We start from the raw sequence: 72,089 nt of genomic DNA, 5'->3' as shown, positions 1-72,089 counted from the left end.
AAAGATAACTTTAATATTTAGAGACTGAATTTATTTTCTTTGAAATGGTATTTTGACCTACTTGAACTCCACTCTGTTCCTAAGATTCAAAATCCAATGTCAGCTTGCAAAATTCAAATTTACTCTTTCAATTTCAGAATAGCAACACACTTGTGGCCCGTTAGGGTGAGTAATCACGTTCTGTTGTACAAGAGTCCTATTCACATCTGCAAAAAGTCCGTCATGATCTGTGGGTACTCTCCTCGGCTGATCCCCTCCCAAATCACTCACGCTTACCCTCCAAGGAACCTTCCCAATGAAGCATAGCCGCAGGGACATATTTTCAGCAGAGGGTGTTCAGAATAAAAAGCGGAGGGTGGGGCGTTGATGACTGTGGATAGCCTATTTGAGTTAAATAAAACGGATAAATCACTAAAACATGAAATGAGTAGCTGCTGAGGAACAATGCACTCTGTGCACATGCAAATGTTAACACACACACACGGGGTGCCAGGCCTACTGTTACGGTACCTGTTAAGGTGCTTTTGCGCTGACCGTGGTGCTGACCATCAACACTTATGTATGCATGATACCATTTACCATTGTACGGTTTTGTAACCAAAATACCCTCGTCATGGGCGCAGCCATTGTAGCAGTTGTTCAGCCAGAGTCTGTGCAGTAGAGACTGAGGGATTCTGGAAGAATCCAATTGGGTTAGGAGCCGGGTGACAAAAATAATAAATATTCCTTTTCTTTCAAGAGTTTAATCACTTTTTGACCCTGCTTCTCGACATATTTTACAACCCCCCCCCCCAAAAAAAATGCACAGGAACGGCAGCTGTCAATCATCTTTTAACATGATGTAAGGCTTCATTTCAACCTCTGATAACTAATGAAAATGAAACTTTCCAGAAAAAAAGAGGACTAGAATATAAGGCAGCAAAATTATATCTTAAAATCACCACAACAATTAGATGTGAGAAACATTTCAACAAGGTGTATCAATGTTTTAAAGTTTGACCACAGCCCATCTGGAATGACTGGAGAGACAGATTTTTTTTTTTACCTATACTGCAGCCAGCCACCAGGGGGAGCAGTTTCTGTGGCAATGTCACTTAGAGCTGAGCAAGATGACGTACATTTTTTTTTTTTTTACAGTCTTTGGTTAGAGCCTGATATGAAACAACCACCAGAAATGTAAAAAATAAATAAATAATAATAATAATTACTAACCCAACTTTGTATCACGATACTGAGCCCAAAAAAAACAAAACACAAAAAAATGCTCAAAATGTAAGAACTTGTTAAATTTAGGTCAGTTTTATTTTTTTATATTTTATTTTTAACTGTTTTGCACTACAGACATATGAGATACACAACATACTCAGCAGTGTCACACAAACTTATAAACCAAAAAAAAAAAAAAAAAAAAAAGGAGGGAGTGACAGGGTGCACGTCCCTAAATGTCCACAGCTGTCAGTCAGCATATATTATGTATATAGTATTTATTAAGCTTTATCTGGCAGTATCAGGAGAGGTTTCCACGCCTTAGCAAAACAAAAAAAAAAACAACAACTCAGATTTCTGTTAAGTGCGACGAATCTGCTCCATCCTAGCAATGTGAAGCATTTCAATGAGCCACCACAATGTGGACATTAGAGCCTTTTGGTGACTGAAAGATGATCTGTGATCTTTCTGTCTTAAATTATGAATGTGACCGATCTCTTACTGTGTTGCCTGCCATAGCGTGGGGGCGTGGCTTAGCCATGGGTCAATTGTGAGTTGAAAGGGCTGACTTTTTTAAGTGTGCTGACCCAAAAACACCTGCTCCCTTAGTAGATAGAGCCAGAAGGCCCAACACTTGAAGACACACCCCTACACAGAGGGTGAGCATTGACCATAGACTGAACTGTAACATGCAGGGAAGAACACTTCAGGCAGCTGAAGCAGGAACGTTAACATGTGTGAACAACACTGGAGTAGACAGCAGACAGATGTTAGTTCCATGTTCCTTCAGTCAGTCATCTCAGTCAGGCTACAACAGACTGTTAAACTTTATTTAAACACTCTCCTCACAGCCTTAGAGCTTAGTTTTGAAACATGAATCACATTTTTAATGGAAGCCACAGATCATCCCGTCTCATCCCCCTCTGTTACTGCTGGTGTCAGAAATGTATAAAACATGTTTGTCTTTGTGTTGAGTGAGTGTCTGTGTGGAATCCTCTGTGTGCTGGAGTTCCTCTTACAGGGACCTTAACGTCAGCCAGTCAATTAAAAGCAGGGTTTACACACTTGTCAGGATGTCGAAGGCTCTGGCAGAAGACAAACAACATGAGTGAAGCCCGAGCCTCAGAGGCCTGCTGCATCGCTATAGCATAAATAAACCCTGACTCTATCTGCGCTCCGTCTCTGTGTGTCATCCCTGACCCTCATTCTGCTTCCATTAAAGCTCCTGGAGGAGTTTCTCCTCTCTGTTTAACTCCGCTCAGCGTCCTCCTTCACCTTTACTCATGGGGAGTATTACTCTCTCATTGTGGCTCCTTTTATTCAATCCCTGCCGTTTCTGTCTGCTCTCAGTTCACAGAGGTAATCACTCAACCTCTGCTCTGACCCCGGCTGTGATTTGCAGCTTCTTATTCCAGATGTAACTCATGGCTGTCCACTTGGCAGACGGCTCTGTCTCCATGCTCTGTCTCTTTCTGTTGAGTGTGTTGGTGCTTCTTTACATCTGTTTGTCTCTGCTGTGTAAATCTCAGCAATATAAACTATTTATAAAGATAAAATGAAGGAAGGCTGCTGTTCAACAAACCATCTACAGCAATAAGACCAATCATGAGTGAGGAGCACAGTGGGTTTAAAATGAGCCTTCATTCTGATGGTACACCCATCTGTTAGCATACACAGTGCATGTGTGTATTTATGTGTGTGTGTGTGCCACCATGTATTAAAATGCCTGCTTCCTCGTAGATCAATACCTATCTGCCACATTTATCCCCTCGTGCAATTACATAAGCCGAGGGGCACAGGAGTTATTCATGCATGCAGACATAAATCTATTGACTCAGGTGTCTTTGTGAATCACATCAATCTTTTTCTGCAACCTGACAGAGAAAAAAAAGAAAAAACAAACACTGAACAATATTTCTAGGCTCCACTGAAGGGAAAAGCTTAGAAAGACATGGTGCAACTCGAAATGACAGATTTAGCCGAATGTGCTATGTCTAACCGTGTCTGAGTAATTGTTTTGACTCTGAATTGTTAAGATGCAGTGGTACACGTGATTAAAGGCGCATGGTGACTGAAGAGAGAAGAATACTTATGTAAAGACTTTTTTTGTAAATTAATCTAACACTGAATACACAACAGGTTGCACAGTTGCTTTACAGTTAGCGCCGCAAGAAGCAAGAAGGTCATCGGTTTGATTCCCAGTTGGCCAGACGGGCCTTTCTGTACGGAGTTTTCTCCGTGTGTGCACTGAAAAAAATGTTTTGTTGAATTTACCCAGTTTTATTAATTTTAGCAGTTGCACGCAATATCTTTATCTAGATCTAGATAATTTATTTAATCCTAATGTACATGTTATATTGAAGTTATTTCTAATTAAAAACGTTTGTTGTTGTAACTCAAATACACATAGTAGATTTTACTCAAATTTTCTAATCATCTAAACCCATGTTCATCGAACTAAATTGTATTGTGTTGCCTTGACTGCAATAAACCTTTTGCAATAAACCGTGAGTGAGGAGGGAGTGCAGTGGATATAAGACCCCGCTGTACACTAAGATGTTAACCTGCCAAGGGCACAGGCTTTCTGTGCTTCACATTGCATGGACTTGCTGTCTGTGCCCTGTGTCATGGACAGTGTACTTTTTAGCATCTTTAATATTTTACATGTTAATAATGAGATGTGATGATGGGCTAAAATTATGATCAGAAATGACAAACTGGGTTTTGTCTTCAGTTATAGTCAAATTACCATTACTGAGAGTATTTTAATTGGAGCCCTCTCTGTCGTGGAGCACAGACGGCCAGGCAGCCAGGACAAGCAGCCTATGCCATGGAGCAGCGCCAAGTAGCCAATGCCATGGGGCACAGCCGAGCAGCCTATGCTGTGTAGCACAGACAACCAGCCAGCCAGCCAGCCAGCACACTGTCCCACAGACAGGCAGCTGGTCCATGCCATGGAGCACAGACACACTGTCCCTGCGTGGTATCTTAATGTGCATCAGAGTCTCATATCCACAGTGTTCCCTCCTCACCCACGGTTTTTCCTTTTAGGTTTTGCAGATTATTGAGTTGAAACAACTTAAAACTTTGAGTTAGATCGATGCAAAATATTAATTTGAGAAGAATTAAAATATTTAATTTATTTGACCTATTAAGTTGGGTTGATAAAACTTGTTAATTTCATTTCAAAGAACTTAATTAATTTAGGTGTGACCAATTGAAGCAATTAATTTAAGTTGGTCCAACTACTTCTTTTTATTAGTTGTATCAACGCAGAATTTCAAATTGATATGATCCACAAAAATACATTGGAAACCTTAACTTAAATATTGAGATGGATTGATTAAAAAAATTACATCACTTCAACTGATTGACAGATTTTTACAGTGCAGGTTATCCTCTGGCTCTGCTCTCTGATGAATAGGGCCTATTGCACATTACTGCCACCTCCTGCTCTGGAGAGGTGTTGCAGATGGGATTCCTACCTAAACCAATTAGGTTGAGTTAACATAAAGTGATCTAGTCGTTTTATCAATTTTGCACATCATGCTGAAACCACATGATTTAATCATGTTTAACCACTAAACATGAAATAATCTAGTAGAGGCTACATGTTTTATTTATGCTGATTGAACAAACACCAAAGTTCCTTTTTTGAGTGTGCGTGGTTTCTCTCCTGGTTCCCCCCACAGTCCACAACATGCTTATCAGGATAAATGATCACTCTTAATAGTCCATAGGTGTGAGTGTGTGCATGAAAGATCCACATATCAGCCCTGTGACTGACAGGTAACCAGTACAAGGTGTACCCTACCTCTCGCCCTAAGCATAGACGGATTATCATGACTTGGGGCACTGGACAAAAACTCACCACAGGCCCCCTGTCCATGCCTACACATGCCAACAGTGCCCGCGCAAAGGCGCTCTTTTCATCACGCACAAAACAGCACCGGGCAACACACAGCCACACAGGCACAAAAAAGACAGCACTGCCACTATCCATGACGCTGTGACACCAAGCCTCTGAATCATCTATACCAGAATTGATGTACATATCATGGCCAAACAACAATGGGACTTCATTTTCATTCTCTATACACATTAATTCACAGCACACACTCACACTTGCATCGCAGCACCCCCGAAATACAAACAGTGATGTTGAGCACGCAGCTGAATTAGAGTGAGATCAGAAAAAGCCACAGCTATAACCACACAAAACTTAACAGTAGTGAGAGTACTCACCTAAAACACAGCCTTTTTTCTTGCCTTCTTTGAGGAGAAGTCCCTGATAATGTCATCAAAATCCAACTCTCGAACCAGTTCAGCTTCTATGGCCAAGAGAAATACACTGTTCAGGCGTTTCTGGGTCATTTTTGTCCGAAGTTCATTTTTTATCCTGGCCATTTGGGAAAACGACCATTCTCCCTCGCAGTTTGTGACAGGAAGCGTCAGGTACAGTCTCACAGCAATGTAAACATTTGAAATGTTGACTGTAATCCACAATCCAGGATTGTTTTAAGACATTTTGATGGAGACATATTCTGTCCATCTGATCTGATAAAAGATCTGAAGTGAATCAGTTTATTTCCAAGATTGCTGTCCAAGTCGGCGGGATAAGCAAATGCAAGTGTGTTGGCTTTGTCAATGAACTCATGGTCAGATGTGTTTTCTGCCATGACAAGAACAACAAACAGATCGCACAGGTGCTTGTATGCATTAATTCTGTGGCTTAGACAGCTGACTAAATTACCCATAGCCATGTTGAATGTTTCTATTTGGAATTTGCTTTTCCCCTCAAACACTGCATCTTTTTCTGCACTCACATGTATGCTTTCTGGTGCGCTGGAGGTCATATTTGTACATCTGGCACACGCCTGACTGCCGCACCAAAGCAGCAACTTTAGCTTCTTTTTCTTTCTCTTGTTTTCGTTCAGCTGCTCCGCTCAGCGCTCGGTTCTTGAAAACTCACTGTAGACCCCGGCTGGCGTAAGTGCATCATTACATCATCGCAAATTATTGGGTAACATATAATTATTCTAATAACTTCTAAAACATTTGAATTATTGGGTTATTATACATTTTCAAAATCATATACATTCAATGTTTTATTATTTGAAAAAAATAAAATAAAATAAAAAAAACACTGAATGCCAAGGGCCCCTATTGGCTTTTGGGCCTTGGGCACACGCCCACTTTGCCCATGCGGTAATCCATCTATGGCCCTAAGAAAGCTGGGATAGGCTCCAGCCACCTGCAACCCTGCACATGGTAAGCAGTATGGAAAATGAATAAATGAATGAATGAATATAAAATGAGCTCTCCAAAAGGCAGCTTTTACTTTAAGCTACACTGGTGTACAAAAAGGGATGCTGACTGAATTAGTGTTAATTACACGGGACTAAATAGGTTTTTACTTTTTTAGACTCTTTTTTGGTCTTTCTGTTCCTTGTAGGGAATTTTGTTTTCCTGTCCATGTTAGGAATGAAAAAATTCAAATCAACTTCAAAGTGATTCCTAAAACCGTTGTTGTGTAAACGGCCTCTAGAGAGAAAGAGACAAGAGGAGGGAGAGAGGAGAGCACAATGGAAGTTGAGAAATCTTTTGAGTAAGTGATTCAGTTTAGTTTGTTCAGTTTATTTGTTTTGAACAAATCATTCACGAACGACAAATCACTACATGCTGTGTAACCAAACAGGAGTAACTTCATGAACAACCCTCTGACGGCCAGATGAGGCAGACCTTTGTGTTTGAGGTCCACACCTGCTAAATACCATGAACCAGTTAGGAGAGCTTGATGTGATGACCTCATCATTACAGCAAGTCTTGTGAAGGTCTTGTGCTAATTGTAGAACATGTTGTTTTGGTCAGGTTACAGACAGACTTAGGGATTTTTAAAACACATTAATATGTAGAGGTTTGAAAATCTGCGCATTAGTCTGAACATCCAGCATTGCTACTTTCAACATGTTAAAAATTAAAGAAAGTAGAATACTTTATGTCACATACAAACTCCAGGGGCAAAAAAGAACCTGGACAGATCTACATTTTGAGGGGTTAGAAGGTTACACAGGAGCTCAGATGTTTGGGGTTGGTGTAAGTAATGGCTCCTTGTAGATCTGATAGAGTGAACTGCTCTGAGTACAGACGCTCATACCTGGGCTGATCATGAGTCTTCAAGAGCAGTTCCTTCTGTGGACCTCTTCTCTATTGGTATGGAGCAGTAATGCACGCAAGCATCTAATGGAGAGAGCCAAAAGCTGGAGCACCCATGCATCTCACATAATTCTGGAGATAATGCTCAAGCCCGTTTTAGAAAGTGTGTGAGACCATAGAGTCGGCTGTCTGCTCGAGTATGCCAGGCTGGGATCAAGATGACATTATGAATCTACGTACCCCTCCATCACAGAGGAAGCTTTGTTAGCAGAGAAGTTCACTCTGGTTCACTCCTCTTTGTGTTTCCTACAGGCTAACTGCTACAGATGTTGACTCTGCAGTTAAATGATTGTTACCAACAAGAGAAGCACTCATCTTCACCAGCAGGACTGAGACCTGGAGGAGCAGATCTGTGCAAGAGGTCTCTGCATCATCTGCTGCCCACTTATCCCGGCCCGGGCAGTGAAAATGTGAACATGAAGAGTAGATGTTAGACATCCAGTGTGTGTTTTTTTAAATCAGATCAAATTCATGCTAATAGCGTCTTCACATACTGTAGATAAGACTGAATGTATGTCTCCTGACTGGAACCACACCGGCTAAAAGCTGTCTGAGTTTTCTGCTGTCTGCTCTCATCTGTGCAGCTCTCCGCCCCTGTGTGAGGGCTGCTGCGATTTGTGTGACACACACACACACACACACACACACACACACACACACACACACACACAAAGTCTGGCATCTTTTTGTGCAGTTACAGTCAGCGTGTTAGCGACTGTGCTTGTTGATTTCACTCTGCATGTTTCTCTATGTGCAGCTCTGTGTGTGTGTGTGTGTGTGTGTGTGTGTGTGTGTGTGTGTGTGTGTGTGTGTGTGTGTGTGTGTGTGTGTAAGTGCTCTGCTCAGTCAACTGTGCTCTCATCATATTACCAGGGGTTGTTGCGGCACAGCAAATAATTCATGGCCCAGCTAACCAAGCCAACAGACAAGCAGGGTTGGCTTGTACAGGAAGCGGGACAGAAAATGATCCCAGGTGTGTGTGTGTGTTTCTGTGTGTTTTTGTGTGTGTGTGTTTATTTATGCCTGTTTGTGCAGTTATATCTGAGATCTTAAGAAATATGTTTGCGGGTGGAAGCAACAGATCCACTGGTGAATATTATGCATGTCCTGATGGATGTTTGTGTGTGTTCGGGTATAGACATGGAAACTAAACATGCACACACACATACGCACACACCAAACTCTGTATTCATGGTGTGATTGAGGTGATCCAACATGCATGATATTAAGGAAGCTTCTAGAGGAAATAAAATCACATTTAGACATTTTTAGAATCTTTATTTTAAGTGGAACTCTTTGGGAACTATCAGAGATCATTCTAAACAAATGCTCCGCTAAAGCGGACTCTCGGCTGAAGAGACTGACATCTCATTTCTGTGTCATGAACAAAAAAAATGTAAATAAATAAACTAAAATAATGTAATCATACTCCTGGTATCCAGTCTTGATATCAGTTTAAATCCAAGCAGTGTTTTTGTTTAATATCCAACAGATATGAGGATCAATTGAGTCAGGCAGTAGGCATTAAATCCACGTCTTATTACAAGATTTTATGAGCAAAAATTTATGACCTGAATTCTTAGTTAACTAAATCTGCCAACCTGGAAAATTGTGTCCCTCTGGTACCCTGCAGCTGTTTCACATGATTAACCTGATTTCCACACTAACAGTAGGGAAAAACTCAGTGCACTTTGATTTCTCAGTTGCCATACTCCATATGGTCAAAAGCTGAGAGTGGACACTTCTCACCCTCAACGGTCGCCATCTGGCTATGTAGATAGAGCGATGGAAATAAGATGCTTTATGTATCTTCTGGGTCAGTTAATGAAGTCTGAACGCCATCTACCTCTCCCTCGAACCCTTACATATATGATCCAATAGTTGACCAAAGACAGGATGAGTCTCTTTGGGTGTCTGCTTTTGGTTGTTGGCATTTCACACGTGTCTCTTCTCTGCCTTCTGGCAGTCTGAGACCTGGGCCCTGTTCTACGAAGCAGGATTACTGCCTAGCGAGGTAGCTTTGAGGATAGGTTCTGGATTCCCTGTTCTACGACACGGATCACTCCTCAGCGAGGCAACATACGCTGAACGGCTAACCTGCTCTGGGGCAGGTTAGGTTCCAGATTGAACTCGCGGACTATAAAAACCCCGCCCACTGACCAATGAGCCCTCACGAAAAAATGGCTTGTCTGTTCTTAGAGGATCCCGTGGGCATCGGAGCTTGCATTGTCCGAGGAGCACTCCGGCACGCGAGAGTTTTCATGGACCGCACCGACCCACTCTCTTTTACGGATGACCACCTTTATGAAAGGAACCAGTTTTCCAGGGAGGGGTTGGTAGTACATGACCCCCCCCCCCCCCCCCCCCCCCCCCCCCCCCCCCCGACATCCGTTGACAGACAGACCTGCAGCACCGGCTGTCGTCGGGCTGAACTGGTCGTTCGGTCTTTCATAGACCCACAGCTAGTTAAGTTAACGGGAGCAGATGGAAGCGGGAGCCAATCAGAAACATAAAATATAACATTTGACATGCATTGCCATTTTTATATTATTTCTAGTAAACCTACACTCTAACACAAGTGAACAGAACTACACTTCCCAGAAGTCAACAGTCATCTAAGAGAACAAGGAGAAAATCTATTGCCTAAAAACTAAAAGCAGGGGAGAAAAATAGGAGTGCTACAGGAGTAAGAGTCATTTTACCAGGAATGGGACGGGACAGGATTTTTCTTCTGTGGGAGTGGAGTGACACAGGAGTGAAAATCCACTCCTGTGCCGCCACTCTCTAGTACCTGTTATCAGTAACCTCAGATCATGACCCAAACACTTGACCTGAACATCAACTGTTGGAGAGTTTCCTGACACTGAGTCAGCTTCTTCTTCCTCTGATGATTGAGCTGCCCACGAATTTTATGATTAAAACGTGGATTTTCAAATTGTGCAAACAGCCTGATTCGAGCCCCTACGTTCAGGATAATTCATCACATCTTACCTGAAAGCATGCTTCCTTCCTCCCTTCCTTCGTTTCTCTCTCTGTTATAACAAAAGCACAGCTGGTGAACAAACACGACATGAAAGCAGCTCACTGCAGACGCCGCCGCCGTCAAATGAGACTCCTCACTGAGACTTAAAATGTTCTTCGCTCTGTTTCAAGACAAAAGGCTGAGAGGAGATTAGAAAAGCTAAGCCTGTAATTCCTTCAGACCGGACATAATTTCAAGAAAACACTCATGAACTAAGAGGGCGTGTACGACTCATTTCAGCAGTTTTGGTGACCAGAGAACAGAGCTAATCCTGGAGCGGCTCAGCCTGCAGGAGGAATACGTTATCAGGAGAAAGAAGGAGGATCCACATGTGCAAATCAGTGTCTGTGATCTGTTAAACACAGCAGACAGTCCACACTAGCTCCTCTACTCCATCCAGAGACAACCAGTGATGTCCTCAGAGCACGCTGGCCCTCACTGTGAGCTGGATTCCTGCTGTACCATGAGTCCTCCCTGACTATTTATGGCCTACAGCATCAAATGAGTAAGATGAAGCATTTTAACAATGGTTTGAGAACTGAGTGATTTTTTGGAACATACTTTCTGAGAAATTGGCACTTAGTGATCCCATCAGAGCATGTGAGCAGAGTGGGGAGTGGAGTGGCCAGATTTTGAAAAGAAAAGTGCAAAGAGTTTTTTTTATTATCATTTTATTATAAAGGGGAGGCAGAGTGGGGCTCCATCCTGCTCAATTTTTGCTTGTTTCTACTCACAACAAGGGTTTGATGCATGCCCAAATCTGGACCAAAATCTATTTAAAGGGGCTGTGAGGAGCTTCTGAGTGATCTTGAAAAAGTTTCTCTTCTAGATATGTGTCTGTTCCACACTTTTAAATAAGATTATTAGCACCAATATAGGTTATTCCTAAACGCTTTGTGGCCTCCTGATTAGGTTGCACAGGACCAGATTGATTTACGTCCAGGTCTCTATGACAACTTGATGCCAGCGGACGAATTTTAGAATTGAAAAGAGAGACTTATGTTTTTTCTCGGCTATAAATGATTTCTGTGATTGATTTTGTAGTGATGGTGAACACTGGAGCCTAACTGTCAGACAGAGAAAGGACAGAAGAGCAGAAGAAAGATAAACAGGGAAGTGATAGACCATGAGCTAAAGGCTAACACAGGCTAAGGGTGTGGTCTGTTCAAACTTGAGAGTCTATCAATAAAATGAAGAGTGAGGTTACGTTAGCTCTGATTGGTTGATGACTGGCAGGACAGAACCAGGATTTACTGCAAGTGCTCAAGCTAGGACCAGTGTTCATGTGTCACAGCATTGGACAGTTGGATGGCCAGTTACTTAACAACTGTACAAACTAACAGTTAGCTTGTTGACACGTTAGCTTGCAGATATGTAGAAGCCCTGGGCGGCCACTAGCGCTACGTGTAGCTGGCTACCGACGTATGGTAACTCACTGTTAACGTAACACTTACATTTGCTCGAGTCACGTTTCAAACAACAGCGCAACGTAACTGTACTGACAAATATCTTACCTCGTCACATTGTATTCGGTTAAAATGTGTCTTGAACAAAGACAATTTCTCTCCAAATAAACACATGCCTGGAAAAAAGCCACAAATTTACAGTGTGTGTGAGATTCTGGGCCAGAAGGTGGCAAGGCAGTCTAATTAAAACAAATCCTTCTTGAAGCATCTTTAAGTACAGTATCCGAGAACAAATATTTTATTCCCTCCCACCCATGTGGGGTCTAAGGTTTCAATAAAAGCTGAAGTTCTCGCTTCTCTGCTCCACTCACATGCTCTGGATCTCATGTTATATCCAGCTGTTAGGGTGGTGTTTTCAATTTAAAGCTTGTTTCAGAGTGAACTGTCATAGTCAGCTAAAGTTAGAACCATGCACCATGTCTCCACGCCAACTCTTCTTTTAGAGAGCCATACTAAAGTGCTTCCTCTATCCTGCTGCTGTCATGTCGCCTCAATGAACTTTATTTAGAAATGTCCTATAATTCACCGATCACTGAGAGACTTTGATGTAAATTTACAGCAGAACTCCAACTGTAGTTTATTGTATTTTGGAATACCATAACAATGTTTTGACACTGTTACAGTGGGGCACAGAGGGGGAGGAGCGTTGCCTTCTTCGTGAGCACAAATGAGATGCAGCAGAAAACGACTGAGGAGGCATTTTCTTCTTCTCTTGTCATACGTCCTGCCTCCAGCAAATGCCTCCTCCATCATTTTCTGCTCCATTTCACCTGCATTCATGGAAGATGACGGCCAAGAATCAGACAACCATGACTCCAAACACTCTGCATATTTTACATTAACTGTTCTTTGATCTGTGCTGAATGTTATCAAACCAAAAAGTTTCCAAACAGAAGACGCCGCTCCTCTCCTGGGTACACGCTCTTCTCATGCATCGCTGATCATTCTTTTCCTTATCCTCCATCACTTTGTTTTTCTCATTTCAGTGTGAAGCTGTTTTCAGATCTCTCCAGAGGTGTTTGATTGGATTAAAGTCTAAGGTCTGGCTGAGCTGCTGGAGGACATCCACAGAGCCACTTCTTTGATACCTTGGCTGTGGTCTTAGGGTCTTTGTCCTGCTGAAAGATGAACCGTGGCCCCAGTCTGAGGACTAAAGTTCTCTGGAGCAGGTCACCATTTAGGATATCTCTGTGCACTGCTGTATTCATCTTTCCCTCAATCCTGACTGGTCTCCCAGTTCCTGCTGCTGAAAAACATCCCCCTAGCATGATGCTGACACCACCATGCTTCACTGTAGGGATGGTATGGTTTACTCCAAACATGACACCTGGCATTCACGCCAAGGAGTTCAATCTTTATCACATTAGAGCTGAGGTTTTTTTTTTCTTGTCTTAGGGGCCACCAACATGACAATGGTTTAAGGGTGAAATGCAAAAGTTTCGTTGTGTTTCAGCCTCGGGATAACACAGAAACATCCTTTTGTCTTTCAACAAAATGTGCATCTGTTGCTCCACTTTTGCACTTAGTATTCCCCAATACACCATATAATCGGCTCAACTCTACTTCAGTGGAGCTCTACCAAAAGCTGCTTCTAGACAAGACAGTTATAGCACCACCTGCAGGCCTGGCATGCTTACGACAGTGTTATCAGTCCCTCAGGGTTTCTGTGTACACACAGATTTTTTTTCACTGCGTTTTTACTGTGTTTCAGCGTTTTCAGATGAAACGTTGTCGAGTAAACATTGCCTGCCAGTCCTTCAGGGGCCTTTAGGTAGACTCCAGGTGGGCTGCCATGAGCCCTTTTCTAAGAAGTGGCTTCTTTCCGGACACTTCCGGACTATATAGGTCTGATTGGTGGATTGCTGATTGATGGTTGTCCTTCTGAAAAGTTGTCTTCTCTCCACAGAGGACCATGGAGCTCTGACAGGGAAAACATCAGGTTCTTGGTCACTTCTGGGACAACTGGGCATGTGACTGCAGGAGCTGGAATCAAACCCCTGATATTCCACTTGAAAGGTGACGTCTCTACCACTGAGCCACAGCCTCCTGCTTGTTATTGTGTTGCCTTCCTTCTAATTGATGGAGCTAAAACAGCCCTGACCTGATGAGACCTGGACTCCTCTAGACCTCTAACATTGTACTCAAAATCCTGTCCTTCTGTTGCTCTGTGGTCCAGGTCTGGTGCTGATGATAAATCTAAGAACCTACAGTTTTTGGACAGGTATCTTCTATTGCAGTGATTCCCAACCTGTGGGCCGTGGCCCCCTGGTGGGCCGCGAAGGTACTGCAAGTGGGCCGCCAAAGCTTTTCCAAAATAGTTTGATTTTTTGTGGGGGTGGGGATGAAATCATATAACAATAAAAACGGTTCAACATGTTATAGATGCTGTGTTAGTGACTGTGGAGCCTCCAACATGTTTCTCTTGTATTCAGTTCAACCCTTCATGTTCAATCTTTATTTAAAAAAAGTGCTCTCAGAACGCATCGTATGGCTGGGTTTCAGCTACATGTATAGGATCGTGGCACACCGCCACGACAAAGTAAAAACCACCATGACTTCTGAATTATGATCTTTTCTTTTTCCGATGTTTCAGACGTAAATTACATTGCACATAGCTCTTATATGCAACTAAAATTTTCAGAATGCCACAAACATTTTTTTGACGCTGCCCAGAACCAAACACTTATCTTCCAGAAGCGAATCATCTCTCTGTGTTCTCATGTGAACAACTCACACTCATAGTTGAAATCATGTCACGGTCTAAAATAATAAAAGACAGAGCTCTGGTGGGTATTTGTCGTTCACAGCTCTCAGCTCTAAGCATCGCGCACAGTGGAGTTCCTCTCCGATGCGCACAAAGACGCACAGTTACTGGAGAAAAAGACAATTCCCAGCCTGATCATTCATCAGTGTTTACAGATGCACGTTTTCTGTGTATAAGGTCAGCGCAAGCAGAAGTGCCCCTGTCACTCTGTGGTTTATATTTGCTTTAAACTTCATCCTGATCAGCTTGTGGAGTCTGTGATGATGATCAGTGCAGTGCTTACGCTGAGTTCACTCGCACACACAGCAGCTGATCGCTATTCCTTCTCCCGCTCGTCCAGGAGTCACTTTCTGCTCTCTTTGGGACAGAAGTTATAGTTTTGTTGTTTTCTTCTCATTCTTTAAAAATCAGCAGAGGACTTTTCCTCCAGCTTTCAGAGATCAAACCTGAAAGCCTTCATGCCACACTGTACCTCTGTGACAGCAGGGGTGTGTCCAGACTTTCCACTGTTCTATTGGATTGGATCACACAGGGAGGCCTTTGCTAAAATAAAGAGCCTGCTTTTTTTTTTTTTTTTTTTTTTTTAAGCGAAAGGGCAGGAAATGACAGACGTTTGTGCTAAATGTTGGGGAGAAAATGAAAAGTAAATTCCTGAATTTGATTGAAGACGTCTGAAAGCGGCGATGAGACTCAGCAAACAGGTTGTTTCTATTTGTCATCTGTTGATGAAGCTTAAAAGAAAAGGCAATCCAGCAAAATTTACAGCTCAAGTGATCTTTCTTTTTCTTTCTTTCATTTTTTTGGTCCAAATAGTGTATTTACATAGAGTTTGAAAAATAAATCCCTTACTGGGCCATTATTCTTTAGAAAATCGGATATTTCACACTTTCACGCTCCTTCTATCCACCTCATAAAGACCCATCTCAGAGCACAGACAGGGTGCTAATGTCCTCTTCATTGGTATTATGTTGAGGTGAGCATGTATCTTTAATTCCCAATTACAGTATTTCTGACAGCGAGTGAAAGCAACACCTAATCAGGCTTTACAGACTACAGCAGGGATTTCCATTTGCCTGATAGGATATATGTTACAATACAGTACGCTTAAATCCTCCAGATTCTTCACACAGATTATTGGGCTTATGGGGGATCATGCCTGGGCTTGGATCTCAGCGTGCCTCAGGCAATTATGAAGGAGGCTGGGAAGATGAGTGCTAGTGATACCACAGACAGGGATCCTACTGGGATGCTTGTCAGGAAGAAATCTGCAGGGCCGTGCATTCTGGGAGGTCCCAGTTCAGAAACAGATCTGATCTTACTCAGAGGTGATAATGTGTGGAATGGATATCCTGTTTGTGCTGTAAAACACTGATACCTCCACCCCCTACAGCCAAGAAGGGGTTTGAGGCTGAATCTCATCATAAGGATTCAATGCTAGATTAAATGAGTCAGGTTGTTGTCCACCTTCCAAAGAAGTACAGGAATTACATCCTGCACACGATTAAGTTCGCTTATCGCTTGAGTCTGAGGGCTGACAGTGACCGGTAGCTTGTCAATTGCCAAAAGTGCTGCCTGTGTCTTCTGAATTTTGTGATAAATCAGGAAACCACCAGCTCCAAACAGCAGAAAGCCTGTTATCATAAATCCAAATATGTATACATCTACAATATCCTCAACGGAAAGGATCGACAGGCAGACGGTCCTCCAAGTATCCCAGGAGTCAATCGTATACTTGGCTAAAAGCTTTTTGCCGGGGTAGGCGGGCTCCCCTTTGATCAGTTTCCTCGTTAAGAAAATTTGATCAATTGCATTGAGGGACCAGCCGATAAAATCCATGGGTTTAGGTTTTGGATAGGATACAAAGAGAGGCTTTTGCCGCGTTTCCACCAAGCAGTCCAGTTCAGTTCAGTACGGTTTGGTACAGTTAAACCTGATCCCTTTTGTGTTTCCACAACAAACTGTGCCCTCTCGTGGTAGGCGGCGTGTAAGCTGGATGCAGAAAGCTGCAGCTATTAAATAATAGCCTGACACAGTTTACCCCGCCAATAAATCCAACAAAGAAAAAAAACGCGACACAGTAAACAAAGAGCATAGATGGAAGACATGCAGCATTTCACCCTCTCTGTGATTGGCATGTAGCTCTTTGATACAAAGAACGATCAAGCTTTGTTTCAGAGAAGTCTGTGTGCCACCAGGAGAAATGAAGCCGCTGTCACACAGTAAGTGGTCGATTCTACCGACCAATCCAATGGTGTGCAGTGTTGTTGCTCCACCTTCTGAGAGCGGATCGATTCAGTCTGGCACCCATATGAAAGGGTCTCAAAAAGTGGGACAGCTCGTCTCAGTTATTTTGGGATCTGTCCCAGGATAAGTCAGTGGAAACGCTGTAAAATGCAGGAAGTACCAAGATGAACAGAACCGGTCTGCTTGGTGGAAACGCGGCTTTTGAGAATTTGGATTAGAGAGTGACACGGGAGTGGATTTTCACTCCTGTCCCATTCCACCCCCGCAGTAAAATCCTGTTTCTTCCATTGACTGTATAAAACAAGTACAAAGCGTCTGCGGCGTCACCCGACTGTTCCTGAAACTGTGAAATGAAGCCAGTCTGGGGACGCAGCCACATTAGCTGGCTGAGTTTTTTTTTTTTTTTTTTGAGCAGCCACAGGGTGCCCGGTGGTCACATGACCTGAGCTGTGCCTCTGATTGGAAAATCAGACAATCCTAACAACTTCTAAACCAAAGAGATAGAAAAAAAATGTACTCACCGTACAGCGTGTGCAGATAGTGAAATCAGCACTTGAGACCCAAGCTGTTTTTGGAACCAGGCTGTAAATGTGTTTTTTAATGCTGTAAAAGTCTGTTTTTATGGCTGGGTGTGTACATGACTTCTAGCCTTTCTGCAGCCAGCCTCGAGAGGATTCTCAATGAACAGCAACTTTTAGCACTTCCACGAAGGCTTCATTTTTACTATCTGAATGTTGCCCCTTGGTTCCATCCCAATCCCAGGGCCACAGCAAACATTTTGTCCCATCCCTATGAAGTAGTGAGAGTGCCAAATTACAAGAATAAATCTATAAAAGAATAAATAAATAGATAAATGAATGAATAAATTATATAAGAATCTATAAAATAATAAATGAATAAAAGAATTAATAAATACATTGTATAAGAATCTATGAAATAATAACTATATATATATATATATATATATATATATATATATATATATATATATATATATATATATATAAAGAATCTATGAAAGAATAACTAAAAAATGAATTAATAAATAAATAAATTATATAAAAATCCACAAAAGAAAAGGCTAACATAAAACAGAAATATAAAGAAAAATAATAAAAAAAATAGAAAAGTGCTTAATAAACAAATAAATAAGTAAATGAATTAAGAAAGAAAGAAAGAAAAGAAGGAAGAAAGAAAGTAGCTGTATGAAGTGATATTAATCAAAGAATAAAGCCTTAAAATAAAAGGCTAATAAAAGTATAAATATAAAGACAAATAAATAAAAGTATTTAAATCCCATTATAATGTCACTTTAAAAGCAAAGGAAATATGTGCAGTAGGAATGTGGTTGTATTCATGTGCAGAAGGAAACCTATCGAGGAAGGATGGCGGCTGAAAACTTTACAGGACAACTTTTAAGTTTGGCTGAAATTACAGAATGCAATGATTACGACAGAGAGTATGTATTGGGAATGGTAGAGGACATAATGGAAAGTGTTGGTGTTATGTGTGCACTGACCAACACGGACATCAACAAGCTTGTGTGGACAAATCTTGAGAATGTAACTAAAACATGACTTATGTAGCTTCGATTCTTCCACCCAGCTAGATCAGGCCTTGTGTTAAAATGTTGTCATATGTTATGTCTGGGGTATCGAGGAAGAAGGACAAACATGTTGGGATATGCTTTGTTTACATTTTTAAGATTTCGCCACAAGAGCTCATCGAAGTCTGTGTGGGTCAAAGCACACATACCAGCACTTCCCTAATGTCCTCCTCGTCCCAAAAACATATTCTCCATCATAATTATGTGAGTCTCTAACTTCGAGTGTTCTTCTGTCAAGTTTTCTGCCGCCATGTTTCTTCTCCATTGAGATTCCTCCCGTGCTTGTGACACAGCCACATTCCTACTGCTCATATTTTTCTGCGCATATTTCCTTCGCTTTTAAAGTGACATTATAATGTGATTTAAATACTTTATTTATTCGTATTTATATTTACACTTTAATTATCCTTTTCTTTTAAGGGTTTATTTGTTTAATTAAGATCACTTTATATAGCTAATTTATTTCCTTCTTTCTTTCTTTCTTGCTTTCTTTCTTTCTTCCTTTTTTTATTAAGCACTTTGCTATTTATTTTTTGATTTGTCTTTATATTGATACTTTTATTAGCCTTTTCTTTTATGGATTCTTCCATAATTTATTTATAAATTATTTTTAAAATTATTTTATAGATTATTATACTATTTATTTATTGATTTTTTTTTTTTAATTATTCTTTCATAGATTATTAAATACTTTATTGATTCATTTTTTATTCTTTTATAGATTCTTGTATAATTTATTTATTAATTCATTTTTGCTTCATTTTTTAATTAATTTAAAAATTCTTATATATTTATTTTATTAATTTATTTATTCTTTTATATATTCTTATATAATTTATTAATTAATTAATTAATTAATTTTTTTCTTTTATAGATTTATTTTTGTAATTTGGCACTCTCACTACTCTATACATCCCACTCCTGGTAGAATGACTCCCACTCCTGTACTGCTCCCACTTTTCCCCCTTCTTTTGGTTTTCAGGCAATACATTCAGTTTGATTTTTTCCCATTCTTTTTTAGATCACTTCGCAACAGGTAGAGTTCATCTGTGGTAAAATAAGGAGCCATTTATTGCTCAATCCAAACAAAACTGCCTACCTTTGTGTAATGAACCCCAAAATATTAAGTTTTATTTACTCAGAAAATTGTATTGACAATACTTTTATGTTTTATTTGTTAAAAATTTGCAACAAGCAAGAGAGCTGTCCATTTCTGTAAGGTTAATCGCTCGGTCCTTACTTCTTTTTATCCTGTACTGTCCCAATCATCGACAGTAAAGTTGACTCCCATCCCGCGGGAATCCCATGGAAATCCATGTGCTGAGGTATCCAGCATTAAACAGCATTGTATACGACATGTCACACACGCCAACTATAAAAACTACAACTCTAATGCTCAGTCATTGCATCCAGTGTTGCCAACTTAGTGACTTAACTTTGTCGCTGTTTTTAGCGACTTTCTGCCCACCCCTCAGGGAGAAAATTAGAGAAAAGCAACTAGCGACAAATCTAGCGACTTTTTTGGTGGTCGGAGGCTCCAAGATCACAGGAGAAAAATAAAAATAAAAGCGCTGTTTTCTCTCTTTCTCCGTTCATGTATGGCCAGCTGTACACTACGGGCACTAGGACAGCTCAGTTGACAGGTAGGCAGCCCATAGAGGCAGTCACCCCACTTTGTATTTTAACAACCATATGTGTTTATTACATCATCACTACCAGTCAGTCTGGGCCGTTTGCTCAGCAGAGCTGAAATATGAAGGAAGACGACTCCAGCTGCAACTCTAGCGGAGCAGATAAGTGCTACAATCTTGCATTTTATGATAAAAGCGTGAAAATTGGCATGAACACTCTTCATGGCTCACTTGACAAGAAAATCCACAGAGCCAATTGAAATTTAAAGATGGCGGCCATTTTTCAAGATGTCCGACACCTTAGTGCAGCAGTTTAGTAAAATAATGGTTTATTTGGTCATATAAGCATAAGAATTGGCATGAGCAGTCTCAGCGGGTCACTTGACAATAAGCCACCTACAGTTATTGGAAATTTCAAGATGGCAGCCATTTTTCAAGATGGCCGACACTTTCGTGGAGCAGTAAAGGTCCATTTTCTCATAGAAATGTAATGAAATTTCCAGTAACTGTAGGTGGCTCATCGTCAAGTGACCACTGAGACTGCTCATGCCAATTCTTATGCTTATATGACCAAATAAACCATTATTTTACTAAACTGCTGCACTAAGGTGTCGGACATCTTGAAAAATGGCCGCCATCTTTAAATTTCAATTGGCTCTGTGGATTTTCTTGTCAAGTGAGCCATGAAGAGTGTTCATGCCAATTTTCACACTTTTATCATAAAATGCAAGATTCTGGCTGAAAAAAGCAGTTAGCTGCTCCACAATTAGGCCTTACAGCCTCAAGCGGATCCTGGATGAACAGCAACTTTTAGCACTTTGCATAGGCTTCATTTATCTGAACCGGATTGGCTGTTCCTCAAACAGAAGACTGGGGGAAGGGGAAAATTGATCAGTTAAAACAAGGGAAGAATTGGGATTGTCTCTGAATGTTTGCTCTGAGGCAGCCTCTTTGTTTACATTCAGATATCAGAGTGACTGTGATGTCACACAGTGACTGTGATGTCACAGAGACACTGGGGAAGGGATGTTCCAGAACTCTGACCTCATGATAAGCATCAGACCTGAGTGATAAGCCACAGACACTCATATATCATTAATCACCTTCAGAGAGACACATTGAGATTCAGAAAAGCTCAAACACAAAGAAGAGATGGCAAACACTGGAGACCAGCAGCCGGCTCTGAGCCCCAAACACGAGGTCGAGGAGCTCAGAAAGGAGAAGGAGCAGCTTCTGCTGAGAGCAGAGAGCCTCCAGAGAGAGCTGGAGGAGCTTCGACAGAAACATTCAGAGGAATCTGAGAAAAACCAGACTCTGAATGTTGAGAATAAGAACCTGCTGTCAGAGCTGGGGGTCCTGAGGAAAGAGGTCCTGAGAAAAGACCCCAGACACAGAGGGAAGCTGAGGAGAATGAAGCTCCAAGCTGAGGAAAAAAACAAGAACTGTCTCAGCATGGAAGCTCAACTGAAGACCAAGAAGGAGGACGTCCTCCTGCTGTGGCAGAAGATACAGGAGGTCCACTGTGCCAGGCAGCAGCACAAGCTGAGGGCCGACCACTTTCAGGCAGGCCTGCAGAAGGTGATGAAAGAGAAAGAGCAGAAGGTGCTGTGGGCCGAGCACCTCCAGAAAGAGCTGCAGAAAATGCTCAAAGAGAAGGAGCAGCAAAGGCTGAGCTCCGTCCACTTCCAGCAAGAGCTGCAGAAGCTGAAAGAGGAGAAAAACCAGCACAAGCTGAAGGCAGAGAGCCTCCAGGAGGAGCTGGATGACCTGAAGGAGGAGGAAGAGCAGCACAGGCTGAAGGCAGAGAGCCTGCAGGGAGAGCTGGAGGAGCTCAGGAAGGTCAAAAAAGTAGAGTCAGAGCTGGAACAGACTCTGAAGGCTGAGAACGGGAATCTGCAGAAGCAGGTGGTGTTCCTGACTGCCGAGTACAAAGTACGAGGGAAAAAGCTGAGGAGAATGGAGCGCGAGGCCGAGGAGAACAATAAGTTTGTTCTCAAGCTGGAGGAAAAAATCAACGGTCTGAAGAGAGACACCCTCTGGCTGGAGCACCAGAAGGAGAAGCAAAGGGTCAGGGGGAACTACTTTGAGCTGGAGGTGAAGGATCTGAAAGAGGAGCATCAACAGGAGAGGCTGAAGGCCGAGCAGCTCCAGAAAAAGCTCAGGGAGGAGAAAGACCAGCTCAGGCTGAGGGCAGACAACCTCCAGGAACAGCTAGAGCAGCTCACAAAGCAGAAAGACCAGCCTAGCTCAAAGGGAGACCACCTCCAAGAAGAGCCTGGGGAACTCAAAGAGCAGGGGCACCAGCCCCCCCTTAAGGCAGACCACCTCCAAGAGGAGCCGGAGGAGCTCAGCCAACAGAAAGACCTGCAAAGGTTGAAGGCAGAACTCCACCAGGAATTGCTGGAGAAGTTCAGACAAAAACTAAGAGACCCAACTTCCAGTGAAAACCTGCTGGAGACTCCCACAGTCCAAGAGGAGTCCCAGCAGGAGGAAGAGCAGGTCATAACAGTAGAGGAGGTCCTGCATGAGGAAGAGGAGGTCCTGCAGGAGGAAGAGGCCTTGCAGGAGAAAGAGGAGGAGCCCCCTCTTTCAGCTGAAGAGGTCGATGGCTCAGACCCAGTCCCTGAAAGGCCAGTTAGGCGGACTCTGTGGAAGAGGTTCAAGACGTTCATGACTCCCCGATGCTGCCGCCCGATGGAGCAGGACACAGAGACCTCCTGAAGCCTGAATCCAACACACACACACACAAAGATGTGTGTGAAGCCCGGACAGACACAGTCCAGCTGGTTTCTTTCTGTCAGGAATTTCTCGGTGGGTTTTCTCCCACGAAAAAAAAAAAAAAAAAAAAAAAAAAAATATATATATATATATATATATATATATATATATATATATATATATATATATATATATATATATATATATATATATAAATAAATAAATAAATAAATAAATAAATAAATAAATAGCATCATCAATGTGAGGTCTTGGTGAAATATTAATGCAACAAATATGAGAAGTGACCTTTTCTTTTTTTTGGTAGCGACTTCTGTTTTTTGGCCAGTGTATAAGGTAGTAAAGTATGAAAAAAGGAAAGAAAGAAACAAACTTTGAAAGAAAAAAGAGAAAAGAGTAAGTGAGTTGGTAAGGAAGGAGGAAAGGAAAGAAGGAAACAAAGATTGGATCAGAGATGAAGAATAGGTGCAAGTGGATTTTGTACACAGGGGAGAGCAAAGCATCATGGGAAATATGATCTGATTCTCTTTTTCCTCACAGCACAGTGTCTGTAGCTGACACCTGCTACCTGCTCATTATGCTGAAAAACAACATTATGAAATAAAAAGGCTATTGTGGAAAGAGACATTATGAAAAAAAGAATTGAGTTTGCAAAAAATGTTTTTGTTTTTTTTTCTAATAAAAGCTTGAAAAATTGTTTTTTTTTTAAGTATTAAATTGTTTTAATAATTATTATGGAATATTAAATATAATATTTTAATATCAAAGAAAAAAACAAATTCCCTAATGTTTTATTAATTAATTTATTTAATAATGAATCTTTTGGGGCTCCATGGTTTTTATGGCTGGCTGTATATGTGACTTTATAGCGGAGCAGATAAGTGCTACAATCTTGCATTTTATGATAAAAGCGTGAAAATTGGCATGAACACTCTTCATGGCTCACTTGACAAGAAAATCCACAGAGCCGATTGAAATTTAAAGATGGCAGCCATTTTTCAAGATGTCCGACACCTTAGTGCAGCAGTTTAGTAAAATAATGGCTTATTTGGTGATATAAGCATAAGAATTGGCATGAGCAGTCTCAGTGGGTCACTTGACAATAAGCCACCTACAGTTACTGGAAGTTTCAAGATGGCAGCCATTTTTCAAGATAGCCTACACCTTTTTTATGCCATCACCTTCATCTAGACAGGTTGGACTAAGTAAGACAGATAGAGCATTGATCTCATGAAATAATGGAACATTTCTTGCAAAGGTATCATAACTAGTAAGATTTGCTCTCTGCCTGGCTGAATTAGTTTTTCCTTGGTGACCTGCTGACAAATGAAACATCTGTTCCAGTTTGTTTTGTCAACTGTTTTGATGGCATCTGCCATGTCTTAGGCCAAGGGATAATCCTTTTACCACCTATTTTATCAAGCACTTTGATGTATGGGATACAACCAAGTTCATGCCTTAACCCTACACTTAGTCCGGTCATTCATCAAATGCCATTTAAATCCTGTCCGATCTGTACACCATCCGGTTAACTAAAACCCCATTAACCTTGGCTCAGCTCTCCTGCGCTGGCACAACCTGTCTACTCAGGTGCGGCTATCTAACTGTTTTGGGGTAAATTAGACAGCATTTGGGATACTAACTTCCAGTTAGCTGACATTGAACCCCATTCTGAGTTTAACAGCAGTGATGTATCACCAGTGTGCCCTGGTAGTGCAGATATACACTCTTTTCTAATCTCTGATCAACACAATTGTATTTTGACAAACAGAAGGGTATCAACGGAACAGTGCAGGTCAGTAATTTGGGGATCCGCCCTAGTTTTTGTCAAAGGAAACACCACAAAATGTGTGTTTGACTGTCTGGTGCCAGGCATGTTGATCTGACCCCAGAAGGTGGAGCTAGAAACAACAGTAAAATAAGAACACCCTACCCTGCACTCTGTAACAAAAAGCCACATGCCAATCTCAAAGTCCAATTGCTGGATGTCTTTCATTGTTACTCTTTGTTCACTCTGTTGGGTTTTTCTTCTTTGTTGGATTTATTAGCAGGGTACACTGTGCGGCCCACCTATGGACAAGTGCACAACTAGCTGTGGAAACACAAACAGGATCAGGCTTTACTGATCCAACCAAACTGTGCTGGTCCACCTGTGTTTTCTGGAATAACTCACTTTTCCATGAAGAAGGGGATCATGAGTTGACACATTCACCACCAAACATACAAGCAAATATGAACCACAGCAAAAACAAACAAAACCACAACCTCATAATTACTTTGAGATCTGAGATCACTAAAATCAGTGACGGGCCTCCTTTTTCTTTCTAAAATCTGAGTGAACTATGACTCTGAGAAATTATGAAGATAAACAGATACTTCAGAATCAGAAACTATAACAACTATGGTCACACATAGAGGAAGAAGTGAGAAGGAGAAATGATCACTGCTGGTGTGAATATGCACATAAAGGCCTGATTTATGTGCATATTTTCCCACTCTGCAAGTGACCTGCGTCTGGCCAACGACCTGAACGAGTTCTACTGTCTATGTGAAAGACAATGGGACAGCCCAGAAACCAACAACTCCTCCTCCCCCACTACAGCAAGGATTCAGGACCATCAACGACCGTCCACCCCAACAACCCTTTCTCCCCACACCTCAGCAACACCTCTTTCAGTCACTGACAGAGATGTAAATAAGATCTTATTTACATTTTGCTTGTAATGCTCCTAGACACATCGATGCAGGGGCAGCTTGTAATGGGTGATGATGGTAATAGGTGTTTCAATACAGGGATATCCATCATCTGCCAACAGGCACAACCCAGAGGGTGGATACAGCCCTTGGCTGTTGACAGGACTGTTTCTAAGCACTCGGGCATCATGGACAGAGCCTGGATAGCCCACAAAAATGTGCAAAAACCTGCCTGTGGCATCACAGATTGCTTACATCTGAATTGAATAAAAGAATTTATAGTTTAACTAGTCTGACTGGTGGACATTCCCTTGTGGTTTAATACGGATGTGGCATCCGTCAAGTGCACCAGCTACACTGCCAAATGCCGGAGTTTGTCCTAGCAGGCAGGAACAACCAGGGGTGTTTGCCAGTTCATCTGGAGAGGGCAGGGAGATCATGGCACCCAGCTTTGCCTTAATCTCACCTGCAACTCTGTGGATGACCCGGTGCACAGTGGATTTTGGCATTCCAAATGCACGGGCCACCACAGAGAGGGAGGGGCCATGAGCAAGGCTGTATAGGAAAGCCAGGACCTCCAGCTCCTGACCCCATTCATGGTCCCTTGGATTATTCAACAGCCTCATCAACAGTGCCACAGACTGCTGGGTGAGATGAAAATACCCCTTTAGGCAGGCCTCTGGATTACTGTACACCTGCAGAAGAGGTATGGCTGGATTCAGCTGCATGTACAGTACTGTGTGTTCCTGGGAGAGACAATGCATATTGTTGTTTTATGTCAATATATATATATATATATATATATATATATATATATATATATATATATATATATATATATATATATATACATATATATATATATATATATATATATATATATATATATATATATATATATATATATATATATATGTATATTAGTTTCATCAAAAACTCTATCTTCTCACATTTTTGTCTGTCATCACTAAATAAAGTCAATTTAATTTAATGATATTGGGAGCACTCATAGCAAAATAATTAGCTGACAATAATTAGCTGACAAGATAATAGCAAGATAACATGCACAATCAAATATGTATAGTTAATTTAATAGACAGCGGAACAGCATTCAACTCTTGCTGATGCAACAAATGCTGAAGATGCTTGAGTCTTCTGCAAGCTGCTGCACTCCTGGCGAGTCGCAATCTCTGCTACAGCGTGATAGCCATACACAGGGGGCGTCTGGCTGTTTCCATGGTGACGATGTCTTCCATTTTCCGGTGAAGTGGGGAGGGCTTCCCATTCCTGCCCGTCGTATTTATACCCTTCGCCTTCATTAAAAGTGCCCTCCACAGCTGCGAGTGTGACTTCATTAGGAGTGACACTCAGGCCGCGTTTACATGACGCCGAAAACGGTCAATCCCACAAACATTTCGTTGCGTTTTGGCCTTCCATTTAGATGAGACCACGTTATGTTTTTAGTTAAAACCAATCTTTTGAAAACACTCCCCAGAGAGGAAAGCTTTGAATCCGCTCCTCCATCCAGCCTCGTGTAAACACAGAGCAGAGCGTTTCAGGGTGAATCGCCGACGTCACCGCATGCACACTCGCAGTTTCAGGCGAAGGCTCCAACCACATTTCCAGTTGGGCCATTCCGGTCCAGTAGGTGGCGGTAATGCGGGTCATGGTTGGATTGCTGACCGTCTCACACAACAAAACAGCAGAAAAAGAAAGAACAGAAGAAGTGACTTGTCCTCCTGGAGTCATATGAACGTGGATCGTTTTCACGGCGTCCTCATGTAAACACGGGTGGCTTTTGGAAACGCAAAGGAAGAATCTTTGCGGGAGTCTCCATGTAAACCGGGCCTCAGTAGTGTAGGGGGAGTGTGTAGGGGGCGGTTTAGGCCATTGGCTCAGGTTCCTTGGCTAAAGGACCCTTCATCAGAGGGCTGTAAAGGAAAGTCTCCTGGAGAATGCGGGCATCGATCCCGCTACCTCTCGCATGCTAAGCGAGCGCTCTACCATTTGAGCTAATTCCCCACTGGTGACATGTAGTAGAGGCAGTGAAGCAAACAGCCAGTCAGCTTCAAGGTTCTTTTATTATGGCGCAAGACAAACCATGATGCTTGCTCTCAGCGAGAGATTTCTCTTTGAAGAAGTGGCCCTACCTCTCAATGAATGGCCTGCTTTGGCTGTTCCTAACAATTCCCCAACATTTCCTTACATTTCCTAACAATTCCAAAGAATTCCCAACACTTAACAGACCAAGTCCTAAGCAGGTCTTGACAGTCCTAACAGGTCAAAAAGAGGCTGGTAGTGTGACATGTTGGAAACTTGGTGCTTTTCCCTCACTTTGTTTCCTGGTGTTGGTTTATGATGATCAGAGATGACGAAGAATGACTCAGTTCTCAATGTGATACTGAGATTTATTGATTACAAGCCAAAAAATGTGCGACAGATCTGTGGTTCTTTTTACCTGTCCCTCTTCACAGACATTCACTGGGTAAAAGAACCCTCTCTCTTATTTCCGAAACCACCTTATACTTTGTTGCTCCACCTAATTTAGACATGTCATTTCCTAGTCTGAGATGTTGTCTTCTGGTATGCCTCACATCACTGCCTCTGTGCTCGTTCACGTTGTTGTTCTCTTACACGACACAGTGACATCGATAGGTTACCTAAAAAGGAATTATTTCATACACATACAGACACTTGCAGACGCATACACTCATGGCCTTTGTAAAGACAGACCTTTTTAACTTCCTCTCTTCTATGTCTGTTTTTCTCAAAACCACAGTTTCACTTACGCAGTTGAACTATCTGTTTTTGTCTGTATCTGCAAACCACACTCATTTATGTTAAAACTGAAAGCACATCATTTATCTGAAAAACACACACTCAAGATTTCTTTTTTGTCACAGCTCAAAACTAAATTCCTCACAGTAAGACTTTTATTTCTTTTTATTTCTGGGTGATCTGTAGCCTCCCAGGACCTTAAAACCATCTGTAAAAAAAAAACTTGTTAATTTATGAACGCATACGAGCACATTTTGCTAATATTTTAGCAAAGCACATATACACAAGCTAGATATTCTAACAGACATCATCAGCAAGGACCCACCTCCTGTGTAGCGGAAAACTGTGCTGCAAGTTTAAAGACAGTCAGAGAATTAGTCGCGTATGGAAAAAAGGTGTTTACTTTCCTGTTCAATTAAGCCAAAGATATTACATTTTATTACATCATCAAAAAGTCATTTATTTATTAAATTGATGATTTGCAGGGTATCCCCCTGTAAAGAAAATAAATATATTAAAACAACCTGAAAACCTTTAATTTTTATGAATAATTTATTTAACACAGAAAACAATTTAGCCTTGTCTGAGGCCATGCTGAGATCTATCCTTTAATAAAAAACAACTTTAAATGAATTAGACTGGCTGATAGACATACTACATTTGTATACTAAAACCATACACTGGACTATAATAGTTAAAAAATCATAGTTACTCATAGTTTTTAAAGTAGAGAGTCAAGTTGAAGAAGATGAATAGGGATAATTTTCTATTAATGCACGCTCTGGTAAGTCTACTTCACGGCTCATGTGATATTTATGATGTGACATGCATCATAACAGCATATAAAGCATAGAGCTAATCGATAACACGTATCTGTAAACATTAAATAATTATCAAAATGATGATTCTAATTATAATGATGATGATGATAATGATGATGATGACGGTCACAAATAATAAACATGTTTTGACAGCTTTCCTTCTCATCATATCCATTGAACCTCTTACCAATATTCTTCATTGACTTTGATGTATGTAAGCCTTTGCATTAATTGAGACATGTTTGGGTTTGCAACAGTTAGCTCAGCAGCCTCACAGCAAAGAGGTGGGTTCTCTCTGGGTACTCTGTATTTGGCAAAGACTGCTGGAATTGCAAGGTCACATGACCACCTGGATGGGCATGTTCAAATGAAGGAGTAACCTGACTCACCAAGAAACCATCCTGTCTCTGAACACAGCATTTATTTTTGTCCACCCAGCCCTCATCCAATGTCTCAGATTTCTTGCCAAAAGGCCCCCTCATGAAGGAGGTGAACATTAGAAGGTCTCCTGGAGAATGCGGGCATCGATCCCGCTACCTCTCGCATGCTAAGCGAGCGCTCTACCATTTGAGCTAATTCCCCATTGAGGAAACAGGGGGCAGTGCAGCAATAAAGCAGTGAGCTTTCAGGTTCCTTGAATTGTGGAACAAGAAAAAAACATGGTATTTGCTCTCAGCATGGGGTAACTCATTGACGATGTGTCCGAGTGGTTAAGGTGATGGACTGCTGATCCACTGTGCTTTGCATGTGTAGCTTCCTTGTTGCATAGACTTTATGCAAGTGTCAACAAAACAGTGGGACCCTCTGTGTTCTTTTAGTTCTACTTCCTTTGTACTTGGGGAGGTCTTTTTGTGTTTTTCCCTCTTTGTTTTTCCCTAAAGGAATAAGTTGGCCAAGATGCCATGCAGTATGTGGAACACAGTAGACCAGTGGCAACCTCCTGGCCCAGCAACCTCCCCCCCCCCCAGGCTCAGCTCTGTTGACTTTATTTCAGTTTGCACCTGACTCTCCACTCGGTGCTTCATAACCATAGCTATTTGGCTCGTTCCACAAGTTTTGGAGACAACAGAACAGCTGGACCGTCCTGCTTGGAGAGCGGAGTGATGCATTGGCAGTGTGCAAGGCCCATAACCCAGAGGTTGATGGATTGAAACCATCCTCTGATAGTTGACAGGTCAGCCTCTACTTTGGCTCCATGTCCAGTCCTTGGAGACTACATCTGTGTTTTGCACAGGACTGGACACGTATTGTTTCACCTGAATGAACTGCGAGTGCTGCTACCTTTTTCAGACTTTTGTGTCCTTTGGAATCCAAGAGAAGACAGAGAAAACAGCTGTTCCCGCAAAACTGTGCTTGATTCTTTCAGACATCAGCACACTGTGGGAGCAAGTGCAGAAAGGAACCCAACAAGCAAAGAAACTGACTCATAATCATGACCAAATGGTGCCCTTATGGTTGGATAGGCAAGATCACTACAGGGAGTAACCTGACTGACCAGGGAACCTTCCTGTTCCTGAGCACAGCATTTATTTTTGTCCACCCAGGCTACATCCAGTGTCTCGGATTTCTTGGCAAAAGGACTCCTCTTGAGGAGGGGAGTGACAGAATGTCTCCTGGAGAATGCGGGCATCGATCCCGCTACCTCTCGCATGCTAAGCGAGCGCTCTACCATTTGAGCTAATTCCCCACTGAGGATACAAAGGGCAGTGCAACAGAAGCCAGTGACCATCAAGGTTCCTTGCATTGTGGTGCAAGAGAAACCAAAGGCCGTTTGCTCTTATCAAAGAGGTGGCTAAAGGGTTGAGGACACCTCATTATTTGTGATAAGCCTGTATTCTTACACAGCTTCTGTCTGTGTGCATACGAGTACTGTGTGGCTGTACAAATGACAAAACCAGGAGATAAAGTATGATGTATTTTTTATTTGCTGTTTAAAAAAACACATATTTCTGAAGATGTGACGTGCCAAGTCAGACTTGCGTATCTGAGTTTTCTTCAAATCCTTAATGGAGCCGGCTCATACATTTGAGCAATGACACAGTGCCCCTGTGTAAACATTTTTTTCATGTGCATAAGTGTGTAAGCTATATATATATATATATATATATATATATATATATATATATATATATATATATATATATATCTTCCACTCATGCACAACACACACCACTGATTCTGCTGACCTCTCACACCTCATTCAGTGAACACTTAATTTTGAATTCTCATTTGGTCCTATTTGGTTTATTCTGATTTAATAAAGTATTATTTCTAACTAGGTTCATTGTGTTTGTCTCCCTTTTTGTCATGATGTACATATTGTAATCTACAGAATGGACACACGGCTAATTAAAATAGTAGTTTATACAGTTTTACTGACTCAACCTGTCTTACATTTAATGTTTGCAGATGACCAAGACAGGAAAACCAGAATATTACCTGCTTCAAATGTGCCCAGGGCCAATATCACTTTTCAACTGGCAAACGGCCGGGGTCCAAGAAATGGAAAAAGGCCTTGGAGAAAATTAATGGTTGCCCCTGCAGAGCCGCACTAAGGATCTGTTTGGGAGAAGCCTTCAGTGCAGATGTGGGTTCCACAAGGTAGGTGGAATAATTTTTTGATTCATTGTTTTTTTAATCTAGTGGTGACGGCTTGATGGGTTTTTTTTTTTGGCATGGACACAGGTAGACGACACAGAGAGACAAGGAGAGGACTCAGAGGCTGGGGGAGTCTAAGACCACACAGAGGGACTGAGAGGAGATACAGCGACAGGGAGAGTCGAAGACAAAACAGATGCAGGGAGAAGAGACACAGAGGCAGGAGCATCAGTGGCAGAACAGGAAGTGCAGTGCTACAAGTGCAACCAGCTTGTGGAGGGAGAATAATTTTCAGAGCACCTATTACAGGAGACATGCAACACCTGTGGGGCCAAGGTGCAGGGTACTTTTGGTCTTCTGGACCAAATCCAACAGGTTCACTATGCTGCATCCATCATGCCATCACCCCAAAAGCTGACAGTGCCACTGAAGACAACAATTGTTCCACCAAAGCCAACAGTTGAGCCACCGACACCAACTGCAGTGCCACCGACACCAACTGCAGTGACACCGACGTCAGCAGTAGTGCTTTTGACACCAGCGCCAGTAGCTCAGCCACGCCACCCTGCACTGCTACTCCACTTAAACCAATTTCTATCAATTGGAAAGGTTTTCTTCCTGATCAGTTTCGGAAAGCATTACAGGACGCAGATCAGGTGTGGACTGAAAAGTGCCTATATAAGCCTACTGGCCAGTTAAAACAAAACAAAAAATCCAGGCCTGCTAGTTTCACCCTCCATTGGAGCCCAAACCATCCCCACCTGCGCCTGGGTGGTGCTGCCAGCAAAGGCTATTCATCTGGGCACCAATGAGGATGTGGGGGATTCCTTTAAAATGCTCACAATCTTCCCAAAAATGAACAGCTCTGGGATCTACAGGAAAGTCAGGGAGGTCATTGACGTGAACAGCCACTACTACCTAGCGGATGGAGACTATCCTTGTTGCAGTAAGTGTTCTCTGCTGGTCTGCCCATGGAGCCAGGACCTGCTCTCCCAGCTGGATGTAGCGCACAAGAGCATTTTCCCTGCTGTCTTCACAACACACCTGGCTCTGGACAGGAAATGCATGACTTTCCTGAAGCCGAGGACCAGCGGTAACAGCTCCTCCTACCTCAAGTCTGCAATAGAGGAAGCACACAGCGAGGAGTGGGCACGTCAGACCATCCACTACCTCTGGGACTGTGAGCACCATAAGTAGATGTCGACCTTCGTCCCCTCTGCAGTTGTCTATCTTCCTCCATCACCCTTCAGGGGTCATCATGTCTACTTATGGTAGAATTCTTAAGATGGACTTGGCAAAGAAGGTAAGGGTTGCAATAGTAGAAAATGTATAAGCTATGAGGTGTAACATAAGAACAAAGAAGGAAATTGGACCCTCCAGGTGTTGCACTCTATACAAAGGTGAGCACCCTCCAAAAGAGCAGCAAAGAGCTGGACATCCTTAGGTGTGGTAGGGGATCCTACTACCTAGAGAGTTTTCATCGTCACCAGTGCACTTTCATTCCAGGTACACCTGCATCAAGACATCCTGTATAGAAAACGGGATGGGATGCCATCAACTTATTGTCACCATAGTAACAAAAAAGTCAAAAAATACCATCTCTCGGTTGTATGATTTTTTTTTAGTGTTCTTTTCTGTTATGAAAGAGAATGTGAATAATCTGTAATTATTCAAAATAATACAGTTACTTTCCACTGTGAGGTATTCATATGTCTTCACTTTACAAAAATGGTTGATTGAACGGAGCATTTTGTTTCTTAGTCTGGCAGTGCAATGCATTACATATGCAGTTGTACATGCTGGAGGGGCTAATGAGATGGAACAAGGGCCGAGCCAAAGAGGCAGTAGCTGTGGAGGGGGCCTCAACCCCAGTGGCGGACTGGGACTGAATATCAGCTCTGGATTTTAACTCGGCCCAGCCCATAACAAGGGACGCCCACCGGGAAACCTCCCGGTGCTCCCGATGGCCAGTCCGCCCTTGCTCAACCCTTAGTACCTTTGATGGTCACCTGATGTCCCACCTTAACAACTTAAGCCAGCGCATCCATGGTTCTGCTCTAGTTACAGAATTCAACCCACCAGGGATACCTCCCTACTAACAATTTTTGGTTCCCAGAATGTTCTAGGAACAAAAGCTCTGATGTTCCCGGAAGAGTGCCCTTTGGTTTGATTTTAGGTTGTCCATACGTTCCCATGGAAAGTTTGCGTTACGTTCTCTAAACGTTCTGTGTTGGTGAGATGTTTGGTTCCCCCAACGTTACCCTGACGTTTATTTTTGGTTAAATTGCCATCTCTCAACCTTCCCCTAACCCTTAGGGAATGTTAGTTTTTGGTTATCTTTTGGTTGTATTTTAAAGTCCCCTACAACCTTCAAACCCCCATAATTGTATTCATACCTGTACTATGAACAAGTAGTCAGTAATGGATGAAAATGCAAGTCTAGCAGCACTTTTTATTACAATATAGTGAAATACAAATAACGCAACAAAAAATAATCAAACCAATTACAATGAAAGGCCATGAAAAGATAGCAAAATACAAACAATAACAATAATGTTCTGCAGTTGGGATGTCTTGTCCAGTTGGTGTCTTCATTCCTTCTTAGCTGATAAAAAAATTAAAATGGGAGCAAAAATAGGCATGTCTGGTCAGGTGTATCCTTATCCCTTTTGAGCTGGCCTTAAAAGAAAAAGACAAGTTAGAGCATTAGTCCACAAAAGCATGACAAATAACCCTAACATCTCTGATTTTGTGATCACCACAAGTGGTTTAAAGATTTCTAAATAATTGCATTACTTGTTACATTCACCAGCCGAGACAAATAGAAGGATTCTAATTTACCTTCAGTGGGGGGCGAATGTAAGTGCTTGCCCAGTGACGTCCTCAATTTCTGCCTCTGGCCAATGGAATTCTTGAGACAGGCCGCTAGGGTGGAAGTGAAAATGAAATTGTTCACTTAAACATCATAACTTAATCAGTCAAGTGGTGTAAGATAATGTGAACAATGCATTAACACATGCCTGTTATAATCTTGAAGAGAGTCAGATCCAGGAAAGGCTTTTTGGAACTTTTTCACCGCAGCAATACATCAGCAGTATCCACTCAACACAGCACATGGCAGCTGTCCGTTTGCACCTCCCAAAGTTCAGAGGAAGTGCTGCTGAAAAAAACAATCATGCAAGTAAGACGAATATTGGGAGCCTTTATATTCTAATTCTGTAAGATAAATCAGTTCAGATAAGATTATTGGCATGTAATTACCATTTTGTTCTCCCTCTCCTGTTGTGTAAGACTTCGGTCCAGCTTCTCCAGTTCACTCACTGTTCTGCATAGTGAAAGCAACAGGTTTTTCATGCAGAAACAGCCTCAACCACTGCTGTGGTTTTGATCCTCTTCATCAGGCAGGCCATGTGTGCTCCTATACTATAGGGACATTTGGAAGAAGTTCATGTGAATTTTTACACACAATATACTTTCCTATGTGAACAACTTAGGTGTGTGTAAAATACTTACTCTTCTAAATGGTGGCCATGACTGAGAAACATTCCTCTCCATCATGAATCATTACTGAATGAAGAAAAATATAGAAATAAAAAGTTTATTTTAAAATTCCTGGTTCTGAAATTGTATCAAAACTTGGAAATGGAAAACTCTTATACAGCAATAAAAATTACCTAAAAACAAAACATCAAATAACTTGTATTAGATAGGATTTAAATACCTATAGATTGCATAGTAGCACCCACTTTAGTGTGTTGTTAATCTCTCTCAATAAGTGAGTGTGGCAGCTCTAGACTAACTAAACCGCATTGAACTTTTTTAAGATGAACGTAGAGATAAAGTTTAAACGGACAGTGAGGCTACAACAGGAGCTACAGGCGAAAAAAGGCTTGTATGTTTGTGTTCATTCCAGCCCACATGCAGCAGTTATTCTGCTGTGGTCTGTTAAAACGCGAGTGTCTATAGATGAAATTAAGAGCCAGGTCACGTTAGCTCTTCTGGTAGAACATAACAAGGATTTACTGAAAATACAAGTTAAGAACACGTCTCACAGCGGTGGGCTGTAGAGTAACAATACATCAACGGTGACTTCAGGACGTTCCCACCCGAGTTTACAAAGTTCATTTCAACATCTACGATAGCGCCTAGCGACTTCTGATTAATAAATTACCTTTTTCGCGTAGTTTTCCAGTTAAGAAAGTTATCATAGACGAAGAAACGTGGCGAAAAAAAGACCGTGTAGAAGGAGCCTCTGCTCTCCATTCATTTGCCTCACTCCAAACAAAGAAGCGCGCCACTGAGGTCTTACGACATAGAGAAACAAGGGCTCATGGGAAACGGAGTCTTAATTGCGAAAAAGCAAGAGCATTTGTGGGTTCCTCTCACAACCCCATTAAATAAAAAGTTTTTCTTCTATTGAAAGACAAACACTTACCGTGTTGATGACCTACTTGGACAGATGCAGAAATACGTAGACACAACGCATTCATCTGACCCAACTTTTCTCCATTCATCTCCCTCTTCTTCTTGAGAGTCTTTTTGTCCTGTGGCAAATCAGCTGAAAGTTGCAATAGCGCCACCTACTGTACTGGTGTGTGCTTGTGGATCAAGCAGTTGGTCTTAAATCCTAAATGAGAAGTGTTCTGTTTTTATATTTTTATGTTTTTAGCAGTTTTTCTCAATACATACACTTTATTTTATTGCCTTCCTTAAGAGGACTTTGAGGAAACATATGACAAAGTAGGCACACTGTGCTTACAACAAATATTAAAGAAAGTTTTTATATAGTGCATTTCAGGACATTAAAGCTAAAAACAAATGAAACTAAAAACTAAAAGCAACAAAAATTGGCAAAAACTCTGACAGCATTCATGTGGCAATGTGTAAATCATCATTTTGTCAGCACAGTTACTCATCGTTCTCGGTTAACCAAAAAACAACCAAACGACAACCCACCCAATGTTGTGTGAAGGTAGGACTGCAACCAATGGAGAACGTTTCTGTTCTCTTTACGTTAGGGGAACGTAAGGCTTTGTGTGGTTTCAGTGTAACCAAGGAAGAACGTTCTCCGAACATTAGATCTTGGTTTGGTTGTAACTAACCTTTAGACAACCAAAAGCTAACATTCCCTTTACGTTCTGTGTTACTAGGGCTACTAGTAAGAGGGATCTTTGAGCAACACTGGTGGACCAGAGTCTGACACCTTCTCTTGCTCTTTTCTAAGGCACCTCTCTCACCAGAAGACATGGATTTCTGGGGTGCAAAGTTTGTGCCGTACATGTAGGAGATGGATGTGTGTACATCCTTTCCTCATTTTGTGTTTTTACTGCGCTTGATTCCTCCGGATATCAACGCACTGAGGGACCAAGTGCAGAAAGGAACCCAAAAAGCAAAGAAACTGACTCAAAATAATGGTCGTGCTCTGGCTGTTGCATATGCAAGATCACTTCAGGGAGTAACCTGACTCACCAAGAAACCTTCCTGTTCCTGAGCACAGCATTTATTTTTGTCCACCCAGCCCACACCCAGTGTCTCAGGTTTCTTGGCAAAAGGCCTCCTCTGGAAGGAGGTGAGCATAGAAGGTCTCCTGGAGAATGCGGGCATCAATCCCGCTACCTCTCACATGCTAGGCGAGCGCTCTACCATTTGAGCTAATTCCCCACTGAGGACACCAGTGGGGGCAGTGCAGTAAAAAGCCAGTGACCATCAGGGTTCCTTGCATTGTGGTGCAAGAAAATGCAAACGCTTTGCACTTATTAAAGAGGTGGCTGAAGGGTTGAGGTGATTGACACCTTATTAGTTGTGCTTTGTTTGTGTGGGTTTGAATCTCTTTCTTATCCCTCAAACTTTAAGCTTATTTAAAATTATGTTTATCATGCTGTTTCTTATTGTGTCCTCAGACACAGATTTCATTCTAACCATTGTGACCTTTTCTTACACTATGTATCCTGCCCCTTTAAAAATGTGAGGTCCATGATGCTGATCAAGGAACTATTAGCGCTTAAAGTATGAGGTGTGTTTATCACATGTACAGACACACAGCTGTTCATATCTTCATGGTTCAGGGTTCTGACTGTTCATCGAGCTTTATGGATACAAACTTAATTTTAAAACCATTAATTATAAAAACATTGACTGACGGATACAAACTGCTCAGGGTTCAGAGGTGAAATTTAACAATTATTATGGCGCTGATGGATTCTGTGCAGCGGAGCAGCCTGAGGCAAAAACAAACCCTGTTTAATGCAGTTATTTCCCTCCATGTAGCTCGAGTGTGCTTTATTAAAGTTTCTGCCAGTTAAGAAGCATGCTTTCAGAGATGGCACGCTGATATAATGTTGACAGCACATTGACAGAGGAAATGTGATTAGACATGCTGGCTTTATGATTCTCAGTATTAATCTGTAGGTGAGAAACAAAGAGGGTCATCAAATAGTGCAAAGTCAGTAAACAGTAGTGTGGACTCTTAATTCTCAGAGCCCTAACTTCCAAAGCTGAAATTCCACTAATGACCACTAGAGGATTTTCCCAGATTCAGGTCGATCATCAAGTCGGTCATTTTTGAAGGCAGAGGTTAAATCCAATACACTGCAAAGCTAATTCAAAAAAAGTTTATGTCTTCAGCCACATTTACCTGACAAGTCCAGAAGATAATAATATGTGTGATTTTTTTTTTTTTTTTTTACATGAAGACATTATCCTGACTTTTCTTTAACTCTTTAAAACCAATTTATGCACCATTTCTGTTGAGTTGCCAGTGATGTCTATGGACAACAATTATATCTTTCAACAGGAAAGGCCGTGGGACAGTTTGGCAGAGCCTGTCCATTAATGTCAGACTTGTAAACTAGTGCACTGATGAACTGACCCCTGCAGGTGGCAGCAGTGCTCTCTTTGGATGAGAGATCAGCAAATATCATGAGAAAGATGACTTAAGAGACCATAAATAACTTTCTGCTCTCGACAAAGATGAAGACGCTTCTCTTCTACCTCCTTCCTCTCTATCTGTCCCACTTGCTCTCGGTCTGTCTCTGTCTGAACTATCAGAGCCTCTCTCTGTGTCTTAATGCAATTGATCAAATTTCCTCAACAAGGAAACAGGACAAAGGGGAGCCTGCCTGCCCCGGTGGAACGTTTACCAGGTATACAATCGGCTCCTGGGATACTTGGAGGACTGTATGCCTGTTGAGCCTTTCTGTCAAGGTCTTTAAAGATTTTTACATATTTGGATTTATGAGAACAGACTTTCTGCTGTTTGGAGCTGGCGGTTTCCTGATTTATTGGGAAGAAGACACAGGCTGCTGCTTTGGCTATCAACACGCTGCCCATCACTGAGGGATTGTGCAGAGCTGTCAACACTTACCCCAGGCTCACACTGAATCCAGTGCGGGTCCATTGCAGCTTCCTCATGTAATCCGTATCATTAAAATCACTGTTGTAGGCTCACATTAGCCCCAAGCGGTGCGAGTCAGGTTGTGGGACCCGTACGGCACAACAGGAAGAATCCGCAAGAAGTCTATCTTTTCCGGACGCCGGAGAGGGTCTGGGTCAAGCTGAATGAAATATGACGGGCTAAACAGGACGTGAATTGCCAGGTGGCATGAAGATCGGTTGTTTTTTAAAATAAAATCAGTGAACAAACAAATGTAACTTCACTCTTCTTTTACAGCACAGTCACGCTAGTAGTAAATGTAACATAACGTCACACCCGGTGACAGGAGGTCACATTTTGACAACAAGGGATGAGGAGAGACTCATCCTTGAAGTGGAAAGTCATCCCATTTTATATGACACATCCCATACTATTATAAGGATAATTCAAGAAAAGAAAAAAGTAACGTTATTAAAAATAATAAACAGAGGAATAAAGCTCTCACGCAAGTCCAGAGAAGAACGTGAACCCACGTGAGCTTCTACTCTCGCGAGTGCCCTTTCCGTACCCGGCACCGGAGTCAGCCACAGCCTCTATCCGGAGCAGATGTGAGTGGCAGCTTGCAGAAAATCCGCACGGTATCTGGACTGCAACCGTTCCGGAGCCAATGTGAGCTCGGCGTTAGACTCAAACAATATGCAAACTCAATCACAGGCAGGATGTGATTCCTGGATCTCTTCACAGGGTGGACAACAACTTGGAGAAGTTGACAGCTCGGCTCAGCTGTAATGGGCCACCAAATTAGGTCATTTGGATCGCCACAGAGATGACCAGTGAAACTAAAGCAGATGGAAAATTTTACACTCTGCCTGACCCAAACAATTTTTATCTCTCTTTGGCTCCTCCACATCGGCCTTGGTAGGCTGGACGCTTTACTCTCCTGGATGGTATGCAGACAGATGCTCTACCCTTCACCTTCCACCTGTAAACTTGTCACTGGATCAGAACTCTTTGAGGTCATCATCAGACGGCAGAGACATTGTTGAGTCCGGGTAGAGATGAAGTCCATGGGCTTACACATACACACACATTAAGTCACATGGCACACACAACCTTGGACTCAACGTCTTCTTTGGCTCCATTACTGTTCAGCTGCAGAGGGTTGATGTGCATGTGCCTAAGTGAGGCTGTGTGTGTGTGCGCCTCGGAGTTTGTGCAGTGACACTTGTGCAAGTCACTGAGTTAGTTTGTTAGTTGTTCATGTGCTTATATGCCACAGTGCTTTTTTCCTAATCTCAAACTATACTCTCATTTTAGAGGGCGTTGTCTGGAATTGGCTCTTTTTTCCTCCTCTACTCGCCTCTTGTATTCCCTTTTCTCACCTAAGCGGGGCGCGCAAGCTGCTGGCCCCCAGTGTCACTGTGTTTTCTTAGACGGGATGTAACTGGAATATGATTTTGTTGCTCTGAAACATGTGCAATGATGCATAAAGCTATCGTATTAAAGGATGTTGCAAGTTGCCAGCTTGTACTTCAGTGGAGTATAAGTTGGGATCAGGAGAAAAGACGATGGGCATCACGCAGTGGGGATCAAAAGAGGGAGCTTTAAGCCACGTTTCCACCAAGCAGTGCGGGTCGGTTCAGTACGGTTTGGGACAGTTAAGTCTGATCCCGTTTGCGTTTCCACAGCAAACTGTGCCCTCTCGTGGTGGGCGGGGTGTAAGCCGGATGCCGGGAGCCGCAGCTGGTAAACAATAGCGCGACGCCGTAGCAGCTTACCCCCCTATTAAATCCAACGAAGAAGAAAACACAGCACAGTAAACAAAGAGCATAGATGGAAGACATGCAGCATTTTGTCCTCTCTGTGATTTTCATGTAACTCTCTGTTACAAAGTGCAGTCAAGCTTTGTTTCAGAGAAGACTGTGAGCTGCCAGGAGAAATGCAGCCGCTGTCGGGGTAAGTGACGATTCTTTTGACCAATCAACGGTCTGCAGTGTGTTGCTCCACCTCCCGAGAGCGGACCGGTTCAGTCTGGCACCCATACAAAAGGGTCCCAAAAAAGTGGGACTGCTCGTCTCGGTTTCTAGAGATCCGTCCCGGGATGAGTCAGTGGAAACGCCGCTAAAAGCACACGAACTGACCCCGACTGCTTGGTGGAAACGCGGCTTTAGAGACAAACGCTAAAAACTAATCAAGGCTTTTTTTCTCTCTTTGGTGAAACCTGCCTATGTCCTATTGCCAATCACTTAAAAAAGTAGAAAAAAACATTTTGTCTTGATGAAACAAAAGGGTTTGCTCTCTCCATTTTGGTAGTTTCAATGTTTAGACTGTCATAAAACACAATATTCTGCTGGGTCAGTCAAAGCGCTCTAAAACGATCTGCTTATGGGATTCTCTGCTCTGTAAACAGCTGGCTGCCAATGTGTGATGTGATACTTGCCTTTTTGAAATTGTTAGGGTTAATATTTGTTCATTTTTATTCCAACTAAACCAGTTTTACAGAAATCTTGCATAGATTTCCTCCCCCTTACCTCCTTGTCACTACATTTGAAGTGGCATGAATTTGCTAAGAAAATTTCAGATTCAGTGTGGCTTGTGCTCAGACTGTCATAAACAAAGCAGATATAGGTCACATTCAAGCAAAAAAATAAATTCAGGTCACTTTGAACTTAAGTATGAACATAGCTTAAGTGACATTCTATCATAGACAGCAGCAGTCACCTATTCAGGTTATCGATCTCTGAGGAATAAATGTGTGTATCGTCAGCATAATGGTGATACCAGGGACCTGACAGGAAAGGTTACCCAGAGGAAGCATGTGAATGGAAAACAGGATGAGCTGCTAATTGCCCTTCAACCAAATGAGACAATGATAAAAGAGACATTGTTCAAAGCTGAAACACTTTCCTCATTTATGTTTCAAGGTGTGAGAATGAATGGAAATGTTCAGTGTTATTAGATTGCCGAGACATTTTTTACTCTTATACATTCATTTTTCTATTTACATAAATCATCTTGGACAAATAATTCACTTTGAAATAATACTTTGCATTAACTTCTTTACATTTTCAATTGTTAGCCTGCTCCTCACCTTCACATCTGAGTCCTGCTCACCCAATCAAGATTCTAACTTGCAGAACCAATAATTAGCCTTAATAAAATAACACATGCAATTAGAAAGAGACTTTCCCTGCCTCCTGTTTGAAAAGTATGAATGTGTAACACTATGTTCGTCTCCTTGAGAAGTAGACTCACAGGTTTTTAATGGCATGGTCTTGGTTTTAAAGCTTCTTATAGATCCAAACTCTGCATCATTTGATTGACAGCTCCAAATTAGAGTCCCCTGTGGTTCAGCGAATTCTCAATGCAGTGAGAAATGTTTGATAAATACAGGTTAAAAAACAGCCCATCACCTCCATCTGTGTGTCTCTGATGGAGCTCCTGTGTTGTTGAACGGCAGATAACAGAGTGACATGGAAGAGGAGAGAGACGTCACTAACACAGACGAGCAGGTTGGAACTGCTGGCCCTCACCTCACCTTGGCATCCAGCAACCTTGAGACTTCACACTCAGGAGGATGACATCCTTCAGATGTGGAGGCTTCACTGAAGGTCTGCAATTACGCTGGTTGGCAGCGCGTTCAGCAACACATGAGAGCTGTCAGTTAAATGTATTGATGAATTGATTTGTACAATCTTGCTCATATGGAAACCAAATTAGTTTCCACCCTACATGTATGACCTTCCCTTCAGCACACAAGGACTTGTTGGTTGACTGACAGCTGTTAGGCATCCAGGGTCTATCAAACAGTCAAATATGAAGGATTGCTTTACAGTGTGTAGTTATGTAGTCCCTTAAGGAAACCTCATGCACCAACACATCTTTAACTAGACTGTGGGGAGAGCAGCTCCCGGTAACAACTGCTCAGCTTTGAATCCAGCGGAGCAGATGGAAGCCAATGGGGCATTTGACCTTGAAGGACGTGACTTACAAAGACAAGTTGTAATCTTCAGGTGTGGATTTAATGATGTTGTGCTTCTGTCCTGTTTGAGGGAGTTTGGGAGAAGCGGGGAGGAAGGTGGAGAAGGTCAAGAAGAGTAACTTTCATTACATGTGCTACGCTCCAGCTGCCTAAATCCAGGAGAGAAGAGCGGTTTGTTCATCTACGTTAATCAGTCATTACTGTGGATCTGTTTTGATTACATTTTGTGAGCAAGTTACTGCATGAACTCAAAACTGAGGTACTTTTCATTCGTCTCATTCCCAGTTTACAAAAAAAGGTTGCTTGTCCTGAATAAACGAAGTATGACAATTGAATCAGATAAAAACAACAATTCCAATTCAAGAACCTTAAAAAATAAATTATCATCCCATTGGCATTTGTTTGACTCTTTAAAGCTATGGTCTACGATCTAAAACCCAGTTTGGCTGAAGAGACACATTTGAAAAACACAGCCTCACTCACCCCTCGTCTTTCTCGGCGTGTCTTTACCAGCTCAGTTTACAATGCTAAAGATGTGTGGCTAACTTATGCTAAAATCTATTGACAGAGCTGACCCATTCCAACCAGCAGCGTTCAGTCATTAGCCAGTTTTGGCACAGACTAACCAGAGTTATTCAGCTGACATCTCCCACTGTGTTAAACAAAGTTATTACCTGTTCAACAAAAACTCAGCTGTTTCTGCGTCAGTCTTCAGTCCCAAATCCCTCTGCAGCTTTTTCCACCAGTCCTACATTTCTCCAATATTCAGTCTCTGTTGGCACCTGTATCGCTCATAATTCTTCCTTGCTTCAGCATTTTCCTTGAAACTTTTTCGTTTTCTTCCCTTCCCTGAAGAGGGTAACAGTAACAGCTTCCTGGTTTCGGTCTTCTCTGGCTCCATGACGCTTTGGTAGCTGAGCAGCTAGCTGACATGAGAGGGGTAGTGGGGAAGGACAAGGTGGGACCATGGGCATGACGGTGCGACGTGATGGAGACAGGGGATTGGATGGACTAACGCACAAATACGAAATGAGGGAAACGGCGGTTCAGATTGGTCGTTTTGGCCGTTTTGCAGCTGCTGTACTGAATGGATTTTTTTCGTTCTTTTTGGTTTTTTAAATTGCGTAAATCGGACCATAACTGCCTCAAAACAGTGTTAATAATAATTACTGTAGACCATAGCTTTACGCATTTCAGGTGTGATCTTTGTCATTTAGTATCTTGAAATAAGACATTTTTTCGTACTTGCCTGGTGAATCTTGCTTAAATGAAGTCATTTAAGCTAATTTTACAGGAATAAAAACAAAAACACCTGCTTCTTCTTGACTTTTTGCAGTATGCTTAATAGAGGTCTAGATCAGTGGTTTTCAAATTGTGAGGCGTGCCTCCCCTGGGAGGCGCCAGAGAGTTCCAGGGGAAGCACGAGAAGAGGAACACAAAAAAAGCACAAAATAATAAAAAATAATAATGATTAAAAAATGTCTGAACTAGCACTGAGCGCAAAAGTTATGGAAACAAGCGTGCCGTGGTTTTATGATTATTTTCCCTTACGCTCGCCATACGGAGAGCTTGTCTCTGTATGTAGCATCCACATGTTTGTGCACTTTGCCTTGCGCTATACAGAGAGCTGAGAAGAATTGTGAATTGCGACCTTGCACACAGCTACAAGACAACGCAACAACTGCTCTGCTCTGCAACCAAACAGGACACTCATGGATCCCCCAGGGGCATGTGCCCACAAACACACGTATGTGAACATATGAACTCAGCTAAACGATGTACAGCAAAATGTATTTCTTAGGAGACTTCTGGAAACGTTGCCGTTGAGCCTTTTAGCTTGTCTCATATATCAATTCAGGGGTCTCAGACCATGCTAGATCCCATGTATTTTTACAGTGATAACGACGGATATTTAAAGTTGGGTTTTTCTTAGACCGGATTCTCCAAGGCTACAGTGTGTACCTTGTTTACTGTGAATTTGTAATCTATTTGCGTTTGAAAAGCTGTACTCAACGGTCTCCTTAAACAAGAGTTTTGTTGATGCTAAAAGCAGCTCTGTGTATGATTGATCTGTGACTGAACAATATTTTAATTACTGGATTTTGATTGATTTTTTACTCTGTACTGCCATCGTGGCCATGCTTTCTCGCTTGGCTCAAGAGCTGTCATCTCATTTTATTTTGATGGTAGTCATTAAAACGAATTAACAAATAGGCATTGACCTAAATTCATCTAATTTTTACCCATTTCAACTAAAATTTTGGGGACTGTATTAGGACAGAATGTATGTCTTTCCAAATCACAGTGACATTCTACCAAGCTACAGTTATAATGGCAACTTTCTGTTGCCCATGCTCTGAAAAATGACTTCCCTGAGGTTGACTGGAATTTTCTTCTCAATTACCAGTAAAGGAAGCTCAGACAACCTCTCCTCAGAGTGTGCAGATTTTATCCTTCAACTCATCTAGCTCTGCTCACCCACAACATGAGACAGAGGATGGTATCAGCAATTACCATACTTGCCAACCTTGAGACCTCAGAATTTGGGAGATTTTCAAAGTGGGGGTCATATTGATGTGTTGTGATTTCCGTTCGGTCACTGTGTTTAATCGAAAAGTCAGATCTACAAAATGTGCACGTAGGATATCCCGTCCCCTTTGTGCCGGCCCGGATAAACAGGAATTCTCTTTTCCACTCATTCTGGAATTTACACGAGTACTTTCTCCTCTTACTCATTTCTTCCTCTGCTTCTTCTTCTTCTTCTGTTCTGTTTGCCGCGCTTGACTTTGAGCCGAGGTGTAACCGTTATTAATGTCCGGGGGGAAAACAGTGCCCAGTCAGAAGAGAAGGGTGGTGTAGCAATATTGTTGTCTGGGTGAAAATCGGGAGAAATTTACGACAATTGTGGGCCCGGGAGATTTTCGGGAGGGGCACTGTATTCGGGAGTCTCCCAGGAAAATTGGGAGGGTTGGCATGTATGGCAATTCCAGCCAGGGCGGCGCTTAGCTCAGGGCACGTCAGGTCAGGGCAGGTCGTGGATCATGTGTCCGAACAAGCTAAATCTAAATTATTTCAATTTTATTTCATATTTGATTATTTTTGGGACACACTGGCAGATTTACTCACACACACTTACAAAAAATAAATAAATAAAAACAATTTGACAAAAGGGCATCAAGGGGCAAAGGGGCAGGTGCTCAAGCATCCTCCACCCCTGCGTCTGCACATGCCTGCTCCTCATTCAGATTCAGGTTCAGAGTCAGACATTATTTATCCCAAAAGATAATTCAGTTTGAGCTTTTTACCCAGACTATACACACATTTACGAACAACAGGCAAAAGAATGCCAGGGATAATAGATGGACATTCAGTAAACAGTTGGTACATTTAGGCCAAGTGGACTCAGCGGACAGAATTTGGTCACATTGGGAGATTATTCCTTTAGCTTTTTGGACATTCAAACCTACAACAAACTCAAGACTCTTTCCCAAACAAAGATGCTCAAATGATTTTAACACATCCATCTCAGCAGCACTAAGCTGTTTACAAGACCACATAGTTCGAGCTGTGACCTCAGAGCAACATGTAGACACAGGAAATAGAGGAAGGTCTGTGTGTTGGATTCCCTACGATTGGGAATGTCAGACAGTAAACAGTGTTTATGTCAAACCGTCGCTTGTTTGTGTCTCTGGACGATTCTTTGTTTGTTTCACGCTTGAACAGTCAACAGGGGATGATCCTGCAGCAGCCTGGGACTTTGTGGAGCCTCTTCACAAAGCTGAAACTTTGATTTATGAACTGTTGGTTCAGTGGACTTCAGTGGCCATTAAGTTTGTTAGTGCCATCAGTTACAGCTGCCAGGAGGGCTGGGAAGGTCAAATGTAATGGCCTTGACAGTAGAGGGAGCCCATAATGTTTAGACAGGGTGGACACCCACACACACACACACAAACACACACACACTGTAAACAGCATTTTAAACTACACAGGTGATTTATTGTCTCCCCTGATCAAATATTCATAGTGAAGGTAGTGTGAGATCGGAGGTGAAGGTCTGTGCACGCTCCTTTTTACCTGCTGTATAATGAAACACTCAGCACGGTTCATGTCACCGGAGGTCAACCAGGACAGGAGGTTTGTTCTGTACTATAAGAGATTAATGATATGGTTTTATTATTGTGTTCAGCTCAAGAATAGGATAAGATCAAAAGAGGCTTACGAGCCCCCCCTGGTTTGAAAAACACTCCAGAAACCACAGATGGAGTCCTGTGACTGAGGGCTGCACTGTCTAGAGCAGTGTTTCTCAACTCTGGTCCTGAGGACCCCCTGCCCTGCATGTTTTAGATGTTACCCCACTCCAGCACACCTGATTCAAATGAACAGCTCGTTATCAGGCTCGAGCAGAGCTTGATGACGAGCTGATCATTTGAATCAGGTGTGTTGGAGTCGGGAGCATATCATATCAATGCTAGTATATCAATGCTAACCAGTGCTGGGACTGGTGTTCTCTGCAAGCTGAGGAGAAGGAGGTGAGGATGACGTGTTGGTTCTGTGGTGTAAGCTAAGAAGAGACGACATCCACCTGTCCAATGATCCATTGTTACAGGGAATGTACAGCCTATTTCCAATAAGATGAGGGAGCTAGCGATACTAACCCAGTACCAGAGGAAATACCAGAGGGCGGAGTCACATCATGCTATTCACAGACATGGCTAACAAAGCTAACAATGGACAATAATGCAACATTGGAAGAACTACAAACTACAAAGTTGCACCATTTTAAGAAAACAAATGGTAAATTTTGAATTTCACCGAAGCAACGCATCTCCAGAAATTTGGGAGAGAACCATGTTTACCTCTGTGTAGCGTCCCCTTTTCTTCTACACTCAAAAAAGGAACATTGGTGTTCGTTCAATCAGCATAAATAAAACATGTAGCTTCTACTAGATTATTTCATGTTCAGTGGTTAAACATAATTAAATCATGTTGTTTCAGCATGATGTGCAAAATCGTTAAAACAACAAGATCACTTTATGTTAACTCAACCTGATTGGTTTAGGTAGGAATCCCATCTGCAACACCTCTCCAGAGCAGGAGGTGGCAGTAATGTGCAATAGGACCTATTCATCAGAGAGCAGAGCCAGAGGATAACCTGCTCTGTAAAAATCTGTCAATCAGTTGAAGTGATGTAACTTTTTTAATCAATCCAACTCAATATTTAAGTTAAGGTTTCCAATGTATTTTTGTGGATCATATCAATTTGAAATTCTGTATTGATACAACTAATAAAAGAAGTAGTTGGACCAACTTAAATGAATTGCTCCAATTGGTCACACCTAAATAAAGTTCTTTGAAATGAAATTAACAACTTTTATCAACCCAACTTAATAGGTCAAATAAATTAAATATTTTAATTCTTCTCAAAACAATATTTAACATTGATCCAACTCAAAGTTTTAAGTTATTTTTACTCAATAATCTGCAAAACCTAAAAGGAAAAACCGTGGGTGAGGAGGGAACACTATGGATATGAGACTCTGATGCACATTAAGATACCACGCAGGGACAGTGTGTCTGTGCTCCATGGCATGGACCAGCTGCCTGTCTGTGGGACAGTGTGCTAGCTGGCTGGCTGGCTGACTGTTTGTGCTAAACAGCATAGTCTACTTGGCTGTGCCCCATGGCATTGGCTACTTGGCTCTGCTCCATGGCATAGGCTGCTTGTCCTGGCTGCCTGGCCGTCTGTGCTCCATGACAGTGAGGGCTCCAATTAAAATACTCTCAGTAATGGTGATTTGAATATAACTGAAGACAAAACCCAGTTTGTCATTTCTGGTCATAATTTTAGCCCATCAACACATCTCATTATTAACATATAAAATATTAAACATGCTAAAAAGTACACGGTCCATGCCACAGGGAACAGACAGCAAGTCCATGCAATGTGAAGCACAGAAAGCTTGTGCCCTTGGCAGGTTAACATCTTAATGTACAGCGGGGTCATATATCCACTGCACTCCCTCCTCACTCACGGTTTATTGCAAAAGGTTTATTGCAGTCAAGGCAACACAATACTATTTAGTTCGATGAACATGGGTTTAGTTGTGAACTCTTAGAAAATTTGAGTAAAATCTACTTTTTTCTATTTGAGTTACAACAACAAACGTTTTTAATTTGAAATAACTTCAATATAACATGTACATTAAGATTAAATGAATTATCTAGATCTAGATAAAGATATTGCGTGCAACTGCTAAAAGTAATACAATTGGGTAAATTCAACAAAACATTTTTTTCAGTGTAGCAACAGTCTGTGAACATCTTGGGACTGAGGAGACCAGCTTCTGGAGTATATTTGCACTACAGCCTAACTTTTTGGAGCTGAGGTTGTGGATAGAATAGAATAATTAATGATAATTTACCTAAGAGTCAGAATCTGTGACACAGTCTGTGTGTTAAAAGAGATAGAACAGAAATGATTGTGAAATGTTGTTTTAAAATGATCAATAAGAATCAGGTGACTGATTTGTTTGTGATTTTGGTCACAAAGTCAGTTTTTCACATTTTCTGTTAAACTAATTGGTGACCTTTTCTTCTATTGTTGCTGCATGATGAACAACTTCTTTATAATTTAACAGTTCAGCTTCTTTAAACCCAGCATGCAGCTGGAGCAGCCCAGTAAGAGCTGAGATTTCCCTCCACAAAGAAAAACATCCTCTTCCACCTTAATGTCATCCAGAATAAATGATTTTACAGATATATCAGTTCACATTTTTCATGGTTGATCCAAAACCCAACACCAGTCGCCCTCTGAAGCCACAGTGGGAGCAAAGTAACGAGTCCCTGCGAGCAGATGAACTGTTTGATCAGCCAAACAATCCAAGTCAGTATATTTATTGTACTGTTTCCCTTTCTTTGAAGGATGTTTGTTTGCTTGCATGAGCAATATTTAACTCAACCATGAGAGGAAAAAAGAAGTAATTTGAGAAGCAGATCAAATATTAAACACACTCCAGATTATCACTAATAGGCTTAACAGCCCAGTCACAAACCATGACATGATGTATTAGAGTCTCACAGGGAAAGTATTCATGGAGCAGAGGGAAATGATTATTTATACAATTACACTGCTTGTAAGGCGCCACACTTGTATTAATGGAATAAACCATACAACAGCTGATAGGATAATTCAAATGTGTTGCATGTTTTCTGCCTCTATGTTTGGATTCATTACAGCAGTTCAGGTTCTTCAGTTTACAGAGACTGGAGCTCAAGAGCTTCAATGATGTTCAACAAAACACGCGTTATAACGACAAGTGAGAAACAGATGGAACAAAATGTTTCTATTTCCTGTTGTGTTCTCATATCAGTTCAACTCAACCTCCAAATAGCTGTGACAGCTATAAAGACTGGCAGGGAAAATTCCTGGAGAATGATGGTTGCACTGCAAGAACAGTGTTTTGATCAGTTTACAGACAGATACATGGATTTCTACAACGTATGAATATGTAGAGGTTTGAAAACCTGCACAAGTTTAGTTTATACATCCAGTAATGTTAGTTTATATCCATATTTAAAATATGTGAAAGCAGAATGACCCCTCTAAGGTGGTAGTTTATTCATTGGAACAGACTTAAACAGATTGTTCATGGCCTTAAATTCACAAATGTTCAACTTATTTATTTTTCTGCTAAAGTCTTGAGTGGTGGAAACTTTGACTGAGTTGTGAAAGAAAAACAAGCTTGTCTCCATTTCAGTGGTGTGCACACCTGGTTGGATGATCCATTTATTTATCACATCAAAAAACACACTGCAAGGTAAGAGCTGTGTTTTTGGAGACAGTGTTGATACTTTTATATTCGTATTCAAAGAATAAAACAAATCATCAGACTTTTTAAAAATAATTAAACATTAAACTTTTATTTTTCTGAAAATAAAAAACAATTCACTCAAGGTTAATTGGCTTCCATAATCACCAAAATAATTTAAACTCTGGAAAAAACTTTTGTTTTCCTCTTAATGCTTTGGGAAAAAAAAGTTTGCTTCCATAACTTTTTATGCCCCTCATATTTTTTTTTCACAGTCTGACAAAACTACTTTTTTTCAGCTGCTCATAATTAAAGAGTTTTAAAGTTTATTCTGATAGGTATGTTGTTTCTATTTTCTAATAAGTCTTGTGGACAGTTTTTCCTTAATTTGAATGTAAAATGCAAATGAAATTAATTTAATCTGTTTTATCAGTTAAATGATCTTGCTCTCAGCTCTCTCCGTTTCACCTGATTTCATGTTTGGTCTTTCTGGTTCCTTTGTCACATGACGTCCCATCACAATTAATTATCCTTCTTGTTAGAGGCCAAACAACTAAAGACACAGAGAAGTGGAAACTTATGTTAATTCAAAGATGGTTTTATTGATTACAGCCTAAAAACTTCACACCAGCCATTTTATTCAGTTCACCTACCGACTGCTTGTTAACACAAATACCTATTTAGCCAATCACACGGCAGCAACTCAGTTCTTTTAGAAATGTAGACATGATGGAGACGAGCTGCTGAAGTTCAAACTGAGCATTAGAACAAAGAAGAAAGAAACATGACAATGAGTTCCCTGAACTCAAATGTCCTCCATAGTCCCCAGATCTCAATCCAATAGAGCACCTTTGGGATGTGGTGGAACAGGAGATTCACATCATGGACCCTGCTGGGTTCAGATGTGTTAATTTAAAACCTTTTAAATTTGTATACATGGTCCCATAATTTTTTTTATTTTATTTTAAAAGCTATTTGTGTCAGTTCTTTTAAACTCTGCACCATTTTGTCTTTTCTCTGGGAAACACGAACAACTCTGATCTTCATGATAGAGAATTAAATGATACAAGGTAAGAGACAAACAACAATGTTTACAACAATACGCAGCTAAATGAGTGAGGGGATCAGGCTGCACACACACACACACACACACACACACACACACACACACACACACACACAGCTTATTTATGAATCATGAGAAAAACAGCCTCCTATAGGCTAACGAGGAAAAGTAATCGACATACATTCATAAAGTTTCTAAACTTTTAACTACCTTTGGGGAAATAATGAAGCCATGAACTGCAACCACACACACACACACACACACACACACACACACACACACACACACACACACACACACACACACACACATCCATTAGTAATCTCTGGACTGCTTGCAGGCTGATAAGGGAAGCAAATAACTGGAGGGTGTTTAACGCTTTGAATTTAAACTTTCTCTTAATGCTCATTATCCCTGTTAGTACGACTGACCATCATCAGTTACAGCTATGTCAACTGAATTTTACACACTTCACAAAGATGAAAACTACACATCTGGAAACATTAAAGGGAGAAGACCAAAATCACGGCTCTGTTAAAGCTCAGGTCGCTCACAGGGGACATCACAAAGCAGGAGTAGTTTGGTTGTTCGACAAAGAATCCTCAAAGATGAACCTGGTGACCAGATTCTGTCGTCTTTTTCCAATGCAAATATTACATAGCCATAATCAAGATCCTTAGACTCTAAAAACCACAATCATGATGATGATTGAGTATGAATGTTGCAAGGCGCCGCCCTGTTGATTGTAGCTGTCTGTTGCAGCAGCTCTCTCTTCTTTGTCCGTGTCATGTAATTTTTTTCATATCTTTTTCATCACATTTGTATGTGGAGTAGATCATTACTTTGTATGGTTCATTTATTGGTCATGGACACCAAACTGTTTTTGTATTCAGTGATATTTTTACTACTTTTCTCCTGTGTTTGTCTGGAGATCCTACATGTAACCATGGCTGCATTGTTAACATGTGAAATTAGCTGTTAGCAGCCCGTAGCATGTCAATGCTAACTGGTGCAAGGCCTGATGTCTTCCACAAGCTGAGGAGAAGGAGGTGAGGATGACGTGCTGGTTCTCAGGTGTGAGCTAAGAAGTGACAACATCGAACTTTCCTTCCATCTATCGTTATTGGGAACGTAAAATCTATTTCCGATAAGATGGACGAGCTATCTGTGCTAACCCAGCAACAGAGGGAATACCAGAAGGCAGAGTAGCATCATGCTATTTACAGACATGGGTAATGGAGCTAACTGGACACCAACACCACATTAGAAGAGCTTCACCTGCTGTGAGCAGACAGGATCCAGGAGACATAGACTGAACAGACTGCTAAAGAAGCTCAGTCCTGGACCCTGTGGAGGTGGAGACTGGCTGACTGGACAATGATGGACAAGCTGTCAGCATCTATTTTCTTACGGACCTTTTTGCACTTTCTATACACTTTCTTACTTTTCTTGATAGCTGCTTCTTGATAGCTCCCTCTGAATTTTCTCCCTCTAACTAACCTCCAACTTTCTGATATAGAGATGATGATCTAGCACTGAGCCACTCATTAAACATATAAATACTGATTAAAACAACTTCTCATGTTTAGTAGATTTGTGTTTGCCAGTTTCTTGTGACAGATTTTACTGTAGTCAAAGTTAGCACACATATTTACCGTTACCTCAGCTGTATGTGAATAGTGGTGTATTAACTAACTTTTTGGCAGCTTTCTGTCTATTTTGATCAGAGTTCTAAGAGATTTTCTCTCAATGCTTTGTTAAATCTTCCTCAGCATGTATTTATCTTTATTGAAAGGTGTGCTTAATGTTTTTTTTTTTTGTAGTTGCTGTGTGTGAGTTTGCTTTGTTCTGATTCAGGGGCAAAAATGATACAATTGTAGTGGTTGTCACTTGGTTTGTTTGTGTTCACAAGGCAAAAGTCTCTTGTGGTCTAAAGTTGTCAACAAATGTCCCGTGCAATCAATTTTTTTTCTCATTGGTCAGAAATCATACACAGAAGGCGTGGAGTTTCCCTATCTTTGTTCATTCGTTCATGTTCTTACCCGCCATGGAGTATCAACATGTGTGGTTTGATTTTATGAGTAGAGTCCAGCATTTGGCAGATGTGCTCTTCTGCCCAGATTTCAATGAGGCATTTTATTTCCTTGCTGTTCCACGTGAGCGCATGACTCATTTTTTTCTGTTCTTCAGGCTTCTCTACTTCTTCTTCTGCCGTTGTTGATTCTTCTACTCCTTCTTCTTCTACTGTTTTGACTGTGCAGTTGTCAACCGGGCTCATTACTGCCCCCATCACTACAGTGTGAGCCACAGTTATGAGTCAGTTGTGACGGTTGCTGGGGCCTTTGTGTTCTCACTGCACAGGAACCGCTACAGGGCTCGAATGGAAGCGAGCTGAGACCAAATATTTTTGGCGATCTCGCCCTACCTACCCAGGCGCTGCCCAAGTAGCTGCCTGTTGCAGCAGCTCTCTCTTCTTTGTCTGTTTCTTGTAATGTTTTTTCGTCCCTTTTTCGTCATCTTTGTATTTGGAGTGGATCATCACTTTGTATGGTTCATTGTCGATCACTGACACCAAACTAATTGTGGCTTCGGGGATATTTTTACTACTTTTCTCCTGTGTTTGTCTGGAGATCCTACATGTAACCATGGCTGCATTGTTTACATGTGAAATTAGCTGTTAGCAGCCTGTAGCATGTCAATGCTAACTGGTGTAAGGCCTGATGATTTCCCTCAAGGTGAGGAGGAGGAGGTGAGGAAGACATGCTGGTTCTCGCATGTGAGCTGGGAGGTGACAGCGTGGACCTGTCCTTCCATCCATCGTTGTTGGGAACGTGGGATCTAGCCCCGGGGGATGGACGAGCTAGCCGTGCTAGCCCAGCGACATTGTGCTGTTCACGGACGTGGCTGACGGAGCTGACATCGGACAACGGCCTCACATTGGAGGAGCTTCGCATGCTGTGAGCAGACAGGATCCAGGAGACAGAGACTGAACAGACTTCGGGGGAGGCTCAGTCCTGGACCCTGTGGAGGTGGAGACTGGCTGGGCTGGAGAGTGGTGGACGAGTGGTGGACGGGATGTCGTCATCTATTTTCTTATGGACCTTTTTGCACTTTCTATACTCTTTCTTACTTTTGTTTTCTTAAATGCTGCGGTGACTCCTGAATTTCCCCTTGGGGATAAATAAAGTATTTTCTATTTCTATTTCTATTTCTACTTGTATTGTCCCGCATCTGAGTGCGATTACTGTGTTCACATATGCCCAAATGAACCAGACTTTGCGGGGGTGTTGCGCACTGTTTCGGAACAACTGCCCCAAACGATCCAGGTGTGAAAAGACCCTTACTTGAACTTGGTGAAGATATTATTTAACCACATATTGGTCACTGGTTGACAGCAGCTGTTTTGGATGTCTCACATGATGTAGAGGTCTCAAACACTCATGTATTGGATATGATTCACTTGGTGCAACTACATAGACTGAATTTTAGGAAAGCAGCTCTGAAGAACATTAGACAACATTTGAGACCAAAGGTGTCTGATTAGATGTTGTGCTCACCTCAGAGACATCTTAACAGAGCTTTAATGTTTCTTCAGCCCTCCTTTTCCTCACTGAGCGCCCTCATCTGCACTTTTAACTGATTCCCCTCCTCTTCCTGCCTCTTCATCTCCTCTTTTGTCCTCCGGCTCTCCCTCTTCCTCTGTCACTTAAACATCTTCTGTTCTCCTCTCTCTGGAGCATTCAGCAGCAGGTTCCATCAGCTGCTCGTCTCTGGTTTTAGAGGCAGTGTGTGAGGACGGAGATGTTCGTGACAGACATTCATTTCTGCCCCGTGGTCCCTGTTGGGCACACGCCACGACATTTTCTCTTTATGCCACTGCTTCCTCCAAACCATCCCTTTCTTTCTGTCCCTCTTTCTATCTCTGTGCTGCTTTCATGAGCTTGTGTTCCAAACTTTAATCTTGTGTCTAACATCTGTTGTCTTTTTCCATTTCGCTGCTCTTTGTTTCCCTCTGCCTGATTTCCTCCAGCTCACTTCTCTTTTCTTTGTAGTCTTCATTTTGTTTCAAACACAGAAACAAACATCACGCAACATTTACTCAGATGAATACCAACACAGACACAAAACAAAGAACACAATTTGGTGTGTTCTGATCATGGATTCACCAGGCGACTGTTCCATGAATTATTCAGTGAAATAAAAATCACGACCTGAAAAAAGACACTAATAAGCTTTGTTAGAAGAGAAAAACAAGGCCCTCTCTTTGGTTCACAGCCTCTCTTTTATCCTCTGTTGTGTGTTGTTGTTTATCTTCTGACATCTGAACTTTATTCAAATTTAGAAAGTCAAATAAACCTTAAAGCTTTAGCAGCCGAGTGGGTCAATATCTACTCTGGTGGAAAAATGTTTGATGGACTTCATTACCCCCAAAATCCTGCATCTTGAGAGGACTCCCTTCAAAAATGGGATAAAATCCTATAGCTCCTCCCCTGAAAGGGCTCCACAGAGCTGGCCAATCAGAGGGAAGGGTGTTCATAAAGCAGGGGGCCTTAGGGGCCATTAACACGACAACGGTTTTAGTGTGAAACGCAAAAGTTTTGTTGCAATTTAGCCTCGCGCTTACACAGAAATAGCGTCTTAGCCGACCTAAAACGCAAACTGTTGAAAACGGCCTCCAGAGTGGAATTTTTCTGAAGCGCTGCCAACACCGTTGAACCGTGTAAACAGTAACCAGGAGTTTTCAGTGGAAACGCTGACATCCCGCTCCTCTTCACGCAAGCGCATACAGCAGTCCAACAGTACCATTGCTTCTATCGTCGTGGTCTACCATGTTGTGCTTGTGCTGCTCAATATTCTGAATCTGCTGACTGTCTTTCAACGAAATGTGCATCTGTTGCTCTACTTCTGCACTTAGTATTCCCCAATACACCAGATGATCGGCTCAACTCTACTTCAGTGGAGATCTACCAAAAGCTGCTTCTGGGCAAGACAGTTATTGTACCATCTACAGGTCTGAAATGCCTACAACAGCGTTTTCAGTCCCTCAGTGTTTCTGTGTTATCACACATTTTTTCATTGTGTTGTAACTTCATTTTAGCGCTTTTGGATAAAACGTTATTGTTTAAACAGGGCCTTATACAGACAGGAGTTAGAGAGTTTTGAGCTGTAAATCATGTAAAGCTACTACAGGGACACCAGGTGCAAGCAGTGCTCTGGCTTCAGTATTCACAGTGATTCCCTTTTTTTCAAATTTTGTTCTGTTACAGCCACTCCGCTCCATCAGGTTGGATGAGGAGCGTCAGAGCACAGCCATTTTCATATCTCTCAAGAAATGTTCAGTGAGTTTGATTTAAGTCTGGGCTTTAGCTGGGCCACTCAAGGACCTTCACAGAATTGTACTGAAGCCACTCCATTGATATCTTGGCTGTGGTCTTAGGGTCATTGTCCTGCTGAAAAATGAATGCTCCCCCCAGTCTGAGGTCCAAAGCTCTCTGGAGCAGGTTTTAATTCACAGTATCCCTGTACATTGCTGCACTCATCTGTCCCTTAATCCTGACTGGTCTCCCAGTTACTACCTGCCTGAAGACTGCCCCCATCATTCCCAAAGAGCTTACACTTACAGGAAGAAACATCCCTACAGCCTTCACCCACATCAAGAGCAGGAACTTAAGTCACCTGCTCTTTCTGAGGTCCGGGGAGCAGACACGGTCTCAACCTTTAAGTGTAGACTTAAAACTTTCCTTTTTGATAAAGCTTACAGTTAGAGCTGGATCAGATCTGAACCAGCTCTTAGTCATGCTGCTATAGGTTTAGACTGCTGGGGGGAACTGACACACAGGGTTCCTGTTTCCCTCTTTTTCTGTCAGTCTAACTTCTAGTCTTACTGTCCTGTTATAGTTACAGACCATACACCTCTCTGGGAGGCTCTGAGTTTGTCTTGTAGGTTCCTGGGGATCGGTGAAGTAGATGCCCTGCTGCTGTGCTCCTGTCCGACACCAGCTGCTATGGCTTTGGATTGTTGCCGGGAACGGCCTGCTGGTTTCACCTTAACTGTTGCCACAGCGCCAAACTTCAGACTGCGTCTGTTTCTCTCTCTCTCCCTTTCTGTGTGTGTGTGTGTGTGTGTGTGTGTGTGTGTGTGTGTGTATCCCCCCCCTTCTCTCTCCCATTCTCTGTCCTCTATCTGTCTCTCTCTAACCCCAACACAGTCTCCTCAGATGTCTGTCTAACATGAGTCTGGTTCTGTCCGAGGTTTCTGCCTGTTAAAGGGAAGTTTTTCCTTGCCATTGTAACTGTCCTGTACTCATGGTGGATTAAGATAAGATAAGACTCCTTATCTTGTCTTGATGTTGGGTCTGCTAATAAAATTTTATTAACATTTACGGGTCTAGACCTTTAAATGTTTTTGTAAAGTGTCTTGAAATAACATTTGTTATGATTTGGCGCTATATAAACAAAGATTGATTGATTAACTTCTGGACTTCAGCTTTGCTTCAGCAGTATCATCCCACTGACCCTGGCGCAGAAGCTGATAACATTAGGGTTGAGTTCCTCATTGGAAAACTGGGTCTTGGACCTCCTGGTCAACAGACTGCAGACTATCAGGATCCACAACAGCATCTCCTCTCCCATCAACCTCTGCACTGGCTGCCCCCCAGGGCTCTTCTATCATGTGGTGAAGTTTGTGGGAGGCACAGCAGTGGTAGGACACATCACCAACAAAGACGAGTCTGAAGGAAACCAGGGAGATGATTATTGACTCCAGGAGGAGCAAACACCCCTCAGTTCCTCGGCACATCTGAGGAGCTGCTGTGGAAGTGGTCTCCAGCTTCAGGTGCTTGGGTGTACACCTGACCGAGGACCTCATCTGGAGTCATAACACCTCCTGCCTGATTAGGACGGCCCACCAGTGGCTCTGCTTCCTCAGAAAACTGCGGTGCGCAGGATTGGGGATCTCCGCCCTGAGAAGCCTCTATCGATGTGGTGGTGAGGGTGCATCCAAGGCCATGATTCATTCAGTGCAGAATTGATTACAAGTGATTACAACTAATGTGCAAAGTAATTCTCTCTAATTCAGCTCTTGTTTGTCATTGGTTGTTAGTGTTTTTGCACAACCAACCTCCAAATGTGTCCATGGCTCTAAACAAGTATATTAAACAAGGGACAACATCTGGTTTAAAAAAATGAAAAACCATGTACACACCAGGCCCCCAAAAAACAGAGTTTTACAGCATCAAAATGCATATTTACAGCCTGGTACAAAAACGGCTTGGGTCTGATTTATCAGTTCATACTGTGTAGAAGCCATTTTAAATTGTTTATTGTAAAGAAAATCAATTACAGTTTTAAGTTCATATGATTTATTCTGGGTATCAAATTCATTTAAATATATTAGCTGTAGATCACTTAAGTAGGTAGTTTATGTCAAGTCCTGGTAAGGACGAAATCCAGCACTCTAGAAAGGCCTGTTAAGAAACTCTGCCTTATCTGTGAGACCGAGGCCCAAAAGGTCTAAGGAGTTTGTCGCCCACAAAGGACTTTCTAGTGCATGCTGAAGAAAAAGAAGAATCATGAAGCATATGTTAGGAATTTGGATTGCAATTTGAACAGAAAGGTAGAATGAGTTAGCTTAAGGAATGAATGATTAGTTGACATTAGAACAGCTTGATATCGCTAGTGCAGAATTTGAGTTAATTATAAGACCTCCTGCCTTATAATTAGGGGCCGGATTTGAAGAGGCTATTTTAAATGGTTTATTGCAAAAAAAATTAATCACAGTTCATATGATTTATTCTGGGTATCAAATTCATTTAAATATATTAGCTGTATATCAATTAAGTAGGTAGTTTATGTTGATTCATAGTTTTATTTAGACCGTTTGAGGTGCTTGGTTGTGGGTGGAGTTTTGTTTATTAGGGCAGTCAGTTCAGGTGTGGAGGTCAGTCTTTTGTCTCAGGGTGAGGGGAGTTCAAGCCAAATGTTTTGTGATCGTGGAAAAGAAAACGGTCTTTATGTTGGATTTTGTGTTGGATTTTGTGGAAAGAGGTTCCTAAGAAAGGAATAACAAGAATGGAGCTTCCATGTGAAAAATAAATGGATCATGGAACAGACCTGTGAGTACTGGACTTACTTTTAAAAATGGACACGGCTAAGGCCCCTCTCTTTCAGGTGGCTTTTAAACTCATGGCAGAGTTTGCCACTACATACTGTATAGGGGGTGAATTTTTTTTCCAACTAAGTGGTTAAGAACATATTAGGATCGTCCCACTGTCTAATTAGAGACACAGCTCAGCTCATGTAACTAACGGGAGCCCTATAGCTGTTAGTAAGGAAGCTCAAAGCCTGTGTCATATCCCACGTGGCTGTTCCAGGAACAGACAGGGGATGTTGCAGAGACTTTGTCCATATTTTCAACAGTCTGTGGTATTTAGTGGCAAGCCAGCCTCAGGGGTCTTAAGTAAGTTTGAGGCACTTTTAATAGTTTTTGATTTTTGGATTGCTGGGGTAACTAAAAGTATGTTTTTACAGACAGGTTACCAAGAAAGTGGTGTACACTTATTCTTTCTTTTTTTGACCTGTAGACAGATTCATTTGAAGTGATTAAAACAGCTTTCACACTTGAACAAAGAAAGAGTCGTATGTGGAAAAACTGTGGGAAGTCAAGTTCAAGCTCAGTTTTCTGTGTCGAGCCTTAATTCAGTCACACAGGATCTCCGCACAGAGAGAGAATTCTGATCTAGATCTTTCAATCAGTCACATTCAGCCAACTCACAGCCTCGCCTGTGGCTCAGGCAGAAGTGTTGGGTCAGTAATTATTTCCTGTGTGGACGTCATGTAGGAGGCCCAGATTTGGGTCTGTGCACTCCTGGCCAGAGGAGACATTTATACTTTTATGGCCCTTGGCAAAGTCGCTTATCAGCTTTGGTAGCTACTGTAGGTGAGCTCATTTAGCACGGACAGATGCACAATTTTGTGATGATGTGCCCTGAGGCTTCATTCTCATTGCCCAGTTTGCTGAGGCATCAAAGTGGCTGTAACAGGCAGATTTTCCAGGTCAGGGTGTCCAAAGGAAACGTCCCAGGGAAAACCGACACTCTGCTCTCCAGCATTTCTGTGAAATCAGCCAAAGGGAGGAAAGTGGGAGGCAGAAAAAGTCAGTAAATGGGACACGCTCTTTAAATCAATCAGGTGAAGCTGATGAAGGAAAAAGGCATCATCCTCTCTCTGCATCTGCAGTTTTCACCTTTTCACCTCCTTCCTCCTCACCCCCTTCCTCGTGCAGCAACCTGACAAAACATCATCATCCAGTTTAAAGAGCAGCACTTTAACCTCAACACTCCCCCTGAATTAAAGGATTACACATGTAAGGGAGAGAAGAGATGGACTACAACTGCAAAAAGCAGCCTGCAGCCAAATGCGCTGATTTCCATCCACTTCAATCCACGTCCTGTTGGCTGCTGTCCATGTTGAAAGCTGCACTGAAAACATCAGTGGGCTCCACAGTGTCCCAAAGCTTTTACAGCCATAACTCATAGAAACGCATTAGGAAGACAAACAGCTCTGCTCTCTGGCAGTGTCGTAGCAGTGCAGAGGCAGAAGAAATGCGTTATGGTAACAGAAACTGTTTCTGTCTGGAGCTCGGGCGACAGAAGCTGCTTAAAGACGGGCACAAAACTCCAGAAACTTCTCTAAATCTTTGAGAGGGGAGGCTCATGTCCAAACAGGAGACGGAAGTTTTCACCCTGAATTTGTCTTAGATTGTTGCTGTCACTTTCTGGAGCTGTGGTTCTCACAGTGGGGGTTTGGACTCCCTGGAGAGTCTGGAAAACCTGATACGGAGTTTGTGAAAAGACTTCAAAAAATAAATAAATAAATAAAAAAGGAATTACTTTAGCATATTTCTTCCACTGTTGCAAAAATACAAAACATATGAGTTACAATTGATCTAAATTTTTTCAAACACATTTTTTAAAATCTGTTTTCCACATTTCTTTGTAGATAAGAACGGGATCACCTGTACCTCTGCATGCCCCAGTAACACCACCATAAAGTTTGCCGACGACACCACAGTAGTGGGGCTCATCTCTGGGGGGTACGAGTCAGCATACAGGGCTGAGGTGGAGCAGCTGACTGGGTGGTGCAATGGTAACAACCTTCTCCTCAACACAGCTAAGACCAAGGAGCTGATCATCGACTTTTGGAGGACGAAAACAGACATTCCACCCCTACACATCAACAGGGAATGTGTGGAGAGGGTAGAGGACTTCAGCTTTCTGGGAGTCCACTTAGAGAAGGACCTGACCCAGAAAGTGGACACCCCCGAGCTACTGAAGAAGGCCCAGCAGAGACTGCACTTCCTGAGGGTATATATATATATATATATATATATATATATATATATATATATATATACCCTCAGGAAGTGCAGGAAGTGCTCAAGGAACACAGCAGCACCCATTTGTGACCTGCTTCAGCTCCTGTTAACTTGCAAAGAAGAGGCTGGCCGGTTGTTTGGCAGAAGACAGTACTCCTACAACGGCGCACGAGTGGAAGTTTCCACAGGTGGTGCGGATGGGCTCCAGAAAGCCAGCGGGCATCAAGCACCCAGCTGTTCTGTTGACAGCATAAAGTCTGCGGGACGAGGATGGGATTCGAACCCACGCGTGCAGCACAATGGGTTAGCAGTCCATCGCCTTAACCACTTGGCCAAAAAAAATGTCATGTATTGTCATTGACATTGGACAACAACTGTATGCCATAGAGTTTTGTCCGTGATGTTTCTGTCATGTTGCAAGCTTGGGATGACCGATTGAGGTTCCACCTTTACACACCCTCAAGCATGTACATCTGGTTGTGTACTGCATTGCATCTCCACCCTGATAAAACAAAAGCAAATATTACTTATGAAAACAGATTATAAAATGATGGCAATATAATGTACAGCATTCATTAACCAAATTACTGTGTATAGCATTTCAACTTGCCGGGAATGAAAGCACACTGGTGCTTATGAAAACTCTCAAGGAAGGAGGACCCTCTGCCACATCTTAGGACTTCAAGTTTCTTGTCTCCCTTTTCTAGTGCAGATCCAATGTTGGTATATAAAGCAACTCCGGGAGGATCCTGGATGCAGGCAAGGTGTTTTTGCTGCATCTCCCACACTCGGGACATGCTGTCATGATTAACTGAAGCATACCAAACCATACCATTCCGTTGCTTGGCGCTGCCAAAGTAGTTGCCTGTTGCAGCAGCTCTCTCGTCTTTGTCTGTTTCTTGTAATTTTTTTGTCTCTTTTTCGTAATCTTTGTATTTGGAGTGGATCATCACTTTGTTTGGTTCATTGTCGGTCACGGACACCAAACTTTTTGTGGCTTCGGCGATATTTTTTTACTACTTTTCTCCTGTAATTGTCTGGAGATCCTACATGTGGGGGATGGACGAGCTAGCTGTGCTAACCCAGCAGCATCGTGCTGTTCACGGACGTGGCTGACGGAGCTGACATCGGACGCCGGTGCCACATTGGAGGAGCTTCACCTGCTGTGGGCAGACGGGATCCAGGAGACAGAGACTGAACAGTCTGCTGGGGAGGCTCAGTCCTGGACCCTGTGGAGGTGCAGACTGGCTGGGCTGGAGAGTGGTGGACGAGTGGTGGACGGGATGTCGTCATCTATTTTCTTGTGGACCTTTTTGCACTTTCTATACACTTTCTTACTTTTGTTTTCTTGAATGCTGCTGTGACTCCTGAATTTCCCCTCAGGGATAAATAAAGTATTTTCTATTCTATTCTATTCTTTTCTATTCTAATGAGGTGCAGTCCAATGCTGTCAGAGAGCCCCCACATAGAGTCAAGCAGACTTTCGATAAGAGCACGGGTCTCCTCCACCCCCCGGGTTCTCCTGCGGCAGTACTTAGTTAGCTCGCTCGAGCTGATGCTTGCCAACACCTGAGCATCTGTTGGCTCATGGCCCTGATGTTTCTTTCTCAGCTCTGACCGCTTGGCCTCTTTCAGGTGAGAAATGTCCTGCTTGTCCCACTCAAAAATGCAGCTCGACAGAAGGTGCCATACAGTGGATGGTGCTCTGTGGTGAGGCCGTTGGTAATTCTCTTCATAAAATGGAAAATATCCAACCGTACGGTAGATGTCCATGGCCGGAACAAATGGAGAACTGGACTCACTCCTGTATAAGTCCACAAGATCGTAACTAAAATTAGCCACTTCAGAGCTGGAGAGATGATATCAGTTCCCTGAGATTGTAACCCCTAACAAAGCCTTTTCCTATATGTATCATATTCATAAATAAACATCACAACACAATTTGAAGATAACACACCTCTGTCACTGCAGCAGTCTCTGTCCACGTAGATGGCCTCTGGCCGTGGTTCACCGGCAGCCTTGTATCGCTGGACGATACCCTGGCACAGGTCATCCAGCCCCACCCCCTCACCAGTTGTAAGGACTGAATTGAGTATTTGACCACACTCATTCCCGACATTGGTCATCCACATCGCAGTGTCTTCAATTCCCCCGGCCAGTTTTTTGGTGATCTACATTTGAACATATCAGAAATCATAAGCACACATATATTTAGCCAGCCTTAAAAGCACACATCAAATCAAGTCTATACAGGTTTACATTTACCTTCTTTGTGGAGTCTAGCTTCAAAATTCTCCCAAATGTTGAAGTGATGACTGCTTTGAGTTCATCCAGATGACCCACAACATCGTTGGTATGAACTGTCTTGAACCACTGGGCCAGGGGTAGGGGAGAGAAGGGAGGGGGTGGCTGATACACAGCTGACCTTCTATGGATTTCACAATCCGTCAAATAATCAGTCGTCCTCCTTGCCCACTCCTCACTGTGCACCTCTTGAAAGGCCTGCTGCAAGTAACTTGAACTATTCCCTGCTGTTCTAGGACGCAGAAGTGTTACACACTTCCTGTCCAGTGCCAAATGTGTTGTCAATACAGCAGGGAATTTGTTGCGATTGGAGGGGTCAAGCTGATTTAAAATGTCACTACTCCAAGGACAGACAGGTGCTTTGCAGTAACTGCATCTTGGGTAATCTCCCCCTATCAAATAATATTTGGAGTCCACATCGATAACCTCTCTGACCTTGGTATATATGCCAGAGTGGTGCATCTTTCTTCTGCACTGGGTACAGTTCAGAGGGATGCCCCACATGCGCATTGGAGCCCACAGGAACATCCTCTGCCGAAAGTAGTGGTGGGGGTCTGGAGGTGCAGCAGATCTAACAGGGCTTGGGGGGTGGTGCCAGTTCTTCTTCACATCCTGTTTCAAATGTCCATTTGCATCATATAGGATATGAGCAATCCATTCGAGGTCACCTGGTTTAATGACCCGCTGAAACTGCCGCGGGAGATGACAGGCACGACTTGCTCCAGGAGAGTGCAGAGGGAGTGGGTGCCCTGGTCGTATGGGAAGCGGGTCAGGAGCAGGGGCGGGAACCTGTGGTGGACTGCTGTGGGTCGCTGGCACCATCTCAGGAACTGTGGGAGGGATGGTAGCAGAGGCATCTTGGGGAGAGGATGTGACCCTGATGTTGGGAGGATCTGTTGACCCATGAGTGCTTTCCAGGTGCAGTGACAAGCCAACAGCACCCAGCACCTTCACACCACAATGTTCGCACTGCTCCTGCACATGATAATCAGAGAGGTGCTCTGTGTAATAATCACACGGCACATCTTGACCAGATGGGGGGGAGATGTCAGAAATTTACTAGTATAGTTCTATAATTTCCCAGGTCTACAACTTGATGAGATAACTTGCCTCATGGTCGCCACATCTGCAGGGGATCCTTTTCCCAAAGATGTCCAGTTTGCGGACACTTTGACCAGGAAGGGGGGTGAGGGGCCAATCTTTTATTCTGGTCAGTGTTTATCTCCACCTTCTGGATCCAGGCTTCTGTCCAGTTGAAAATGTATATTTACCCTGAGCGTACAGGGACATCACGCCAGCCCAGAAGGAATCTGGTTTCCCAGTCTTGGTCATTCTAACTGATAAGGAACAATCATGGTTGTTAGCCTAGTAGTTAACAATTCTCTGTTTTATTGTAACTGCAATGAATGGTAACAGTTACAGCAAAAGGTACAGCAAACGCTGATATTCTCTGTAATAATTTCCAATAATTATTCTGAAATAATGTTAATTTACTTCTTCTGTAAAAGCTTCTACAAATGACCGACAACTGGTTCATAAAAAAATAGTTAAAAAAAGTTTGGAGCCGACTACTCCTGCATGTAAGCTACACGTTTAGGTCATTAACATAAGAAAAGTAGACGCCTCATTGGCAGGCGGGGTGCAAGAAATACGGTCACCGTGTTGGTTCGATCAGTCCCCCATTCAGTGTAATGTATTTACCAGGCACAATGATGTGTCAGCACATTTAATCAATCATAACTCCATGAAAACTGAATTGATTTCACAAATTTTCTGTAAGCAGAAATACTAAATTTATTGGAATAAAAAGATACACTTGAAAGTGACATAAACATACACTTAAAGTGAATTCATGTGCAAAGTGCAACCAAAATTAGGTATAACAAACAAGTTGATACAGAATATAATAATATATCAATTGTCTGTTATTAACCAGTAATCCTAACTCAGTTCTTTTCTCCAACAGAATTAATCTTATTTGAACTGTGTTATGATAAACAACATTCATGAAGTTTTTAAAGAAGGTGCTTGAACTTTGTGGGGAGGGTCCGCATCAATGTATTGGTAATGGGCTGTCACTTTATATTCAAATAACTGACCTAATATGGAGATAAATATTGGTAACCGAAGTGTAAATAAACATTTGAATATAAAATATTGAGTGTAGCAGTACATCAGTGCGCCTGGTGCAGTGGACCGTTCAGTCCAACAGAGGGCGCTGTAAGCACAGCTTGACCCTTGGAGACACATCCACTGCGCTCTCCACTTCAATAAACAAAGAGTTTCCACAACTTCTAATACTTTGAGGAGAGCTGTTTGGGAGTATCTTTGGTTCTACACCGTTGATGGCAAACTTAAAATCAAAGACAAGGCTGTGTGTTCTGTGAAATACAGTTTTGTCACTCATCCTCCACTTATATGAGGGCTCAGCTGTCGCCTTTTCATCCAAGCTATACGGCAGCGGCCAAAAGCAAATCACCACCCCATCTGTAATATTTTTAGTAGCAAATGTGAGTACCTTCTTGCACTGTCGAGCGGTAGTACACTGTTGTAATACCGTTGAGCCAACGAAAATTCGCCGAACCATACGTCCTATCATATGGACATGTATGACATGTGTCATACATTGGTGTCATTCTACGTGTTAGCATTCATGGAATTATGAAGGATTAAATACGCTGACACATCTTTGTTCTAGGCAAATACATTACACTGAATGAAGCGGCAGACCTGACCAAGATGGCGGCTCGACTGCTCGCCCATCGCCAGTAGGTCTCAGTGGTCGATACGGCGTCTACTCTTTATTATGTCTATGGTTTGGGTCACGTCGCTAAGATTCATGATCATACTCATACACATAAAAAATAGGCATAACACAAACATATAATATAAGTCCACTTATTCATTTCTAGTACTTACGTCCTCTGTGTTTAGATGCCTCGTTCAAAAATGCCGGTACCTCCAGATTTTGACTGGTAAACCTTACCATCACCGAAGAAGATGATTGGCTCTTTTGCCCCTCTTTGCCCCGCTGTTAGGAACCTGTTTGGACTTTGGTTAGGAGCTGTTAGGACCTTGTTAGGAATCCTTTGGCAGTCCACTCAGTGGAGGGCCACCTCGTCAAGGAAATTCAGAGCAACCCACGTGGGTTTTATTTTTTCTTTTCTCTTCTCTTCTCTTCCTTTTGCTTCACCACAACACAAGGAAGCTTAAAGCTCACTGGCATTTTGCCACACTGCCTGGACAGCACATGCACTGTGGGGAATTAGCTCAAATGGTAGAGCGCTCGCTTAGCATGCGAGAGGTAGCGGGATCAATGCCCGCTTTCTCCAGGAGACTTGGCTTTGCTTTGCTTTGCTGCCCTACCTGACAAGAAGGCCTGGTGTGAAGAAATTTGAGACACTGGTCGTGGGCTGGATGGACAGAAAGAAATGTGATTTGAAATTTGAGTCAGCAAAGACTTTGTGCTGAGTCATGACGCTTCCTGAAATGATCTTGCCCACTCAAGCAGTAGAGCACTGTTTGGTCATGCTTCTGAGACAGGTCCTGGGCTTTTGGCGTTCCCCACCGCACTTGGCCCCTGGTTGTGTTGATGTGCCATGGAAACGGGAACCGTCCTGCTGGAGCGGCTGTTTTCCCTGCCTTGGGTCGATTCCAGAGGCCAGAGAAAGTCCCAAAAAGGTGGCAGCAGTCACAATTTGATCAGCCCTAGCATGGTGTGCCTTGTCCCTGACTCTCTCTCCCTCTGCTGTCCTGCCAGACACTGAGGAGCCAAAAGGTTGCGCTGCTGGAGAGAAGCCTGAAACAGTTTGAGTGCTGACTTTCTGAAGAGGGCAAATTTTTGGGACAGGTCATCTCTCAAGGAGAAGACCTCATGGCAGTGGTGGGATTTGAACCCATGCCTCCTGAGAGACTGGAGTCTTATTCCAGTTTCTTAGACCACTCCGCCACATTACCTTGGTGTGAGACTAGGCCTGGGAGGAGTGTGGGGCAGGCTGTCTTGGGAAGTTTCTTCAGTGAGCGGGAACTTGGACCTTGGGTCAACACGGGGGGTCAAACATTGATTTTGCCCAGGCAAATCATCCGTTTTGACTTGTACTTGCATGAGCCAGGGGAAAAAAGTTCACTGCAAGTTCAAAGGTGTTCAACTAGCTTGTGGCACATTTCCCGAGGTTCCAGAGCTTTTGTGACACACTCTGACTGGGGAGCAACGGCATGGCTGCAGTGTACGCCTATCACCCCAGTGTCCTTGACTCTGGGATCAAGGGACTTGGCTTTGATGAGCTCTTGTCCAATGAATCCGCTCTCTCTTACTGTAGGTGATATCAGGATGTTCCTCCTGAGAAACTGGAGAAACTGGAGCCTAAATCCAGCGCCTTAGACCACTCGGCCACACTACCCTCCTGCGTGAAGGGGGACTGTTGCGCAGAGTATCTTGAGATGTTTCACGGCTGAGCAGGAGGTTGCAAGTAGCTGCACACAGAGTTCATTCAGCTAAAGCAACATATGGCCTGTCATGTGCAAAACACAACTGACGGGGTCTGACTCAAAGGACACGACATGGAGCCAAAGTGGAGGCTGCCCACTCAGATAGCAGAGGATGGTTTCGATCCATCGACCTCTGGGTTACAGGCCCAGCATGCTTCCACTGCGCCACTCTGCTCTACTCACTTGACACTCTGCTTGAGGCCCTGGCCCACCCCGCTTGCCACTGAGTGATTTTCTTTTTCACTAGGAAGGGGAAGATCAAAAGTGGCCTACAAACAGACTCATGTGGTTTATATACATATATATATCCAAGCTTTGGATAGAGATGACGAGGTTTTTCCATCATGTGGCTGGTGAGAGCAACGAAGGGCAAAACATATGCAGGGATGAATGAAAACATCCTTAGCTGAAGAAGAAACATTCTCAAGACTCTAGGCTTTTGTTGACACATCTTTCCTCCAGTGTTCATCTTAGCAGCTATTTCAGATTTAGTCACATTTATTTTTTTTGGCTATGTTCACACTGCAGTTCAAAGTGACCTGAATCTGATTTTTTTTGGGCCCTAATGTGACCCATACCTGCTTTGTTTTTGACAGTCTGTACAGCACAAGTCACATTGAATCTGATCATTTCAAACCAGATTCAGGCCACTTGCACATGTGGAACTGAATCATAGAGGAGAGTGGAGATGGAGATGGGAAGAGCAGAGAGAGAAGCTCCCAGAGAAAAGGGAAACTTAAGTATGCTTCATGTTTCTCGTTGTGGAGAGCTGGGAGAGAAACAGGCGGGGATCATACAGGCAGTAAATCAAGCCCAAATAAGCAACTACACTTAAAAAAAGCCCCCAAAAACCCAGGGCCATGTTTCTTTCTGTAAACACTGTTCTCTGCCTGACGTCATTAATGTTCAGCTGAGCATGGGGGTCTCTTCAGGACTATAAGATGTTCACATAGCCCAGTCCTCAGACAGGCCACACTCAAAATTGTAATGCAAACAACCAGACAAACAATCAGATATAAGCAATAAACCGGAATTGAGCATAAAGGTTTGCAGTGTTAACGTGACCTTTGATCCTTGACAGTTTTTGTCAAGTTTTAGACAATACTTTGTCTTTAATTGGTCAAAATGTCTTTTCTATTAATTCATTTTTGAAGCCAATCAGAGATTGGTATTACATGTGTACATAATGTTTCAATTTGCAACATTATTATTAATGACATTTTCATCACCTGATTATCTCATTAACTAAGACTGTTCATACGTTTTAATCATTAGTGGAGTGTTTTAGCAAGATATCGATCAGAGTTCATCACAGAAAAAAATCACTTTTCCATTAAAAAAAAATCCTAAAAATAACAAAATTATTTATGCTGTTATACACACACACACACACACACACACACACACACACACACACACACACACACACACACACACACACACACACACACACACACACACACACACACACACACACACAACCAATCAAAGTGATCAAAATAGTCTGCTCTAAAAATCTTCTCAAGATTGACTGAAATGATGATGTAATCAAATAAGGTTCATGACAGCTTGGAGGGGCAGGCCTTAAACATTTAGGTCTGCCCATAGCTCTGCCTCCAACAGGCCTCCGGTAGGCTGGCGAATCAGAGGAAAGGGGGTTTGTAAAGTGGTGAGCCTTAAAGAGCCAGCAGCTAAAATATGATGTTACAGACAAACACTGAAATAATTGTTTAGTTTCAAGTATCTGTGACCAGGGGGACAGTATGAAGACTTACAAAAGCACAGCATCTGCTTTTTAGTATCTCTGTGTCTGTTTCCAGCTCCCATGTGTGAAAGATAAAAAAAAGACCACCTGTTCCTATGGACAGATCATGTTCTCGGAGACCTGCCCAGGATTTAGGGCGCAGTCGCACTGTTCCATCTGAACCGTCCCCAAGCACACTTCAAGTCCAGTTCGTTTGGCCATAGTGGCCGTAAGTGTGCCGTACTCAGACATGGTTCACTTCTCTGCTTTGGCCGGCTTCAGAGAGGTGTGCTTCTGCACGGTACACTTCATGCACGAGCACAGGTGGAGGAAAGGAGCTGCAGGGGGGGCGATAAAGCTTGAGTACGGTACAGTTCAGATGGCCAGTGAGACGGCGCCCTTACTGACCAGTCTGTTAAAGTTTGTTTCACCTCTTGTTTTGAACATCTGTGTGGTGTTTGGGGCTTTTGTTTTAAGTGTTTCCTTATGTAGATCATCCTCTGGGACCCTATTAACAGTGACTACCACATATACAGAGCTCACACACACACACACACACACACACACACACACACACACACACACACACACACACACACACTATAGCCAATTAAAATGATTAACACACACATGAAGAAAGGAAAACAGGAAAGAAGACAACAAAAACTCACACTCACACACACTTGATGCAGAAACATTAATGTGGGGGGGTATGGAGAGCAGATGCCCACACAAACACACACAGGGGGAGCACATTTAGCACAGCACTGAGCCACTAATGAATCCTATCAAGCATGCATGTGTGCATGTTTACATCGACTCTAACGATGTACGTACACACACAACCGCTCCCTTTGCAGTCGTCAGCTCTCACCAACCACAACCCCCTCCCACACACACACACACACACACACTGCGCACAACAAGCGTGAAAACATACACCAATGGACTCCAGGGTATAAAGGGAAAGACAAGGAACCAGAAAAATGTTGCAACATGTTTTTATCTTTGTTTACACTGTGATTAAAAGAGAAAAAAAATCAAAATAACATCATCTGACATGTTACAGGAGCTCTGAGTACAAACACTGGCATCTCAGGTGTTTTCTGCCCAAGAAGAGCAGCTTCATCTTTCAAAATTAGTTTCATGTATTTATGAGATCATTCAC

General features: G+C 42.4%; 2 long non-coding RNA genes and 4 other non-coding genes across 7 annotated transcripts; all 6 read right to left on the bottom strand.

The window, feature by feature from the left end:
* Positions 1-27,534: 27,534 nt before the first annotated feature.
* Positions 27,535-27,607, bottom strand: trnaa-agc (transfer RNA alanine (anticodon AGC)). The gene has a single exon. It is a non-coding gene; the product is annotated as a tRNA-Ala (tRNA).
* Positions 27,608-29,693: 2,086 nt separating this feature from the next.
* On the bottom strand, positions 29,694-29,766 carry trnaa-agc (transfer RNA alanine (anticodon AGC)). Its single transcript has one exon. It is a non-coding gene; the product is annotated as a tRNA-Ala (tRNA).
* Positions 29,767-30,798: 1,032 nt separating this feature from the next.
* Positions 30,799-30,871, bottom strand: trnaa-agc (transfer RNA alanine (anticodon AGC)). The gene has a single exon. It is a non-coding gene; the product is annotated as a tRNA-Ala (tRNA).
* Positions 30,872-34,341: 3,470 nt separating this feature from the next.
* LOC141793784 (uncharacterized) lies at positions 34,342-35,112 on the bottom strand. 2 transcript variants are annotated; one of them, XR_012598433.1, is made up of 4 exons: positions 35,044-35,112; positions 34,803-34,942; positions 34,624-34,707; positions 34,342-34,461 (listed from the first exon to the last, which is right to left on the bottom strand). It is a non-coding gene; the product is annotated as an uncharacterized LOC141793784 (long non-coding RNA). The 2 variants fall into 2 exon arrangements; XR_012598434.1 differs by having other exon boundaries at positions 34,803-34,939; positions 35,044-35,109.
* A 15-nt stretch (positions 35,113-35,127) lies between these two features.
* On the bottom strand, positions 35,128-36,055 carry LOC141793782 (uncharacterized). Its single transcript, XR_012598432.1, has 3 exons — positions 35,954-36,055; positions 35,296-35,349; positions 35,128-35,205 (listed from the first exon to the last, which is right to left on the bottom strand). It is a non-coding gene; the product is annotated as an uncharacterized LOC141793782 (long non-coding RNA).
* A 33,225-nt stretch (positions 36,056-69,280) lies between these two features.
* trnat-ugu (transfer RNA threonine (anticodon UGU)) lies at positions 69,281-69,352 on the bottom strand. Its single transcript has one exon. It is a non-coding gene; the product is annotated as a tRNA-Thr (tRNA).
* Positions 69,353-72,089: the final 2,737 nt, after the last annotated feature.

Source organism: Halichoeres trimaculatus, unplaced genomic scaffold, assembly GCF_033239565.1.
Source record: "Halichoeres trimaculatus isolate MK-OKI-2021-1 unplaced genomic scaffold, fHalTri1.1 fHalTri1_scaffold_7, whole genome shotgun sequence".
Classification (NCBI taxonomy): Eukaryota; Metazoa; Chordata; class Actinopteri; order Labriformes; family Labridae; genus Halichoeres; species Halichoeres trimaculatus.
The sequence above is the reverse complement of the archived record's forward strand: the minus strand, read 5'-3'. Positions and strand labels throughout refer to the sequence as shown.